The 68,629-nt window shown below is 36.1% G+C and overlaps 7 protein-coding genes across 8 annotated transcripts; 3 read left to right on the top strand and 4 right to left on the bottom strand.

The window, feature by feature from the left end:
* Nucleotides 1-7,233: 7,233 nt before the first annotated feature.
* LOC116004392 (protein NRT1/ PTR FAMILY 7.1-like) lies at nt 7,234-20,729 on the bottom strand. Of its 2 annotated transcripts, XM_031244430.1 has the most exons (3): nt 20,131-20,729; nt 19,230-19,793; nt 7,234-7,565 (listed from the first exon to the last, which is right to left on the bottom strand). In XM_031244430.1, the coding sequence occupies exons 1-3, from the start codon at nt 20,682-20,684 to the stop codon at nt 7,265-7,267; spliced, it is 1,419 nt and encodes a 472-aa protein (XP_031100290.1). In that variant the 5' UTR covers nt 20,685-20,729; the 3' UTR covers nt 7,234-7,264. The 2 variants fall into 2 exon arrangements, with proteins under 2 accessions (XP_031100290.1, XP_031100288.1); XM_031244428.1 differs by lacking the exon at nt 7,234-7,565 and having other exon boundaries at nt 18,810-19,793.
* Nucleotides 20,730-32,353: 11,624 nt separating this feature from the next.
* On the top strand, nt 32,354-32,776 carry LOC116003979. The gene has a single exon (XM_031243922.1). The coding sequence runs from the start codon at nt 32,354-32,356 to the stop codon at nt 32,774-32,776; it is 423 nt and encodes a 140-aa protein (XP_031099782.1).
* Nucleotides 32,777-33,638: 862 nt separating this feature from the next.
* LOC116004396 (enoyl-[acyl-carrier-protein] reductase [NADH], chloroplastic-like) lies at nt 33,639-40,622 on the bottom strand. The gene is made up of 13 exons (XM_031244434.1): nt 40,476-40,622; nt 38,951-39,237; nt 37,035-37,144; nt 36,886-36,941; nt 36,719-36,803; nt 36,587-36,634; nt 35,302-35,376; nt 35,114-35,225; nt 34,962-35,013; nt 34,832-34,883; nt 34,686-34,743; nt 34,055-34,153; nt 33,639-33,977 (listed from the first exon to the last, which is right to left on the bottom strand). Exons 2-13 carry the CDS (start codon nt 39,216-39,218, stop codon nt 33,820-33,822), a joined length of 1,173 nt encoding a protein of 390 aa, XP_031100294.1. The 5' UTR covers nt 39,219-39,237; nt 40,476-40,622; the 3' UTR covers nt 33,639-33,819.
* Nucleotides 40,623-49,417: 8,795 nt separating this feature from the next.
* On the bottom strand, nt 49,418-52,779 carry LOC116004398 (non-structural maintenance of chromosomes element 4 homolog A-like). The gene is made up of 8 exons (XM_031244436.1): nt 52,574-52,779; nt 52,209-52,407; nt 51,609-51,689; nt 51,241-51,490; nt 50,992-51,139; nt 50,553-50,769; nt 50,369-50,460; nt 49,418-49,850 (listed from the first exon to the last, which is right to left on the bottom strand). Exons 2-8 carry the CDS (start codon nt 52,390-52,392, stop codon nt 49,815-49,817), a joined length of 1,008 nt encoding a protein of 335 aa, XP_031100296.1. The 5' UTR covers nt 52,393-52,407; nt 52,574-52,779; the 3' UTR covers nt 49,418-49,814.
* An 820-nt stretch (nt 52,780-53,599) lies between these two features.
* LOC116003980 (putative F-box/kelch-repeat protein At1g15680) lies at nt 53,600-54,919 on the bottom strand. Its single transcript, XM_031243923.1, has one exon. It carries the CDS (start codon nt 54,917-54,919, stop codon nt 53,600-53,602), a length of 1,320 nt encoding a protein of 439 aa, XP_031099783.1.
* Nucleotides 54,920-55,700: 781 nt separating this feature from the next.
* On the top strand, nt 55,701-57,936 carry LOC116004403 (40S ribosomal protein S5). The gene is made up of 4 exons (XM_031244442.1): nt 55,701-55,848; nt 56,474-56,745; nt 57,207-57,410; nt 57,739-57,936. The coding sequence occupies exons 1-4, from the start codon at nt 55,747-55,749 to the stop codon at nt 57,791-57,793; spliced, it is 633 nt and encodes a 210-aa protein (XP_031100302.1). The 5' UTR covers nt 55,701-55,746; the 3' UTR covers nt 57,794-57,936.
* Nucleotides 57,937-61,878: 3,942 nt separating this feature from the next.
* Nucleotides 61,879-64,359, top strand: LOC116004397 (sorbitol dehydrogenase). Its single transcript, XM_031244435.1, has 6 exons — nt 61,879-62,032; nt 62,150-62,217; nt 62,378-62,614; nt 63,010-63,300; nt 63,603-63,790; nt 63,946-64,359. The coding sequence occupies exons 1-6, from the start codon at nt 61,918-61,920 to the stop codon at nt 64,136-64,138; spliced, it is 1,092 nt and encodes a 363-aa protein (XP_031100295.1). The 5' UTR covers nt 61,879-61,917; the 3' UTR covers nt 64,139-64,359.
* The last annotated feature ends 4,270 nt before the right edge of the window (nt 64,360-68,629 follow it).

The following is a 68,629-nucleotide window of genomic DNA, read 5'->3' on the forward strand; positions in this document are numbered from 1 at the left end:
ACGTATCAGGCTCTAAATAGATTTAAATAAATTTAATTCTTCAAGTGAATTTTCAGGTTAAGTTAATATCTTGAGCCGTAAATTTGTATGGACTCATCTTATTGGGTTTTTCATTGGACTCGGGTACATAATCCCGACACCACAAATATTAACCCTAAAGGAATTAAAGAAATATGACTCGATTGCATTTTTCGAAGAATCACAACACGATTATATTATTATGATATGATATTAACATTTACAATAATATAAATAGGTGTTTGGTAAGCAACAAATTCATCAATTTTTTATGAACTTGACAAATTTTATTAGTTCGATAAACTATTTTTCACTTGGCAGAGAATTTTCAAATTCGTTAAAAATTTAAATGCTACTTAGAGTATTGTTTTATTTAAAAAAAAAAAAAAGAATTCAAATGTCATATTTGTCCTAATCTCTTTTCTCCTCTTCCAAGCTCCTTTCTTTGCTCTCTTTTTTTGCAACCTCTCTCTACTTTCTCCTGTTATGCATTTCGCTCTATTGATAAACAGTGGTAGGCAATTTTACTCTTCTTTGCAACTTCTCTGATGGTATATATTCCTCTACTTTTCATATGCTTTTTAGAATTATTAGTTTTAATCTCTAATTAATTAATAAGTGCATCCATTAAAAGACAACAATATAATTGTTCAAACATCATAGACTCCATGTTTAAACTCATGATCTCTGACATAGTTGAGCATAGGCTCCACAAATTTCTCACATCAATTATACGATATTTGAATCTCAATCCAATAAATACAAGAGTAATGCTAGATAGCCCTTTTATTTTTCTTCTCTAATCCATTTCTCATAATGTAACATTATTTAATTGGTAACAAATTTTTTTTAATTAGTGGTGGGGTCTGTAAATTAATGGACAACCAATGAAAGAAAGTCATATCATAAGAGAAAGACAAAAATTGTGTAATACCGTCTTACGGATTCTTGCCCATGAAACGGGTAGGGTTAAAATAAAAATATAATACTAATCAGAAATAAAATGGTTGTTACTTATAATGAAAACTAGTTTTATACGCGCATTGCGCGAACGGGTAAATGTCCAATGTTTATATTTAAATAAATATTTGAAAGTATATCAATGCAAGATTATATAGGAGAAGTTTATACATGGGTAACTGAATGTCGAATTCTTTTTATTTAAATATCTAACTCAAAATATATGAATCCAAGATAATATAGAAAATTCATTATAATTATTACTAAAATAAATGTTTGCAACCTTGTAAAATCGATAGTCTAAATATGTGGTCTAAAAATGTTAGTCTAAATAAATACTACTTTTAATTTGAATTTTTCTAAGTGTTCTTAATTCTCTTTTGAGTAACATTGTCATTGTCTTCATCTTTACTATTTGTTCTCTTCCTTTTTGTTAGTAGTGTGTTATTTGCAATTCGGTTATTGTTGGTAGCATAGATGACAACGTCATGCAATGAGATTATGATATAGGAGCTATGGACTTTCCTTTAGGTGTTCTGCTTGGGGTTTATTTGGTTTAACCATTATTGTTGAATGAGTTATTGTGAATAAAGAAATCCATAGTTTAAGAAAAAAGATTAAATAAATTAATAAAAATTTGAAAATTTAAAATATTATGTATTCTAAAGATATTAAAAGGTAGTTTCTCGCTTCAATTTGCTGGGTAATGGGTTATTTGAGTACTTTCATTGTCAAGAAATCCCCCAAGTAGTTAATATGATTGGTTTCAAACTATTCTTTTTTTTTCATGGTATTAAAGAAATACATATGTATCATTTTTTGGTGTAACTACTAATTTATTTAATTCAATAAGAGTAAAATAGAGTGATTCCGCTTCAATTTGTTGGGTTATTATTTGAGTACTCTCTTTGTCAACCAATCCCCAAGTAGTTAATATAATTAGCTTCAAATTATTTTAAATTTTTTTTCATAGTATTAATAAAATACTTGATAAATAAATATATAACATTATTTTGTATTATAACTTTGATATTTAATTACAAGATATTGTAAAAATACGATAATGAACAATGTTATGAATATCAATTGATAAATTTGAATGTAAAGAATCTTTGCATGAGAGAAAATAAAGACAATATAACTAATGAAATTATTTCTCTTATTTAATTTAATTTTTTGATACTGAATAATTTTTTCAAATAAAGGTATTGTAAACACATAATTCTAAATTAAAGAAATACATATGTATCATTTTTTGTTGTAGCTACTAATTTATTTTAATTTAATAAGAGTAAAATAGAGTGAGAAACTTAATTATGTCAAATTTGATTGAGATGAGGTTCGAACCTAAGACTTTTCTTATAGAAATTAATGGTAAGTTAAAAGTTAACGGAATGTTAACGGAGAAGAGAATATTTAACGGAAAACTTAACGGATAATCATAAAAGTAAGGTTAAATTAGGTAATCTCTATTAATAATATTAATCTGAATTATCTTAACCATCTATTTGATTAAATAATTAATCTGAACCATCCATTTGATTAAATAATTTGACCGCCATTTTTTCTACCCATTTTAGGCCTAATTCTCTTTGGCTCTTATTAGTATAGTAGAAATGTAATATTTGAAGAAAAATATAATACTTTTACATTTTGATTTTAAAAGTGTTACATTTTTCTCAAAAGTATTATAATTTCGTTTATAAGTAACAAACAATTAATTCCTAATTAGTATTATATTTTTCAATATAAGTATTATATTTCTATCATTATCCAACCCATTTCACAGATAAGAATCTGTGAGATAATATCACAGGGGAGTCACTTGGAGAGAAAGTATTATAGGGAATAAATCATTTTCCTTAATACAAAAGGGGTTCAGAATTATCTCTTAGTAAAAAAATATTCCAACTGATGAACTGGTCCTAGCATCTATCTTTTTTTTATTTGTTGGATAAAGGCAAGTGAAGGAATGCATTAAAATTTTAAAATAGCATATTCATCATATGCTTCTTTGCTTTGATGATAAAAGGCCATTGCAAACTTTGATTCTCCCACTATCCTACTTTAGGGTACCAAATATTTCAGTTCTGCGCTTAGATATTTTGTAAATAACCATTCTACAATCTCAATTAGCATGGCGGGAAATCATCGATTTTCCGAACATCAAAAAATGGTCAGGAATAACCAAAATTCAATAAAAAAAACACTTGTTTCGACCACATTTTTGATCACTTTTGGAATCCACAAAAACGCTCGTTGATATTTTCGACCACCACATGAAGTGGTCGAAAATACCGTCCTCAAAAATAGAATCGTCGAAAAATGTCGTCGCATGAGAAAGTTGGTGTTCGTTGATCCCGACCACATGATGGTCGGAAAACCACGACTCTATAATAATACAGAGTAACTTTTCCAACCACCAGTGGTTGGAAACCGTAACTCCGTAATAATACGGAGAAACGTTTCTGACCACTGGCGGTCAAAAAATAATTAAACTAAAAAAGTTGCATTTCACTGTGTGCGCTATTAATTTAATGCATATTATCCACCCTGCAATAGTAATTTTAAAACAAATAGTAGTTTTATAACAATGTAACATCACCAAAAAGTAGCAACTATAATTGCATGTAAAGATTATCTAACTTTACATTTCAAAAAGTAGTAGCTACTTTATAATTCTAAATATTCCTACGTTTATATTTACAAGTAGCATCACAAGTTCTAACAAGTACTTAGTCAAAAATTGAACTATTGAGATTAGGCAGAAGATTGTGTATCATCATTCATATATGTTAAGATTATCTAGCCCAACACCACTACTTTGATTGCTATTGGCGGTAGGAGCAACAGATCGGAACAAGTCCGGATATGGACATCATAAACCCATCAACTCCATAATCTTCTTATTTTGCTCTATAATCTCCTTGTTATCTTGCTCTAATAGTTTAATTCTTTCCTCACAAGCTGCATATGAGTATAATTCTCCATATCTCAACTTCCTCTGCCTCACCACCTCGGGGAAGTAGTGTGGGTATTTGATCCAAATCCAAACACACAACCTCCTTTCTTGAGACCACCTGCCGCCTCATACCAAACTGTTGCTCCTCCAAGTTCATGTTGAATTTGTTGCATTTGACTTACAGTTTCATATACTGATAAGACAATTTTTTAGAACTCATATCACTACTACAGAAATCATCTACGACATTTACACTTTTAACGTCGGTTTTTTATATAAACGACGTCAATATATTAAAAAATTTATAATTTTTTTAAAAAAGGGTTATAATATCAGTTTTCATTAAAAATTGACATTATAATTTTTTTTTTAAATTAGGAAAAATATACAACATTGGTTTTGTATATCACCGACGCCGTATATTTTTCTTAATTTTATTTACAATTTTAAATTATATATATGGTTCGCTGTCGAACCGATGTCATAGCGAATACTTTATATTAATCACAATGAACAGAATGTACACATATTCAGAAATCAAAAAGGCGGGGGTAATTAGTGGAGTGTTTATAGATATGTGCAATCATTTGGAAATATATAACTACAACATAATTTTGTATTGAGCAAATTTCATTTTTAGTTCTCGACTATCGTGGCATTGCGATATTTAATCATATTCTTTTAATTTTTCCATATTATATCCTTGACTTTGAACAAATTTCACTTTTAGTCCTTAACTATTGCAGCATTGTCACATTATGCATATTATTTTAATTTTTCCATATTACATCCATGACTTTGAACAACTTCCACTTTTAGTCCTCGACTATTGTGACATTGCCACATTTAGTCATATTCTTTTAATTTTGACATATAACAAAGAAAAAATATCCTTACACATATCGTAACTCATATTTCGAACACATTAGAAATATCATAAATATCAAAGGATGTAATATCGTAACTCATATTTCAAACACATTAGAAATATCATAAATATCAAAGGGTGTAATATCGTAGCTCATAGAAATATGAGTTACGATATGTATAAGGATTTTTTTTCTTTGTTATATGTCAAAATTAAAAAAAAATAGGACTAAATGTGGCAATACCATAATAGTCGAGGATTAAAAGTGAAAGTTGGTCAAAGTCAGGGATGTAATATGACAAAATTAAAAGAATAGGACTAAATGTGGCAATGCCACAATAGTCGAGGACTAAAAGTAGAATTTGCTCTTTTATATTTAATGATGAGAGATTATAGGAACTGAGACTCTTACCATTACTTGTTGAACTTTTTTGCACACAAACTCATCGGTCTTTTTGCGTTTGTGTGTGGCTTGAAACAATACGTATTGCATGTGGCTTGCACACATAACTTAGCTTGATTTCTACACTATTATGAGTGGTTTCGTGAAAATCCCCTGCAAAAATGAAGAAATCAGTAAAAGGGGTAAAAAAAGAAAGGAGAAGAATGATTTGGGAACTAGTTAGGAAGTATGCTGTAGATATATATAAAGGCATTTCTGATCATCTTCTATTGGTCGAACAAAGGCCATTTTTTTAAAATTAAAGAACGCATAAATTTCCGACCAATGTAAGTGGTGGTTGGAATTTTGGACCACCGGACAAAGGTGGAAGGAATTCCGACCACCATAGTGGTCACTAAAACACGCGGATGCATAAAAAAATTGGCAAAATGAATTCTGATCACATGTAAATTGTGGTTAGTATTTCCGACCACATTTTACAAGTGGTAGAAAATTCTAAACACGGTTTAATATGTGATTGGAATTTCAAACCACTGCACCTCTTGACGGAAAAAAGAAAAAAAAAATCACTTTTTGTGACCACTTTTTTGGATGGTTGAAAATGTGGTTGAAAAATCGATGATTTTTAGAAGTGTAGTATACCAAATAATACTCTCTATAAAAAACACATTGATGATGACAAATTAAGTCTTGCTTGATTATTGAGAAAATTATAATTAATATTCATCCCAATCTAGTTGAGGTTAACTTTTTTCTTTTTTCTTTTTTCTTTTTTATGGCATGTTTGGTTGAGTGTAGTTTGGAGGACATTGAATTTCAATTCAATGAATTCTAAAATTACGTTGTTTGATTTCAAAAAAAAAAAATACGTTGTTTGGTTGGAAGGAATTGCAATTCCCTCAAAATGATGAATTGCAATTTATGGGGTACCCCTCATGAAATGCAATTCGGTGGAGAGGAGGGGCAATTTTGTTGGTGCAAAAACAATTTTGCCCATTTTTCCATACCCTTTGGTTTAAAAAAAATAAATTTGAAAGAATTATTATTATTATTATTATTTTATTATTATTATTATTGATAGAATTACTACTACTATTACCACTACCACTACCACTACTATCATTACTACCATCACCACCACCGTACCACTATTACTACTACTACTACTACTACTATCACAACCATTACTACTACTACCACCACTACTACTACTACTACCACTATATAGGTATCTTAGTCATTCTGTGGCTTCTTACCTTTTAATTTCCTGTACTCCTATTTCTATATACCAAACACTATAATTTCAATTCCTACTTTATTCATTGAATTGCAATTACCACCGAATTACAATTCTTTTCCCCCCTAATTTTCTCCTCCCAACCAACCAAACGTAGAGTATAACTCATAGAAAGTGGTCCAATGGTTAATTGGTTGAAATTGAGTGTCTTCGAGGTCCTTTCGTGAGTATATTGGAATATTGGATGCATATAAGAAGGTAATTAGATTTTAGTGGCCGGTAAATTAATGAAAGTGATGCATATCTTTTGAGAACAAATTCGAGGGACAAAGTGTGATTGGTCATCTTCTTTTTTAGCATATTGTCATATTATATGAAGAATCAAATTAATTAGAGTCCCCAACGAACTGTGGATGGAGATGGCACTGTTAGTTAGTTCTCAGGATTTTAAACTTATTATAGTATAAATTGCCTCATCTAGGCTCATTGCTTCTCTAGTAACTTAGTAAGACCCTGCCCTTCTCAAAGACAAATGCAATAATAATTGTTATATTATTATATGACCTTATTACCATTAATAATGAAATTATATGTGAGTTAATTACCTAGTTCTCTATGTTGTTGTAGTTGATCCCTCAGTAGATAAATAAATATAGCATTAATTTGTACGGAGTAGAAAAAGCAATAGTTATATATGTCCCAAAAGAAAAGATATAAGGAGTTGAATTTTATTTATTTCATTAGCCATATATGAATTTCTCAACTCTCTAGTTTAACAGCTCTTGACAGAACAATGAAAAAGATGGATGGTTCAAACTAAACTATACGATCAGGTCCATGTTCTTCTCCTAATTGCTCTTCTTCTTCGTTTTCTTCAAGGTTGATGAATTTATACCATTTTGCACAGAGCACAAACAACACAAAATCCACGGCAGCCATCCCGGCGATGAGGAAGTAAAACCTGTCCATGTGTCCGGAGTTCAAGTCTTCCGGGATCCATCCGGGCTTCCTGCCGCCTCGTACTGTGATGTCCATCACCACTTTCACCAACATGCTGCTCAAGTAATTCCCGAGAGACATGGACGCCATACAAAGCGAGCTGCCGAAGCTCTTGATCCTGTCCGTGCACGCGTGCGGTTGGCGTGCAGCGGACCAAGAAAAATTTCTTTTTTTCTTTTTATTTTTTTTTTTGAAAGAATTTTTTTTTTATGGGTCCACTTTTGAGACAAAAATCAAGTTCTTCAACAATATCCTTTCATCTTCTCTCTACTTTTTCTCTATTCTACTTCAGCAAAAACCTCCTTAAAAATCACTCAAAAACTCTATTAGAGTTGTTGTAACATAGTTAACAAGTAAAAAATAGCACAGTTAAAAGGGATAACCACAAAGCCAAATTTTGGTGATGTCAAACCATAGGGGATATATTATTTTTGTTGTGTAGTTACATTTACATGGTTGAGTCTCTTAGAATCTATTAATGATGGCGTCTTCTTGGTAAACAAGATGAAAACAAAAAATAATAATAATAATAAGAGAAAAGATCAATTGTAGCATCCTACTAGAGAGAGGAAATCAGAGTGACTAGGAAGAATCAGAGGTGTATAATAGTCATATGCCCTTGCGATCCATTGTTACCCGTATGTCCTCGATTGCATTTTTTTTTCAATTATATTATTATGATATGATATTAACATTTGCAATAGAGTTAATTCCAGAAATGGTCCTCCGACTATTGACTTTTACCAATTTTAGTCCTCGACTTTTAATTTTATCAAAGTTGGTCCCTTAACTATTGATTTTGTACCAATTTTGGTCCTTCCATTAAATCAATGTTAAATAGGTGTTAAAATTGAGGGCAAAATTGTCAAATCAAATATTTTAACATTTCTTCTTCACTTTGTTTCCCCTTTTCTACCATTTCTGCTATCAAATAAAAAAAAAATCACCTAATACAACAATAAAATATACAATAACACTCAACATCCAGTTAGAAAATTTACAAAAAAAAAAAATAATTATTACGGAGTATATATATTACATTGCAGTAAACAAAACAAAAAACAAAAAAAATATTAATGAATTGAAACAATTTTTCGTAAAATGTAAAAAAAAATAAATATATCGACTCACATTGTTCCCTACATAATTTTGCGATGGAGGAGGGAAAACAAAGTGAAGAAGAAAGGTTAAAATATTTGATTTATCATTTTTGCCCTCAATTTTAACACCTATTTAATATTGATTTAACGGAAGGACCAAAATTGGTACAAAATCAATAGTTATGAGACCAACTTTGGTAAAAATTAAAAGTCGAGGACTAAAATTGGTAAAAGTCAATAGTCGAAGGACCATTTCTGGAATTAACTCTTTACAATAATATAGATAGGTATTAGGTAAGCAACAAATTCATCAATTTTTATGAACTTAGCAAACTTTATTAGTTTGATAAACTATTTTTTACAGATAATTTTTAAATTCGTCAAAATTTTAAATGCTAGATTTTTAAAAATTGTGAATTGTTTTATTTAGGCAAAAGTGTCATCCCGCACCATGAACCATTCACGATTATTCATCCCGCACCATAATCTTCAATAAGTGATTATTCTAGCCATCAACCAATATTTTTTTTCCGCCTAACATTTTTTTTAGGTTTTCTAAAGGTTATCGGTAATTTGGTGCTAACATGTAATGATAATCTTTCTTGGCCGCATAAAGGCCTCACCTTGATCCGATTTCCGGCCACCCCTTCCCCTCCTACGCCCCCTGTTCCTCCCCGGTGGAGGCGAAATCTGCTCCTGAGCTTTGCCACTCACAAGTTCTTAATTTGGTGGGCCTTTCCCACTCTGCCCAGTCTTTGAGCTCTTCTGAGCTGCATTCATGGCGTTCTGCAACTGGGTTTTGATTACACAGTGCTGCTCTGATGTCTCCCTCATCTGCCTTATAGGCATGGCTATGGCTGCTAGTCTGCTACCCTTTCTTCCCCACTCAAAATTCCTATGAAAACCTCAAGAAAACACTGGATTTCTCTCACTCTTTTCTTCTACCCTCCAAGATTTAAAGCAATTGGAACTGGAAATCCTAAAACAGACAACAAACACAACACATGTCAGCAACACGTCCCATGCTGAAAAATTTTGCATCCAAAAATAGAAATATGATGAAACAGAAACCATATCTTCCACACGCAAACGCAAGAGGATACACTAAGGTAAGGAAAAATATGGCAATGCATTTATTGCAGTGCAAGAATATATCATTTCCACTGCACTGCACAAAAACCCATTCTTTTTCAGCAAATAAATCCAAAACCATTCATTCACACCCAAACCAAAACTAGCAAAAATGCATTAAGAATTTCCATCTTCTGGGACACCCATTACCAAAACCAAACACCTCTTTCCATTGCAGAAACATTAATGAAGTAAGCAAAATCCCCACAAGCAACCAAAAAGTTTGCTGCTTTATATGCCTATACGAGCGATTTTTCCAGGTCGATGGTGCGCCGCAGCGTTCAAGACATCGATGTCTCGAAGGGTTGAGACATCAACCGGCGCGCTGGCAGTGTTCGAGACATCAGCGCTGATGAAATATACACACAGTGAACAAAGGAAGATGGAACTCTTTGTATTGATATGAGAATGAAAGCTTACAGTGACTGGGTAGAAGAAATGTACTGTACATCATACATATAAGCAGGAGAAGGGAAGGAACGAAGAAACAATGAAGAAACATATTAGTGTAAATGTACATTACTACCCTTGATATTTTCTACCTAATATCATCCTCCAACAATCACAGCTACGAAGAACACCTTGAATCACGAAGCCTCTCCGTTATCATAGCTAACAACACTTAGGTGTTGAAAATCCAGCAAAAATTGCAATGTGATACGAGCCTAATTCCTTTTCAGCGCACAAACACACTCTACTCGCATACATGTACACAGAAATAGCAACATACATGTATATATTTAGATACATACACANAAATGCTAAATATTGCCTGCTCAACCACTCCTAGTAAAGAAAGGTAACTTCTAGTGCCCAACAAGCTTCTGGACGTTTTGTAGCATTAAAGAAACATGGCATGACTGGAAAAATTCCAAAAGCACCAATCCCAAACTGAGTACAGTATGCACAAATTCCAAAAGCACCAATCCCAAACTGAGTACAGTATGCACATGATTTCATCAGTAGAATTGGTTCAGAATTTGAGACATAAAGATCAACAAATGTAGGAGGATTCGCAACGCCACTTACATAAAGATCAACAAATGTAGGAGGATTCGCAACGCCACTTTGCCATCTAAATTGTGCATTCCTTACAATATTATGATGAACTTCTGGTTTATAATCAACTGGACCTGAATGACATCAATCTTTGCTTTCTCAATTCGAATCAGGCACCGAAGAGCTTGTTTGTCCTTCAGAAGGTCTATACCTTCATCCTTCTTGAAATTTGATGCTAGCCAATCAACAATTCTCTTATCAAAATCATCACCACCATGATGAATATCTACAGAAGTAAACAACACCTCAGCACTTTTAAGAGCTGAAAGTTCTGCTTCTGTCTCATTCAAGCGATCCTCGATCTCTTGCATGCTGATCTTCTAATTTAAGCTTCAACTCGTTGCACAATTTTTGTGCATTGCCAAACTGCGCAAAGGTCTCAACCTGTACTATTTCCTTAACGAATTTCAAACCCCCAAATCCAATTATAGAACCTGCTAAAAGATAATCAACAACAACTGGTTGTCCCAAACAGAAAAATATAATTCCACCTATGGTAGCAGAGACAATAACAACCACCAAATCAGAAATAAGCCTCAGATCAACTTGAAGCACTGGATATTTTGATTTCTTATTCGACATGACACGCATATTATCCTTTTTGTCCATCAATGCTGTTATATCTTCAGAAATTTCATTATCCAAGAAAAAAACATCTTGAAATTGAAAAGGTTTAGTACAATTTGCCTCACGGGTTTCATCTTTCTTGGCTTTCTCATGTGTAATCAAGGCAACAATCTCCACTACAGCTGCTTGATCATCAGCTACAGAGCTGTTAAAACTGGTTTTCTCTATACTTTCAGGTTGATCATTCTCGGAGAACTCTTCTTCGAGGACACGGCCAAACACATTGGCGATACTGCCTTCTCTATTTTCCGACGCCGTCGTATTGACTAAACTAATGACGCACGGAGGATTCACGAGCACTGCGCTCAAACTTTCACTGGATCGAAAATCTCCAATTCGGTTCTTCATATTCGAGATTCTTCGCTCTCCTTGCGATTTTTCAGACGCAAAATCACGAACTAGAGTGAGTAGCTGCTTCTTCTCCCTCGTTCGCCGTTGCGGCGACGATACAATGACTACGAGCTCTGCGCTCGAGCTTTTCACGGATCTGCTCCGAGTGAAAATTGTAAACAGAGAACTAATGAGCACTTTGCTCAAAATCTTCACGGATTTGCTCCATGAATTAATGTGATGCCATCGATCGAAGACTAACGAGTTCTGCACTCGCGCTTTCCATGGATCTGCTCCAGGACCGAAGATGATGGCCATTGATGAAGAATCGACGAGCTCTGCGCTCAAACTTTCACCGGATCTGCTCCAGGAGTTGCGATCGAAGACCGCAAACACATCATTAACGGATCTCACAGATCTGCTCCATGAGTTTGGTTGATTTGATTTGAAGAGCACTGTGCTCAAACTTTTGTTTATTTGTTGGAACAATAAAATGAACGAGACAATTCGAACGCAACGCAACTCAGCTTTACTCCTCTGCGGAGTAATGATCCGATCTTCCTGCTTCCTGCTTGAATTCGTAGTCACGCTCCGATCTTCCTGCTTCGATCTTGTTACTCCTCTGCGGAGTAACAATCCTCTACGGATCTGTGGTTGGAGACAAATGCAACGCAGCTCAGCGTGACTCGCCGGTGCCGGAAGCGGCATAGCTCCCTCACCGGCGAGCTCTGATACCATGATGAAATATACACACAGTGAACAAAGGAAGATGGAACTCTTTGTATTGATATGAGAATGAAAGCTTACAATGACTAGGTAGAAGAAATGTACTGTACATCATATATATAAGCAAGAGAAGGGAAGGAACGAAGAAATAATGAAGAAACATATTAGTGTAAATGTACATTACTACCCTTGATATTTTCTACCTAATATCATCCTCCAACAAGCGCCTCGATAGCGCGCTGGCAGTGTTCGAGACATCAGCGCCTCGATGGTGCGCCGCAGTGTTCGAGACATCGATGTCTCGAGGCTGGGCAGGGTCGAGACATCTCTCGCGCCTGGGCAGTTCGAGACATCAGCGATGTCTCGAACACTGCCGGCGCGCGAGACAATGCTTCTATCTTCTTTATCCTCTCTGTGCAGTGTTCTTGGCTTGGGTAGCTATGGCGCTGCTCTGCTGGGCATATCCCAACGGCCACACGTGGGGGTGTTTATTTTTTTAAAAAAATTTAATCTTACATATGGGCAAGAAGAACATCAATGGTGAGGTCTCCCGTCGACGGCAAAGAAAAAATGGAGTCAGCGATGCCTTCAACTGAGGCGAAGAAGAAGGTCCGGTGACTTCGAAATTGTTCCCAGCAACAACTTTCGACGGCATCAGATATTTCAGTCGGCAATAATTAATTTTGTCCGTGTTCTTTCGGTCAACAACAGCGTGTTCTTTGGACTCCATCTCATTTAATTAAAGCCAAGTCATTAAAAAATAAGCCAAATCAGAATGGAAACCGGTGACATGTCATAGTGTATACCGGAAACCTACAAAAAATGCTAGGCGAAAAAAAAATATTGGTTGATGGCTCAAATAATCACTTATTGAAGATCATGGTGCGGGATGAATAATCGTGATTGGTTGATGGTGTCGGATGACACTTTTGCCTTTTATTTATTTTTTAATTTCAAATGTCATATTTGCCCTAATCTCTTTTCTCCCCTTGCAAGCTCCTCTCTTTGCTCTCTTTTTTTTTTTTTGCAATCTCTCTCTACTTTCTCATGTTATGCATTTAGCTCTATTGATGAATAGTGGTAGGCAATATTACTCTTCTCTGCTGGTATCTATTCCTCTACTTTTCATATGCTTTTTAGCTTTTATGTTTTAGAATTATTAGTTTTAATCTCTAATTAGTTCACCCATTAAATGTAATTGTTCAAAAATCATAGACTCCAGGCTAACCTTATCCTTGCAACTTTCTCTCACTCTTAAAAAATGGGACCCACCTCCACATCATCTAATTTGCAAATCATTTACTATTCACACTACATCCCTGTAAATCCATCCAACTTTTAAAAGTGGTCCCAATTTCACATCACTATAAAAAATTAATATATTTTTCTCAATAAATATTGTTTTCTCTTCAACATTATTAACTTATATCAATATATACAAATAACAAAAATAAAAACCCGGAAACATAATTTTGTATATAAATCAATTACATCACAAAATAAAAAAAAAATAAAAAACCAAAACTATATACTACGTATATATACACACACACAAAACATTAACATAACAAAACAAAAAGAAAAAAAGAAACAAAAAGAAAAAAAAAACAAAAACAAAAATCACGTCACACCCAAACATTAAACATATACATATACACACACAAAACATTATGAATTAACAAAACAAAAACAAAAACAAAAAAGGAAAACAAAATACGTAAAAGGAAAAAAAAAAAAAAGTCACGTCAGGGCATGGCAGAAAAGCTGCCATTAGCAAGCTTGTTGCAGCAGGACGCTTGCAAATCTAGGTGGCAACATACATAATAAACAAATATATATTTATTTGGCCACCTCAACTAACAAGTGGTTCACTTGCTGGGATGAGGCCAACCTCATGATCTCTGACATAGTTGAGCATATGCTCCATAAATTTCTCACATCAATTATACAGAATTTGAATCTCAATCCAATAAATACAAGAGTAATGCTAGAAAACCCTTTTATTTTTCTCCTCTAATCCATTTCTCATGATGTAACATTATTTAATTGGTAACTAATTTTTTAAAATGAGTGTTGGGGTCTATCAATTAATGGACAACCAATGCAAGAAAGCAACATGAACTGGTCGAAAATATCGTCCTAACAAAATGAAATCATTAAAAAATTTCGTCGCATTAGAAAGTTGGTGTCTGTGTGATCCCGACCCCTTGGTGGTCGGAAACCATACTCTGTAATAACTAATAATACGAAGTAACTTTTCCGACCACCGGTGATCGGAATAAAATTCCGATCATTGGTGGATGGAAACCGTAACTCCATAATTCCGATCACTAGTTGGAATATTGGATGGATGCATATAAGAAGGTAATGAGATTTTAGTGGCCGGAAAATTAATGAAAGTGATGCATATCGTTTGAGTAAAAATTCGAGGGACAAAGTGATAAGGTGATTGGTCATCTTCTTTTTTAGCATGTTGGCATATTATATGAAAAATCAAATTAGAGTTCCTGACTGTTGGATATTTGTACAGTAATAGAGATTAATGGTTCAGATGTCTACCATGCAAGCTTAAATAATATTTGGAGTTGTGGAGTAGTAAATATTATTGAGTTTGGTAGAGATGATTTTGGGTTATTTGAGAGGTCTCGAGAGGTGTTCGAGAAGTCCACGAGAGGTCGATTCGCGGAATCTGTTTTACAGAAGTGATGTCTCGAACATACTCTACATAACCTCTCGAATGGAACTTGGTTTATGTCTCGAAGGTCCGCATGGAAATCAATGTCTCTTTAGAGCTTTGATGTTCTGCATGACATGAATCTTGCGTGGATTGCATAGCAGTGATGTCTCAAAGGTTCAAATGAATTTGGTGCTTTGCATTTTGGATGTGAGAAGTGTTTTACCTCTCGCGAAGCCTGAACCTTTCACTTGCTATTTATGTCTCGAATGTGATGATGATGTATCTCTCGAAGGCATAAACCTTATCTCTCGAAGTGTTGTCTTCCTAAGCTAAACACTTGCATGGAATTTGGGGTGTATCTAGCATAGAATTATGCGTACTTTTACTACCCATCTTTGTGAATATATTACATGACATATTGCATAGATACAATGCATTAGAAGTCTACGTAAGCATATAAATTACGTATGATTATTTAAATCCCAAAATTCAGTTATATTTTCATATATATCTTTGGAAGTTGGTTTATTAACTGATGTGAACTTCCAAGTAACTGCTCCTAACTGTTAGAATTTATCTCTATAAATTCCAGGAGTGTTATCTGAGAATATACAGAATATAGAATATATCATATGAAAATATACATGCAATTGATTTGCATGAAACCTTGATATTTCACAGTCCTACAATTCTCCAGGAAATTCTTAATTGAAGCAACTTAAGAATTTCGTTATCTTCTTGTATCCCATAAGATTAAATCTGGAACCCTGTTGCTTTTCTGAGGGAGATTTAAAGCTTATAGGAAAGTGATTACACGCCTGAAGATACCAGATGATCCGGTTTTGTTCCCTTGTTCTTCTGTATTATATTGTATCTCTTTTGTATTACAGATAGCAGCAACAATTTTTCCAACACTGACCAATTGATACCCCTACTTTGTGTAATGTATTTATTTTTTTGGGTGAAGTTTCCTCCTTTTATTTAAAAACAAACATTTATATTATAACTTATAAATCATTAGAATAATGTAACTAGTAACATATTACATATATAGAGAATCAAACATGCAAATATATAGTTTGAGTTAATTACACTTTTAGTCTTGTCATTATGGGAGTCTTGTTAATTTGATTACTTGACTTTAAAAACTAACAATTTAGTCTCATAACTATGCATTTTTAACAGATTTGATCCTACCGGCCAATTTTTACCGAAAAAACGTAAATGTTTATAAAATGTTTATTGTTGGGGGTAAAATGGTCAATTGATGTTTTAAAAAGAGGGGAAAATATTTTCGGTAAGCTCCGGTAATATTTCAGTGTTATTAGCTTCCAAAATCTGAGAGTGGCGAAGAAATCGTACACCAAATACAACTACAATAAGCGCCGATTATGGTAGTTGATGGACTACGACAAGGTAATCTTCATCGATTTCGACATCATCGTCCTGCACAACATCGATGTTCTTCAATTTCCCGGAGATGTCTGGCGCCGAGAATGACGGATCCATTTTCAACTCCGGCGTGATGGTCCTGAAGCCGTGTTACAGTTTCAACGATTGCAACTGGGACATCAGCCACCAAGCGACCTAAACAAGGAAGAAGAAAACAAATAAAAAATAAAATAAAAGTGAGCAATTGAAACAATAGAGATTTCTCTCCATTAATGGGCTCGAAGTTGACTCAACTTCTTCGAAAATATACAATTACGTTGGTAGCAAAGGAGGTGAAGAGTGAAGACATCATCAACCCTCAAGAAATACACAAATTAAATAAATCTTCAAAGAATGTTGCGCAGGTAGCCATTGTCGTCCGACGAAGAAAAAGGAAGAAGAACAAAGGAGGAAGAAGAAGGAAGAACATAGAATGACCAATTTGCTCCCTTATTAAACAAATTAAAATTGATTACAATTTTCTGGCAACAATTGACCGGTAATTTGGTCGGGTCGACCAAATGTGTTAAAGATTACTTACGGGACTAAATTGTTAATTTTTAAAGTCAATTAAGTACTCAAATTAATAAGACCCCATAGTCACAGGACCAAAAGTGTAATTAACTCTATAGTTTTAAGTAATTTGTTTTATAGAATTTTTTGCATTTTTAGTCCCACGACTATTGTGGTACTTGCAGAATTGGTCAACGACTTTCAAACTTTGCAATTTTGGTCCACGATTATTGTTTTTGTTGCAAAAATGGTCATTTTCCAGTCAACATCTCGCCGGAAAATAAATCCGGCGGATTTTTCGGCATATTTTTCGTCAATTTTTCACTGAAAAAAATTCCCCTTTCAAGTAGTATTAAAATTGACATTTACATTGTTGAAAAAAATAATCTTTCAAGCAGGGAAACATCGATTATGCCGGAAAAACATATATTCTTATTTTGGCAAACTAATTAACGTTAAAACTAATTAATTTCTAATTAAGTTAAAATAATTATAAGAATTTTGAAGTCAAAATCAATTGAAATAATAGAAATGCAGAATGGCAATGAACACTATTGGTAGTGAGCTATTTGAAATTTGGAGCATTATGGCAGTGAGCTATTTGGACTTTGGAGCAAATTAAGCTATTTTAAATGTATATGTGATTGACTATTTTATCTAAAAAGAAAATTAAACTAATTAAAGTTAAAACTTTAATTATTTTTACTTTTTAGCCAATTAAGTACAAATTAAAAATTATTAGTACAAATTCATGATTAACAAAAATAATATTATTAAGATTAAATTTAAACTATAAAGTACCCAAAAAATTTGAATTTGTACATAATTTTACTAAGTAAAAAGATGAATTAGTTCTAACTTTAAATTTTTTTAAATCGAGTTTTAACTTTAATTAATTTACCAAAATAAGAATATATGTTTTTCCGGCATAATCGATGTTTTCCACTTTTCCCGCTAGAAAGATGGATTTTTTTTTAACAATGTAAATGTCCATTTTAATACTACTTGAAAGGAGATTTTTTTTTCAGCGAAAAATTGACGAAAAATATGCTGATTTTTTTCGTCGGCGAAAACGTGCCGGAAAATCTGCCGGATTTATTTTCCGGCGGGATGTTGACTGGAAAAGGACCATTTTTGCAACAAAAACAATAGTCGTAGACCAAAATTGCAAAGCTTGAAATTCGTGGACCAATTCTGCAAGTACCACAATAGTCGTGGGACTAAAAATGCAAAAAATTATTATTTTATACGATCCAGTAGATGCTATGAGACTCCCTGAAAAGAGCCTTTGACGCTCTGGATTTCGACGGCGGCCAGTTCTTGACCAGCGAGGAGCAATATGGGGTTCTGCTCAATATGGGCGGCACTGTACTGTCTGTCCTTTGAAGACTGCCAGAAAGTTATTGCAGCCATGGATGCGGATGGAGATGGCACTGTTAGCTCTCAGATCAGGATTTTAAACTTATTTGCCTCATCTAGGCTCATTGCTTCTACCAAGTACCTGCCCTTCTCAAAGACAAATGCAATAATAATTGTTATTATATTATTATATCCCTATTACCATTAATAATGAAATTATATGTGAGTTACCTTTTTTTTTTTTTGGAAATATATGTGAGTTACCTAGTTCTCTATGTTGTTGATCCATAGTAGATAAATATATAGCATTAATTTGTCTGAGTAGAACTTTAAAATTTGTACGAGATGCAAACTAAAAATTTTGAAAAAGTAAAGGCTTTACATTCGTATCATGCTTTTGAGAGATAACTAATATGAACTCAAAAATTTCATCATTCACTATGAAGAGATATACATACACTAGACATCGATCAAGATAATGGGAGTAGAAGCAGCAATAGTTATATGTCCCAAAAGAAAAGATACAAACTAAACTATACGATCAGGACCATGTTCATCTCCTAACTGCTCTTCTTCCTCGTTTTCTTCAAGCTTGATGAATTTATACCATTTTGCACAGAGCACAAATAGCACGAAATCCACGGCAGCCATTCCGGCGATGAGGAAGTAAAACCTGTCCATGTGTCCGGAGTTCAAGTCTTCCGGGATCCATCCGGGCTTCCTGCCGCCCCGTACTGTGATGTCCATCACCACCTTCACCAACATGCTGCTGAAGTAATTCCCGAGAGACATGGACGCCATACAAAGCGAGCTGCCGAAGCTCTTGATCCCGTCCGGGGCTTGGCCGTTGAAAAACTCCAGCTGTCCGATGTACATGAACACCTCCGACGCGCCCACCAGCACGTACTGCGGCACCTGCCAGAAGATGCTGAGTTGGCTCATTGTTTCCCCCGGGGACACGTTCCTAAGCCGGTGGATCTCCGTCACGCCCGCGGCCACCATGGCTAGCATTCCGATCATTAGCCCGATCCCCATGCGCTGGAGCTCGGTGATGCCCTTGGGGTTCTTGCTCAAGGCGGAGGTGGTAGGGATGACGACGAAGCGGTAGAGGATGGTGCAGATTAGGACGCTGCAAATGTCGAAGGCGGACATGCTGGCCGCTGGGATGCGGAATCCCCTGCCGCCCAGATGAGTGTCCATAACTTCGCCTTGCTCCACGAATAGCGACGACATTTGAGTGAAGATGACGGAGTACATTATGGTGCACGCCCATATGGGAAGCAATCTCAGTATGCATTTTGTTTCTTCCACTTGCGTCACCGTGCACAGCCTCCATGGATTTGGCAACCCCAATCTATCATTCTGTGTCACTATCGCCGCCTTGTCCAAACACCTGCCACACCCACCAATCTAGATGAAAACCAAATTTAATAGGAAAATGTAAATAAGTAACTGAATTTTACTCAAAAAATCAATTTGGCATTTGCTAGTGTCTGTGTGTGACTAATTTTTGACAACCGTTCGTTTGTGTTTGTCACTGAAAATTAAGTGTTTGTCACTGAAAATTGATTGAGGATCAGTAAAATTGGCTTGAGGATAGCAGGAACTTTAGTGACCTGCAATTACAGGTCACTAACCAGAGTTTAAATGCTCTAAAATAACATATTGTTCAGGCTCTTTTTTCCAAATTTAATTAAAATGAAATATAACAACAATAAATAATGACTAACTTGAGGTTATTAGTGTGCAGGATCTTCCGACTTCCTCTAATGGAGGATTGAGAGCTGGGTGCAACCTCGTACAACTCCTGTCCTTCGGGGAATTTAACGCGGATTTTCCGGTAAGCAGCTACAAACACTTGAGAAATGCGGGTGAAAGGGTTACCAAAGGGCTGAACATAAGTATACCCCGGGGAACCCACAAAGAAGAGGAGCAACGCCGTAACTGCTGAACCGGTAGAAGCCCAAAACCCCACAGTCCAACTCCCACTATTCTCGAAGTAAACCAAGATGGTGTTGGAGAAGAGCGATCCAAGATTGAGCGCGAAGTAGAAGCAGCTGAAGAAAGCCGTTCTGGAAGCCATTTCTCTAGGGTCTGATTCGTCGAATTGGTCGGCCCCCAGCGTCGCAACCGTGGGCTGGTGCCCGCCGTAGCCAAGCGCCACCAGATAAATGGCGACGTAAAATATGGCATTCCCGGAACCGGTCGGCGGCGCGCATTTCTCTATTCCATCACCGCACCTCACAGGCTTAATCAACAGCGTTGAAGACGCCAAGGATAACATCAATAGACCCTGCAAATTCACAAATTCAAAGCGTTAGTTTATACCATTATTGAAGGTATTACTGTGAAAATGGACTAAAGCCCGTTGGCCGGCCCACATAATATATAATATAATATTTATATATATATCTAATATATAATTTTACAAACTTAGTGTTCTGTGCGTACACAAAACACGCACAGAACACTTAAGTTTATATATATATATATATATATTTATTTAATTTTTAATTTTTATTTATATTTTTGAAAGTCTGTTGGCCCGCCAACCCGTATGAGGCGGGTTAGGGTTGTAGTAATCCTAGCCCACGGGCCTAGCGGACTGGCCCATAAAAGCCCGTCAAAATTTAGACACGCAAGTAGGGCGGGTCTAATGGACCAGGCCGGCCCGCTTTGACAGTCCTAATTGAAATTTATTTTATTTGGTTTTTTTTAGGGTGATTTACCATAATGAGAATCAACTGAAAGATGGCACACGTTAAGTAGCGGCCCCAGTAAGAGTCACTGAAGAAGGCACCCAATAGAGAGCACAAATAAACCGTTCCGGTCCATTTGCTCACATTGTTGGCCGCAGTAGCATTTCCCTGACCCAACACTCTGGTCAAGAACAAAACCAGGTTCACGCCCACGCCGAAGAACGCTAGTGTTGCAAGTCCTTGGTTCACTGTGCCATCAAATTAATCAAAGCTCCGGGAAATATCACTATAACAAAATTCAGCACAGATATAGCACTCAACTTGCACGGGGATCAATTTATACTAAAAATATATATTGAATTTAATATATTGACTTTATAAACTCATATATTTTTTTTATAAAAATAGGAATCATGGTAAGACTTGAGAGGGTTTACCTAGCAAGAAAATGGCTGAATTCCAACCACCCGTCTTCTTTTTTCTGAATCGTTTCAGAAAACTCGAAATGGTTGTTGGTTGGTTGCCTCCATTAATGTTAACTTCATTGTTTGCAGAGTTCAGTTCTACGGTTTGCCCACTTTGTTGCTGTGTTCCCACCTCCAGCTGCTCCAAACCAATAAAACAAAGTACAATATTAGTGAGATTATATCATACGAACACAAGAAAATATAATATAATTCTAGCATAGCATACAAAATATTGAAAAACTGGAAAAGTTATAAACTAAGTGAGGAAACAGTATAGAATATCATATCAAAATAAAATATGCATCAACGTAACTAGATTACTATTGAAACATATATAATCAACTTTTCAAGACAAAAGTGAAGCTAGATAGTTGTGCATGGGACTGTCTTTGCATCCCAATTTGCAACAAGCTAGCAGATGGAAGTGTCCTGTATCCATGGAAACAAAGAGAGATTAGGAAATAATGAAAACTGGAAATTATTATGGTGTAAATCGGCACAGTGCCAATCAACCCCATAGAAATTCCCATAAAAATTAGGTAGGCAGAAACTGCATGCTTAGCTTGCTTCTCCTTCTCCCTAGCTAGCTAGTTAAACTAAGAGATAAAAGCTAATTGTCTGCTAAATCACTCCGATTTATCCCTTCACAATACCGCTAGGCTTTTGGGGTTTTTTTGCTGTAAAAAATTTCGCGTTTTGTAGGCAAGATATAAAACTAAACAAAAGTTGGAAAGTAGGTAGAAATGGTTTATTTTGATCAGATCAGACCTGAGGTGCAGCCTCTGCAACAATATGAGTTGAGTCCATCGCGGCCATTTTAGGTAAACTCTGCACAATTAATTCAGAACCAGTTAAACATGATGATCACAATAAATTATATATACACGAATGAAGAAAACATTAAATGATCATCATTAACCATATGGATCTATCTATCTGTTAGTTTTCACACACTTCTCCACACAAAACCCACAGATTTCAACACGAAACAAAGCAAAATTATGTTAGATTCAACAGAAAGTAACATGCAAGCAAGCAAACCTTTTGCGGAATCTGTTCAAGAAAGGGATGAAGGGTCCTGAAGTTGTGCCGGATTCCGGCGATGGCGAAGATCGCGTGACGACGATAACGACTGGGCTCACTGGAAATCTACGATGAACACTGGTGAAACCTTTTGTCATTTATGGCGGAGAAAGAACAGAAAAAAAAAAAAAAAAGGAAAAAGAAAACTTAAAGATCGATTTCTTCTTCACTAAATATATATAGATAGTACTATCAGAGAAGAGCTAAACAGAAACGAAAGAACCATGCATATATGCAATTGCAAAAACAGTGATCTAATGTAAATCAGGACTCTATGAATGAATATGCAGCTGTATCTGAATCTATATAGGTGAATTCATATAGATGCCGGTAAGAAGAGTGCGTTAAAGTTTGCAGATTTGAATGTGAGAGAAAACGTAACGGACGTCCTAATAAAGCTTCAATTGTTATAACAAATACCCTAAAAGACAGCGAAAAAGTTTCTAAGAGTAGATGTTCATTAGACACCTCACTCTATTGTTCCGGTTTTCCCACTGAATGGATAAGCTCTATGAGATCATACATTCATTGTTTTTAGTTTATTATCAAATATTTCCATAATGAAGTTTATTTATACGGTGATATATGTATGAGTTAGTTGGTCCGGGGACGGATATACTAAATTCAGTGAATTCACTGAATTGTATTATTGGACATGTAATGCTTAGCTAGGCATTTTTATGCAATTCGCTAAGGTTCAAGTCTAATATTAAAATTATGAAAGAAAAAACTTAAAAATATTTATCAATGAAAATCTATTTTTAAAATCATGAGTATTTTTTGTGTAAGGATGCCTTCTCCGGCTCCCTCAGTGCAACAATCCCTTAAAGGCAAGGATCTTTTGAAACGAAGCCGAAAGAAATCAATGCGGGAGAATCTTCAAAAGTGCATGATATCGAACCTGTCATGGTTGACGCTGTTCAGGAAAAGCCCCTGATGGATACCTTGTTGATGATGATATATAGTCGGATGCTAATGATCTTATCTTGGATGACGAGGAGATGAGGAGAATGCATGGCGATGATGATTGCCCCAACATTGGCCTGTCAAACGAGGAGAAGGCTCACCTCCAGTGAACTTGGAGATAATTTCTTATCGTTAAGGTTATAGAAAAACAATAGGTTAATTACATATACCTTCTTCGACAAAAAACCCCTAATGGATAGCCTATTGATGATGATAGTTGGATGATGACGATCTTATCTTGGATGACGAAGAGATGAGGAGGATGCGTGACGATGATGATTGCCTCACCATTGGCCTACCAAAAGAGGAGAAGCCTCACCTCTAGTGAACTTGGAGATAGTTTCTTATCGTTAAGGTTATGAGAAAAACGGTAGGTTACATATACCTTCTTCGACAAAAAACCCTGATGGATAGCCTGCCAATGATGATAGTCGGATGATGATGATCTTTTCTTAGATGACGAGGAGATGAAAAGGATGCGTGACGATGATGATTGCCCCACAATTGGCTTGCTAAAAGAGGAGAAGGCTCACCCCCAATGAACTTGGAGATAGTTTCTTATCGTTAAGGTTATGGGAAAAACGGTAGGTTACATATACCTTCTTCGACAAAAAACCCCTGATGGATAGACTATTGATGTTGATAGCTGGATGATGACTGACGGTAAGTATTGTTACCGGGTATATTTGATAGTTTGAGTGTAATGTGTAAGTACAGTAGACAAGTGAGTAACAATGCCAATTAATTTTGGTCGAGGCATGACCTCGACCAAATTTTATTTTATTTTATTTTATTTTGTTGTTTTTGTTTTTGTTTTTTGTTTGTTTTTTTTTTTGACGTTCTGTGCGCGAGCTCACTTCGACTAGCCGTAGGCTCAGTCAAAGGTCAGCTCTCCCGTCAAGTAGCTAGCGAGATCGGATCTCATGCCGGCCCTAAGGGAATATAGTTTTTTTTTTAAAAATATAATCAGGACGGACCATCAGCGAATGACATGTTTTTTGCATTGTGCGGGCTTCTCCTCTAGCTCACTGTTTCTTCCTTCCTCGCCCTGGTCGCACCTTCTCTTCTTGGTGTTGGAGGCTAAAGGCTCAGGATCTTCTTTCTTTCGCCACACATTGTCGTGTAGGCCTTGTTGATGCTGGTACTGTCCCGGATACTTAATGAATTGAGTAAAGTATCCGCTCTGCACCAGTTCCTCTACTTGTCCTTTTAAAGTATGGCACTCGTCAGTATCATGTCCAAGTTGTCGGTGGAACCGACAGTACTTGGTTTGGTCCTCGCACTTAGAAACTGCCATACACTTTGAGGGAAAATGCACTATTCCCATTTCCTCAGCGTGACTTAGAATCACGCTAACCGGGTGAGTAAGCGGTGTTAAGTGTCGCGGTGGGGTGAGACGAGGCCTTTCTTGAACTTTCCCCTTTGTTGCGGATAACTGGTTTGGGCGTGGTGCGTGGTTGGTCGGACCAACTTTGTCAGGTCGCCCACTCCTCCTGCCCTCTTCCTCATCTTTCTTCTTTCTATCAGCTTCCTCGGCCTCGGCATAGCGGTTTGCTATCCTCATTAACTCCTCATAAGAGCGTGGATGGTGAGTGTTCAGCTGTCTATGAAAATTTCTTGACCTCAATGCCTGGATAAACATGAGGATTGCTGCCTTAGAATCGAAGTCGCACACATTGTTGACTTCCATCTTCCATTTGCTTAAGAAATTTCTTAAGCTTTCGCCCCTGTCCTACTTTACTCCGTAGAGATGTGAAAATGGTTTCTTGTGTTGTATATGCCTAGAGAAATAAATCAATAAATGTTTGGACAACTCCGCAAAGTTCTGGATCGAACCATCCGGGATCGTGTTGAACCAATCTTGGGCGATTCTATCCAAAGTGGACAAAAACGCTCTGCACATTATGGTGTCACCTGCCCCGGTCATACCATGGCTGCCTTGTACCTTGTCATGTGGACACGCGGGTCAGATGTCCCGATGTAGGCCTTGATAGTGGGCAACCTAAAATCTCTTGGGAGGGGCGCATCCATTATAGAAGGAGAAAATGAAGCGACCATCCTCACCTTAGGTTCTGGTGAATGTTCTCTTGCTTCTACCATTTTCTCTAGCTCTTCTATCCGTTTTTGATGTTTTTCCACCACTTCCTTCTGCATGTGTGGGGTTTGCTTGAGCACCATGGACTGACACGGGGTTGGCCCCCCAGACTCACCCATCCCTTCAATCCGGTGCGACTGCTCACCTTGGTGTGGACCCTTGGTCCTTTTGGTCTTCAGTTGTGCCAACAACCTTGGCTGGATAGCAGCCCTTTCACCCCACCGTCCCATGGCATGCATAGAAACGGCCGGCCGACGAGTTGCACCACGACACAGACGCTGGGTCCTTTGTTCCTCTATTCCCTCCTTCTACGCGGATTCCTGGGGCAGTTGAGATTGAATCTTTGCCCCCAACTGGGCTAGGGTTGTTGCTGTGTGCTGAATGACATGGGCCGCCGCTTGGGGGTTCATAGGTGGTTCCCGTGCTTTGGGCACTTGCTGTCCTCCACTATGATTGTTGTTACATTGCTGGTGATGACCATCATTGTGACCACCACCGGTGTTACCACGATTCTCGTGATGAGAATTATGGAAATCGCTAGATCTCGATCCAACCATCTCCACTGACAAACTGAAATTGTTGTTATGTGTAGAGCTTCGCCTGAGATTTTGGCCTCAGCTCTCAACGAGAGCACCAATGATGGTAAGTATTGTTACCGGGTGTATTTGATAGTTTGAGTGTAATGTGCAAGTACAATAGACAAGTGAGTAACAATGCCATAATGTAGATCTGTATACTTAGTGAGAGTGAGTGATTTAAGTACAGTATATTAGTGTTGTGTATCATAAACAAAGTGTCCCCCCATCCTCTACCACAAGTCTGCTACTTATACTATGTCTGCAACGGCTCTTCCTCTAGTGAGTGTAACGGAGTGCTAGTAATGGTGAGCTGCATTGAGTGCTGGTAATGATGAGCATACATTGAGTGCTGAGTCGTGATAATGGAGAGTCGTTGGAGTAATTATTACAATTGTTTAAGTTTGAGCTTTTGGATGATTACAATTTCGCTAAGTTTGAAGGGTCATTGATGTCCTTGATCAATTACCTATTTAGGTATGGCTGGGTTCTTAATTTTGATTTGGTTGTTGACAAAACAAAGTGTTTGCTAGATTGGTTTCACTTTCATTGTCTACTAATTGAGTACTTTGACGAAGGGTTCTTTATGACGGTAGGGGATAAAGATGGAGGACCCATTAGAGGAAATATAGTCATTAGTCCAAAGGTAGTTTACCAATTTGGCCGTGGATGTTGACATTGAGAAAGGAAAGAAAGTGAGCTAAAAGTCAAGAAAATCGCATAAATCGTGCATGAGAAAAATAAGGAAGGACGGATTGGGGTTGAGGTGTATGTGGACAACAAACACATGTGGCTAGGTTGAAGTTTGAGGCTCTGGAAGATTTTGAGGAAAACGACATAGACCTAGATAATAATAGTGCAAATGAGACTAGTGGAGTGGATTACAATTTGAATAAAAAGGCAAAAGGTCTATTGTGCAAATTATGAAAAAAAAAAAAAAAAAAAAACAAGTTGTAGTTACATCGGTGGCTACAGGACAATGTAGTTAGCAAGTTTTATAGCATTAGCATAGAATGACAAAAAAAAAAAACAATAGTAATACTGTGTGTGACACCCCAAAATAATTTAACCCGGAATGCTTTACAGAATCCCGTTACTAAGAAATTATTCTTTAATTAAGCCCAATTCATTGATTGAATTAATCACTCCTAGAATAAGCAATTTGTTCTAAAAGCCCAAATAATCTATAATAATACTTCTTCTAAGGCTTTTTATTCTACTTATGCATATATATATATATATATATATATATATATATATATATATATATATATATATATAAATATCCATAATTGACTAAAATGAAAAAAGGAAATGGTCATATCATTGCAATTTAATTAAAAAATGAATGGAAATATTTCAATAACAATATTCTACATCATCAATAGTAAATGCATATTTTAAACAATACTAAAGGTAAATTAAAAATGAAACGGAAATATTCCAATAATAATATTCTACATCATCAATTAAAAATGAAACATAAATTAGATAAAAATATCACTGCATCTCATATTTTAATTGACTGAAAATATAAAAAAAAAAGATTAATTAGTTGAAAATGAATTTGATATTACTAACTGGCGGAATATATAAAAAGATCACTAATTGACTGATATTCTACCATTATATATTTTTTATTGTTCTCTGTAATTTCTCATCTTTCTCTTTATTGCTTAGTAATGGAGTCAAATTACGTCCCTCAGGACAAAGAAAAAGTTCTATAAGGCTCCGATTGATGCGTTGTTATTTGGCCAAGGAATATTAACGTGTTGCCATCAACCAACAAACACGAGCATGCTTATTCCATGACTCCAAGGTACATATTGCATTTATACACTTTTTTTAAAGCATTGAATTTTAAAAATATTTGACTAATACTATAGTTTAAACTCATACTATAATTTAGACTCATACTCATACTATATTAGTTGAATGCTTTATTTCATAATACTGAATTTATGTTGTATGTTAGACAATCATACTTCAATATACATCACAAAATTTAATCACATAATGGATTTGCTATCCACAAAATATAATCACGAAATGAATTTGTTACTCATAGAATATAAATTTATATTATTTATTTATTAATATTGGATTAATACTATAGTTTTGACTTATACTGTAATTTAGACTCATACACTCTTACTCATAGTATATTAGTTAAAGGGCTTATTTCCGCTAGAATGCATGAAGGTCTCCCCAAATGTAGACCAGACTAAGTACTGCAGATTCCATAGGCGGGTCGGCCACGACACAGATGAGTGCAAGGTGTTTAAGCAACAAATTGATGAGCTTATCCAGAGGGGCTATTTTAAGCAATTTGTCAAGCGATCTGGTCAACAACAGCCGCGCCAACCCACCGAAAAATGTTTGGAGGAAGGATGATGGCTCCGAACCATCTACATCGAACGCAAGAAAAAGGGAGCATGACCAAATCACAGAGCGAGATGAAGTTGAAAAAGAAACGGAGGAGCCCAGGCAACACAAGAAGCCGACCATACATTTCATTTATGGGGAACCTGCGGGAGGAGACACACTGGCTGAAAGGAAGAAGTGGAGCTGCCAGTTATACATAGGGGGGTGGTAAGCCTTCCAAAAGGAAAGAAGCTAAAGCAGGAGGCCATCACCTTCTCTGATGACGACCTCTCGGAGGGTCCATTAACCCATCGGGACACGTTGGTGATCAAGATGGACATCAACGATACCATAGTACATCGCATATCGGTCGACACTGGGAGCTCGGTTAACGTGATGTACTACGATGTCTTTACCAAATTGGGGCTACCTAGGAGCCAACTCAAAGAGGTACGAACCCTGCTTTTTGGATTTACAGGGGACTCAGTAGAGATCGAGGGGTTTGCCATCTTACCAGTAGAAATAGACACGAGCCCAAACATTTGCAAGCTTGACATGGAGTTCATCGTGGTAAGACTCACATGTGCACACAACATCATACTTGGGGGGGGGGGGCCTTGGAGGACCTCAAGGCAATAATTTTGATAGAATACTTGTGTATGAAGTTTCCCAGTCCGAATGGGATAGGAGTTGCGAGAGGGGACCAGAGAGCAGCTCGCAGTTGTTACATTAAAGCTTGTAAAAAAAATTGGGCAGAAAGATTTGCAAGTCCACACCATTGCAGAAAGAGTGTTGAAGGAGGAGGAGGCATGGCCCCACGCCGAGCCCGCATCTGAGACCGAAGACGTGGTGGTCGATCCCGCACGATCGGATCGAGTGGTAAAAATTGGCACTGGTTTAACATTGCAGCTAAAGGCCCAAATAGTGGAGGTTATCCGTCGTTTTAAAGAAGTGTTCGCATGGGGGCCAGAAGACAAGCCAGGTATTGATGGAAGCATCATACCTCATAAATTGGTTGTGGATCCCACCAGGAACCCAATGCAGCAGAGAAAGAGATACATGTCGGCAGAACGAAAGGAATTTGTGAAGAAGGAGGTGACCGCGTTATCGCAGGCTGGCATGTTAAAGAAATCTATTACCCCCAGTGGTTGAGCAACGTGGTCTTAGCCCCAAAAGGATCCACGTGGAGAATGTGTGTAGATTATACGGATCTCAATAAAGCATGCCCCATAGACCGACTTCCAATGCCAAACATAGATCAACTGGTGGACGAAACGACAGGTTGTGAATTGATGAGTTTCATGGATGTCTTCCGAGGGTACCATCAAATATCCATGCATGAGGAAGATGTCGAGAAGACTACCTTCACCACCCCAGAAGGCATATTATGCTACTTGGTTATGCGATTCGTCCTGAAAAATATAGGTGCCACCTATACTAGGATGGTAGCCAAATTATTTAGAAAGGTATTGGGACGAAACATGGAAGCATGGAGGCATATGTAGACGACATGATCGTCAAAAGCCACAGAGCCGTCTCTCACGTCGAAGACCTAAATGAGGTATTTTCCATTATAAAGAATTTTAATTTGCGCTTAAACCCAAAGAAATGCACCTTTGCAGTTCAGGGGGCAAGTTCTTGGGTTTCATGGTTACTAGAAATGGGATAGAACCTAACCTAGAAAAGGTAAGGACCATTCTTGACATGGAACTCCCACGGTCCATAAAAGAAGTCCAGAGGCTCAATGGACGCCTCGCGGCCTTAGGTCGATTTTTGTCTAGATCGGGCGAGTGGTCCCTTCCATTTTTTCAGATATTGAAGAAGAGCAAGGGGTTTGAATGGACTCCAGATTGCCAGTTGGCCTTTGAGGAGTTAAAAAAATATTTTTTATCCATGCCCTTGCTTACAAAGCCAGAGGCGGGTGAAACCTTACTCTTATACCTAGGTGTGTTGCAGGGTGCGATCAGCTCTGTGCTGGTCAAAGAGGAAGGAGGGACTCAGCTGCCCATTTACTATGTAAGCAAAGCCTTGCACGACGCAGAACTGCGGTACACTGTGGTGGAGAAGACTGTATTTCCTGCGGTCACCTCTTCATGTTGGTCCCAAGGGGATGGGGTACAAATCTAGAGGGGGGTGAATAGACTTGTATAAGACTTCCTTGTAGAGCAGCCTCAGTCACCTTCTAGATGTATAGTAGGTTAAGCTTTGTAACTCTCTCAAACACTAAGATGTGTTTTTCTCGCTGTTTTGAATATCAAGGATGATATTCCTGATTAAGCACTTGCACTTGAACGTTTGAAACAGACACCTCTTGTGATAGCTTGGAATTCTCTGACTCCCCTTTTATTTACTTGTGTCTTCACGTCCTTATATATGAGAGTTGAGGAATAATTCCGTTGGAGGGAAAATTATTCCGTTTGAAATCTGTCTCCCATGCTGATCATGGGACTTGCATAATTTTAGCATGTTTCATGGAGTGGTGGTCTTGTAACTTGAACCCTTTGTTTTGTAGTGCATATCCCATAATCCACTTTCTTGAGTCCATGCTCCACTTACTGCTTTTGGTAAAAGTTACTCTTCTTATATTCCCATTGATCCTCATTTTAGGGAATAAGACCGACCTTGGATTGGTGCATCTTCTATCCGTTTGTTGTGGAATTCTGACGTGGCATCCACTTCTGGTAGTTTCCATAATATTCTTTCGGCACCTCCTTAATATTTTATCTCCATGATATTCTTCTTCTCCAAACTTAGATTACTTTATTCATGCATGTTGACTGCCATTCAACCCTTTGGAGAAGTACCAGTTCATCGAGACCAATGTTGATGTCTCGACCACTTGATGTCTCGATCCTACGTCTCGAACTGGATTGATGTCTCGAGAGATTCTATCTCTCGAACTCTGCTTATGTCTCGAGACTTAGTTGATGTCTCGCAGACCCTTATTCCTCCAGCGATGTCGCGTGCCTTCTTCTGATCTATCTATAAGCTTACAACACGAAATTTCTAAGATGTTCAAACAAGTTCACCTTAAGCTTAAATATTTTCCGAGTTGAGCTCAATTACCCGGTTGTATATTCGCTCTTAGTTTACTTGTCGAACTTACATATATTTCCTATCTATCAAGACTTAGGGGATTGTGAATTACATTTGGTATCATCAAAACCTATTACAATATGTTCCTAACACTTCAAAGAGGTTGGCCCACTACTTCCAAGCACATCCCATCCATGTACTTTCACATCAACCGTTGGGAAGTTTCTTGCGGAATGCCAACTCTGCTAGGATGGCAAGACGGGCCATGCACCTCAGCCAGTTTGATATCGAATTCAGGCCAAGACCAGCCATCAAAGGTCAACCTCTTGCAGATTTTATAGTTGAGTGCACGGCACGAGAAGTGACGGAGCAAGTTGAAAATGAGGATGGAGGATGGTGGACCTTGTCTACGGATGGTTTCTCTAACAATAAAGGCTGCGGTGGAGGGATGGTGTTCATCACTCCAGAGGGGTTTCACGCCTACTATGTCATCTGATTCCACTTCAAATTATCCAATAATGAGGCAGAATATGAGGCCCTACTCAACGGGTTGCGATTAGCGGCAGGGTTATGAGCAGAAAAGGTACGAATTCGGGGTGCGACTCCAAGCTAGTAGTTGGCCACGTCAGGGGTAGTATGAAGCCAATGCAGACGCTGCGCGTAGGTACATGGACACAGTGTTGAAAACTCTGCACGAATTTGAGGGATACGAGATTCATCAAGTACCCCGCAAGCAAAATGCAGACGTTGACATGCTTTCCAAGTTAAGCACCGAAATCCCCAATCACATACGCAAGATTGCCCGGTTTGAAGATTTGGAGACTTCAAGTATTGATGTCTCGTGGGTTTGCCCTGTGCAAACTAGAGAACCATGCTGGATCGACCACATGAGGAGATACAAAATGGACGGCACTTTACCCGTGGATGAAGAGGACGCCAAGTTAATAAAGTTGCGAGCACCGAGCTATGCCATCATAGACAATAAATTGTATAAGTGGTCGTATAATGGCACACTTTTGAAGTGTGTGTACCCGGATGAGGCGGAATTGATGATGAGAGAAGTCCACAAAGGAGTGTGCTCCACGCACTAGGGAGCGTACACTATAGCCCGATGCATCATGTTGCAGGGTTTCTTTTGGCCGAAAATGTGGAAGGATTGTGCGGAATATGTGAGGTGGTGCCCTAAATGTCAAGAGTTTCAAACGCTACCAGGTCGGCCCGCGACGAGTTATACTCCCGTAAGCACAGCAATCCCCTTCTCGAGATGGGGGATCGATTTGATAGGGGCCCTCCCCACAGGCTCTGGGAGCCGAAAGTACATCATTGTAGCGGTGGATTATTTCACCAAATGGGTAGAGGCCAAGCCTCTCACTAGCATAACGGTGGCAAGGTGCAAAAAGTTTGTGGAGAAAAACATATTGTGCCGCTTCGGGATCCCCCTTCAAGTAATTGCGAACAATGGGCGTTAGTTTGAAGCAAGGGAATTCTCAGAATTCCTGTCAAAATGGGGCATCAAGCACAGCCGAGTGGCAGTCTCTTATCCCCAAGCAAATGGGCAGGTGGAGAACGCGAATAAAACAATCCTTGATAGTTTAAAATGGAAATTAGAGGTAGCTGGCGCATCATGGGTTGGAATTGGATAAATAGTAGTACTAATTTGAGCAGAGTAAATTAATTTTTCTTAGTGCGCATTTGCTGAGGCTTAAAATTATCTTCATCTTCACCATCTTTTGTGGAGTTGAGTTTCCTTTTTGCTGGTTGTCTTTATTACATCTTGTTTACTAGAGGTAGTGAATGAGAATGATTCGTGCAATGATGTTATGGTATATGATACCATGTTTTTGCCTTGTTATGTATAAGATTGAGACCTCAATTGTATTATATATTCTTCATCTTGTAAGCGGTTATTGATATGTGGAATTCTTAGTCGTTGCACTACTACTACTGCTACTGTTGCAACTGGAAAGAAATCATGGATGCAGATGGCCTAAGGATCTCCCAAATTTATTGGGTTTGGATAATCAGACTAACAATACTTTCTACAAAAATAGGAAATCTCATATATATGAGCCGCTGGCAAAGCCATTAGAAAATAAAAACTAGTTGTGATGATTCAAACTCTCTACACTAAGCCTCAATGGTCCTTGGCCTTGGGGATGTCAAGCTCTTTAAATATGGGACTGTCAACACCCACGCCCATAGCATTCAGGCCATTGTCGACATAGATAACCGCACCAGTAATGGCAGAAGCCAATGGCGATGCAAGGAAGGCAGCCGTGTTCCCGACTTCATCTGTTTTATACACATCACATGGCAATGAGACAAAGGAATGTAGCAGATTTAGAAAGCTAAAATGGTCGTCTATCTACCTGCAGACAACTCTTTCTGGAGAGGAGCATTGGCTGATGAGTAATCAATCATCATATCAATGAACCCAATTGCTTTTGCTGCACGGCTTCTTAATGGACCTGGATACAGTTTTGGTATTGGCCAAAAACCAAAAAAGTGGGCACAAAAGGGGAAGACATAATAAGATCATGACAACAACTGGTCGAACTACAGTTCAATTGTACTCGATTAGTGTATTTCTGTTATTCTAAATGCATTCTAACTCCAAAATGATGCATAGACTAGCTAATTTCCTTTTCTGAAGGTTGTCACACACACAAAAGGAACAAGGAAGCATTAGTACTACCCCTGAGGAGGTGGCAGTAGCACTGTAGCATGGTGACACAAACAGAATTATGACCCCCAAGGGCCGGGGGCGGGGGGTGGGGGTGGGTGATAGAAGTTCCATACTTCCATTGCATAGCAAAACAAAACAAACTGAATTGTGAATTATTTCCAGGGTCAAATTCTGAGGACCGGTCAAGATTTCAATGATCTCACAAATCAAACAAATCTTGAACAAAATGCAGTTTAGTTAGCCAAAAGAATGTAGGTTTCTAATAGTCATAAAAGGTTTAGGAATGTATGAACAATGATAGAGGGAACATGTACCAGCAGATATTGTGTTCACCCTAACTTTATGCTTTCTTCCAGCTTCAAAAGCAAGCACCTGAATACATTAAATATTAATGTATTGAGCGAAAAGAATAAATCACAAAACTGAAATATCGTTTAGTAACTAGAAGAGGGTAACCTACTCTTGTATCACTCTCGAGTGCAGCTTTTGCTGAACTCATGCCTCCTCCATATCTACATGTTAAGTATTATATGAACACAAAAATTTGACAATTGCATCCATGTTAGTATTTAGAGAAGAGAAATGCATACCCTGGAATTATCCTCTCAGAAGCAATATAGGTAAGAGAAATGGAAGAACCACCTGTCCATAACATGCATTTATGATGTCACTTTAAATACTAAAGAATCAGACAGATAAGAGATGAAAATAATTACAAATCAAGGGTATAATAAGAAGAAACCTGGATTCATTATTGGAAGGAAATGCTGGAGTAAAGAAATATAGGAATAACTTGAGGCAGATATTGCTGCCAGATATCCTTTCCTAGACGTCTCCAACAAAGGCTTAGTAACCTACACATTGGATAAGCCTTTTGGTGAATAACAATCTAATAGATATATCACTATAGCTTTTTAAAATGTGTTGTACCTCAGGTCCATTAGCAAGTGAATGCACAAGAACATCAATGCTGCCGTAATCCTGTTTTACACATTCAGCTACTTCCTATGAAACAACATAAAACAGGTAGGTGAAGTATGATATACACATTAAGTAGTAAGCTAACAACAAAGAGAACAAGTCCAACACACAATTATTTTACCCAAAACAGTCATTCGCGCAGAAACATGTGATTAAAAAATTAGATCATTTCTAGAAAATGAGGATGTAGATAGAAAGCAAATAACCATGTTGTACTTCTATAATTAAGTGAATCCATAATTCAATTACAATTTTACAAATGATTTCCCAAAATTTCATTCCATCAACCAATACATTAATGATTTACTGAAAACAAATAATCACCACCCAGAAATATCACCTATCAAGATAAACAGGTAAAAATAACATGCATAAATATATCAGGAAAAAAAAAACACAAAAGAGGAGTTCCTGAACTATTTAAAACTTTTCAACTTGTGTTTAAATGTTTGGATATATAAAAAAAAAAAAAAGTTGACAAGTTTCATCTCATAACATGATACTCTTATTTGTTTGAAGCATGCCCTATATATGGGAAGTATGCTGCAGCATTGTCATTACATGCCATCAGAACCTCATCTAAGATGGTGCCAAAGTGAATACATACGAAAACCATGTATGTCTAAAATTGTAATTGAAAATGTTGACATGGTAATAGACATTCTTAGTTTCTCAGTTACTTCACACTATATAAGATATGAAGCAACAAAGTGGCATCAAAGTTTCATGACTAAAGTGTCTGAAAGAACTTAGAATCTATGTAGCATGGATATGGACACGATAGCACAACTTCCAAAATTGTGGGACAAGACTTCTATTATTCCTTTGTACATCATATAAGAACTGTACAGTACAACAAAACAATATTTATAATTAAAAAAAAAAGATTTGAAATATAAAAAGAGATGTAAAGCTTAAATATGCTTAATCAAAGAAATGATATATTTGCATGTCTCATCAAAAGTTAATTCAACTAATATAAGGATTTGACCTTAACTATGATTAAAACTAAAAGATTTACATCCTAACCATCTCCAGATAAAAGAACATTTGTGTCCTATAATAGCAACAGGATTGCAAAAGTCGGACAGAAATGACTCCATGTGTGTTCAATAATGTCAGGCACACATACATGGCCCTAAATTTGGTTTCTGTGCTTTCTTGTTCAAAAACACAATTGTCACATTAAATTAGAACATCTACAAAAGATGGTGCAATTAAAGAATTTAGTTACCTTAACAGTCCAATTACTAGATCCAGCATAACGTTTGTTTGCCTTTATCTGGAAGAAAAATATTATGACACATTTAATAAAGATCCACTTAATTATTAGTTTATTTTGCAAAGACTATAGGCAATGTAGTACATCTTCGGGCACATCCTCTGGGCTGTCAAAAACAGCATCTAGGGGATATACTTTTGTAATCTCCATCAAAGATCCATCTGGCAACCTGAGATCAAATTAGGCATTAGAAAACAGGATATTCAGCATTCAGCAGTGCAATGGAAAGAAACAGAAGTTTAAAATCTTACACACGTGACTCATCAAATTTCCCACGCCGTAGACTTGTTTCAAAAATGTTTAAGGCCTACAAAAGATAATAATGGACAAACAGGTTATAATATTAATATCTATCTACTGTGTAAATTCAAATAAAATCTTAAAATTATATCCAACTTACAGGTACCCAGGTTCCAACTAGAATTTCTGCACCTGCAGCAGCCAAGGACTTTGCTATAGCCCAGCCATATCCATTGTCATCTGCTACGCCAGCTATAAATGCCCTTTTACCTAAAAACACAGGAAAACTAGAAGTTAAAGTAATCAAATATAATAAATTCTTTAAACATTTCATCAGCACATGAAAGATTTACAATTAAGTAAACCAATAAATAAAACAACCAAACAAACTAAGGGAATGAAAGAGGAGAAAAGCAGCAGTACGGTATTCTGTCTTTTATAATCAAGGGAAAAATTGCAGATAGAAGCCAAAGTTAACTATATTTATGAATGCCAAATATCTAATGTCCCATTTCCATCTGTCTAGAAGGACTAGGGGTGGGTGTTGGTTTGGTTCAAGTGAGACCTGAATTTTATTTTGGACATCCAAAAATTTCAGGTGATAATTTTTTAAATCAATATCTGAACCAAATAATAATTTGGATATGGTCAGTTTGATTGAAATTATTTCGAGTATATTTAGGGTTAGTTTGGCTATACCCAAAAAAAAAATTATTATTTTTAAATTTTGTTATTGATTTTATTATTTGTATGTTAATATTCTTTGTATACTATCAAACTAAAAATAACATAAAGCACTAACAAATTAACTAAAAAGTTTTGAAAATTAATATAGTATTAGTATAAAAATATATTTAAAGTTAATATATAATTTATTATTATATTTATAATAACTTGTTGGGTTAGTTCAGGATTTGGGTTCCATATAGAAGAAACTTTAGCACCCTATATCCAAACCAAATTTATATTCAAATATAACATATTTTAAACATCCAAATCGATAACCAAAGGGTCCACCCAAAATTTAAAATTCGGTTTAAATTTATGGTTTTGGTTTGGATAATCTGAATAAGCCCACCCCTAAAAAGGACATCAGTGTTAAAATGCTCAATCATAATGTTCAATGTGAACTTGTTAACACTAAAGTCTACCTTGATATACTCCACATATCACTACATCAATCACATGTGGGGGGAAAGAAAATCTCCAAATGAATGCTACAGTATTAGAAACAACTAACTGCTTAAAAGAATAACTGGGTTCATCTGACTTTAAAAGCACTTTTTAGTAACCAACTTCTATTTATTCTGGAAATTAATTTTTGACATTAATGACAATAGTAACTGTAACACCACATTTTGTTTTTGTTTTTGTTTTTCTTAAGCAGAAAATTTGCTGTCATGATTGTCACACCGTAACACCATATTGCTAAATACTACATTTTAGCTTTGGGAAATTAATATAAACAAATTTTGAATGGTTTACAAACTAGTCAAAGAAAGCTAAAAATCTGGTCACCTACATGTCTTGATAAATTCATGGGATTTGAACAGAGTTATAATCCAGAATTGAGGGATAAAAGACAGTTGGTGTATGTCAAAGATATTTTCAAATCTCAACAATAAGTACTAAATTATGCAATAATTTAGCATTTCTAGCATGGGTCTATAGATTTAGCCTCCCTTTAAGGATCCATTGATAGATCATAATTAGGGTTATTTTCATTCTCAGCTATAACCTGTCATAAAACAAAGTAAACAACCACTAAGGCGAGGCTGGGAGGGGGGAATCATCATCTCAGGCTCTCAGCTACATATTAGTAGGGATTTTTTTTTTAAGGCGAGGTGAGCTCGTTAGGCGGCTGGTCTCCACCGACCGGACACCTAGGCAACGCCTTAACAACAATGAGATCATGCGCTCAATTCTCAATCCCACAAATGTACTAAAAAAAAAAAATCAAATTGCACCAAGGCCCTCCTGCATCACCTTGAGGGCCTCTACAGAAAACAGACATGATTATGCATAAGTCTCCATTATGTTTGTATAGAAGGAAAATCAGAACCACAAGAATCTAACCTTTCAAATTTATTGGCAAACCAGTAACAGGCTTGCTTTCATCACTTTCCAATTTTGCCCTAGTTACACCTTTTCCAAATGTTGGAGATGCTGACGTGAAAGAACGATGCAAATGCCGTACAGATGATACATGATGAGTACTGGCAAGCCTATTCCATGACACTTCTTTAGCATCAGCATTCGAGCACCCACTAAAGATTCTCCGAGTAGAGAAAACAGAGGGCCTTGCTACAGTAGTTTGCAAGAAGGAAGTCACAACTGCTGCCATTGCAGAGATTAATGAAAACCTGAAAATTACTGAAATCAGAACCAGAAAATCCAGAATTGCAGAAATGACCAAATGGAAACTGATAAGACTAAATGCACTAGTTACAATATACTTTTCTCTAGCATTTATGAAGTCAATATTTAGTTGCTGTAGCAAAGTTGTTCATAGGGGATAGCCATTTTGCTCTTCTTCTTTTTAATTAATTCTTTAAGGGAAAGGAAGGTATGTGGAAACTTTGAACTTGCAATAAAAGCAAAAGAAATGGCTACTTTGATGCATAAAAAAACAGCACTTCTCTAGAAATAAATAAATAAAGGAACAGAAGAGAGTTCATCACTCTAAAGGATTGAGGCAGTCATCCTGGATCTACATTTCATAACCTCTTATCATCATATGGTACATTCTTAACAAAATCCATGTGCCCTAGTATCCTACAGAAACCCTCAAATGGAAATGAATGCCTAGCACATGCATTTCACACCAATGTCTTTAAGGAACCACTGTTTTTAATGATTTCCTTTTTACATATTTCTTTTTATATACTATTAAAAGACCTGCATTTCTCCAATTACAGAGAGGGATGCCTAATGAAGGCAAGTATATTGACAAATAAATGAGATAAACTAAGACCTAAACTAATTTATTAATAAATAATCCGTATATCCTAGCTCAAGGAAATATAAGGCCATAAGGAAGTTAGCTCTTACAGCCATGGATGAAGTTGTAGATTACATGTAGCAGACCATAACTAGAGTGGACTAGTGCTTAATAACTTAAGTTCATTGTGCAATCAGTAAACTAATATATACTTCACCCCCAGGCATTTCCACATTACCTCGCAAAATGTGTTTAATTTCCATGCCTCATTTCCATACCTATCTATATTCAGCAACCAAGCAATGAACATCAATTCTATCCTAAACCCCTCTTATCTCCCACGTCTTCCAAGGTAAACAATGAGAAATTAAGAAAACCTAAAGCTATTGTATACACACTTGATAATGCATTTCAAAATAAAGCCATTAGCATATACTGTACTACATTATCCACTACAGCAATATTAAAAAATCCTCAAAAGTTCTTCTTTATCATCAAAATGTAGCTAAAAACAAAGACTACTTAAATAATATTCACCCAAAGCACGTTAAATCGAGGGCAAAGTAAAATAGAATGAACAGCAATTGAAAATTTAAATATCAAGAAACAGAAAGCGAGTTGGGAGTGAAGAAGGTGCGAATTTGAAGAATTTCCTACTACCTCTTGGTTGCTGAGAGAAGAGCAGTGGGAGGTTTCAATTTGATTATGGAAATTTTATTGATCCGGCTAAGAAATTGTGTGTTCTGTTTGTAGCACAACAGTGGTGGAAGTAGCAGGGTAAATGAACAGAGGGAAGGAAAAGAGAAGGCCGCGTTTGTCTCGAGTAACACCTGTTTATGCAAATTATTCGAGCAAATTGCCATTTTGGTCCACTGACTATAGGGGTCCTATTAATTCTAGTCCACGACTTTTAAAAGTGTTAATTGCATACCATGACTTTTCAATTTGTATCAATTTTGAACACTCCGGTGAAATTTCCGGCCAAATGTCGCCGGATTCTCTTAATCCCACCGATTTGGCTTAATACAATGGGCAAAAATGTAATTTCCACGATCCAAAATAACCCAATGCAACCTAACCCGGAGGACGAACAAGGGTGGCGTCATGAAGCAGCGATGAACCGGCGGCGACGGCGAGCTTACATCTCCCTCCTCTCTGTTCAGCGACGGCAGCATGCGGACAAACCAGCAGAGGCATTCCCCTGTTTTCGGCGTCGACCGACAGACAGCAGCGGTGGAGGTCGCAGGCAGCTTGGGCGGAGCGTCCTTACCCGTTTGTTGTGTGCGTCGTGCAGCAAGGGTGGCTTTCGGCGTCCTCCCCTTTCCGGCAGTAGCTGCGGCTTGGCCCTCTTTCTCCGACGTCTTTACCCAAATGGGTTTCTAGCAAAAGTGAGATTCAGCTAAAATTCCAAGACACCCAAAGTCCAGTTATCCCTAAAACTTCTATAGAACTTCTCAGTCGCCGGAACCCCGGACCAGTTCTTGATTTTCCGGCGAAGTCTTTCAAAATCTAGAGAGAGAGAGGAGAAACTAGAGAGATAAGTGAGGGACAACAAGCTAGCTAGCTAGCAAAGTTCTTTGATTTGGGTGCTAGTTCACTCTACTTTTTGAGAAAAAAAAGTCTTGAGAATGGTAATGGGTGGTCTGACGGTGGAGTTTGGCGGAGGTGGTTGGGTTCCCTCTAATCTCAGCGTAGCATTTCGAAGAGAAGCATAGTAATGAACTAAGGTGGAAATTACAATTTTGCCCATTGTATTAAGCCAAATCGGTGGGATTAAGAGAATCCGGCGACATTTGGCCGGAAATTTCACCGGAGTGTTCAAAATTGATACAAATTGAAAAGTCATGGTATGCAATTAATACTTTTGAAAGTCGTGGACTAGAATTAATAGGACCTCTATAGTCAGTGGACCAAAATGGCAATTTGTTCAAATTATTATATGGACTTGAGTATACCATGCATTGTGGACCCTGACACAAAAATAACATTTTGATTAACTGTAATTGACACATTTTGTACATATAGTTAATTATTTTTGTAAATGATAATTACATACACATAACATGATAATTAAATATACATAAACTGTTAATGCATGTACAAAAAATGTTAATTGCAAACACATAAGATGTTAATCAACATCTCATGTGTCTAATTAACATATTTTGTACCTTTAGGTAACAATTTATGTGTATATAATTATCATGTTATGTGTATGTAATTACCATGTTATACATCTTCAATTTGTTTACAAGTACATAAATTGTTAACTACAAGTATATAATGTGTTAACTACATACACATAATTTTTGGATCAGGGATCACAATGCAATACGAACCATGGTCCATGGTATAACAATTGGGCAATTTATATCGTGGACCAAAGTCCACAGTGATCCAATACACAGAATTCATGTTCATAATACACATACACATAAACACAGTATAATGAACAAGAATTAAACACCTAACATAATGCACAGAATTCATGTTCATAATGCACAGAATTCATGTTCATTATATCGTGTTTATGTGTATGTGTATTATAGACATGAATTCTGTACATTATGAATTCAAATTATGTGTATTGGATCAGGATCCACAGTGATCCACGATATAACGATTGTAACAATTGCTTGTTTATGAACCAAGTGGATTGCTAGGATCATTATTCTATGGGTCATGGTTCACACTTCACACACCTGTGTGGACAACAAATAAAAAATTAGCGAGTGCATGTAGAGCACATGGCACACATGTCGGGCTCTCGACATGTGTTCTTTGGGACTCCCTATAAATACCTCAATAAACGCTTGGTTAAGGGGATTTTGACAATTCTCACGCTATTACTATGAGCTCGGGACCCTCCAACCACCAGATCCTTATTCCCGAACTCACTTGAATGTATTATATTATTATATTATACCTTGCGTTATGTATCAAATTACTCGTTACTCGACTATATATGAATACAAATACTTGGAGGGATTTACCACTTCAAAGAGTAATGATGATGATAATAATAATAATAATAATAATAATAATAATAATAATAATAATAATTACATGTGAATAGTATTTACAATTCTTTCATATTTTTTAGATCATAAAAAGAGGGAGAAACCCTGGCAGTACACTTAAACAGTGGTGGACAAACGACGTAGCGTAGTCACACCCATTTTGTCATTAGCAATGATTGCCTCCAAACCGGGCGAAAGAAGCTTGTAATACTATTTGATTTTTTTTTAATCCAATAAACTTGCCATGTCATATTGCAATGAGGAGAATTGCAGAGATAGATATGACCTTATTTACTTATTTCACTTCAATTTTTAACTATATATCAAATTACCAAGGTGACAAATTACTAAAAAAAAAAAAACAAAACAAAACAAAAAACACCTATGTGACGAATTTAGCGACGAAAGAAAATCTGTTACTTAGGTTTGGTAATATTTAGAAATTTAAGATGTGGTTGGATATAAATATACATAGACACATGCACTTCAAAAGATATTGTTAGCTTCTTGTCGTTGACCTATCTAGATAATTATGTGACCTTTAAATATTTTTGAGTAAATACCCAAAATGGTCCCTCGACTATAGCATAATTCACAAATTAGTCATCGACTATTGATTGAATCCAATTAAGTCCTCAACTATTCAAATTTTGCCTAATTTGGTCCTCCGTCAATTCCTCCGTCTAAAGCCTGTTAACTCTAAGGTCATATGCGTAATTTCATCAGACCTTGAAATTAATACCTAAAACGTCATCGTTTTGTTCTATTATTTGTTTCTCTTTTCATTTTAGACTTCATCGCCACTAGGGAGCTCGAGAATCGTGGTCGTCGAAGACAGCTCAAACCGGCGCCAATATTTTCACGACCGAGAAGAACAACTAGTTTTACTCTCCGTCTCCGACCCAAAAGCTTCCTTGGTGGTTCTCGAACTGGATTCTTCTCTCGTATTCCTCTCCGTCTCCAAGCGCCGCTGGTTCTCCGGCTTCGTTGATTAATCCCAAAACCTCACCACACACATCTCACTCTCTGTATAACTTCGCGCCCCAACCAGGGAATCAATCGCCGATCTTTTTTGGATTCATTTCCGCCGGGCCAACAGGGGTTGGGGTTAGGGTTATGAGTTGCAGACCAAAATTTGTGAGATTAGGGCAAGGTTAATTGTTGCCTTGAGTTGTTGACTTGTTGGACTTCGCTGGTTTGTTTTTGAATGGCATCGGGGGATTTGATGGCTTCCAGGTTCTCGCAGTCGTCGGCAACCATTGTTTCTAGCCACTTGGAGGACTATGACAATCACGAGGACGGGGAGACGGAGAGTAGCAATCCCCATAGGATTACGGACTCTTTGGAGACTGCTCACAATAGCTATGTCGGCAGTGGCAGTGGTAGTGCGAGTGGTGACAATGCCACCATTTCAATGCGGCGTGTACGTCCAGGATTTCTACAATGTCTGCGGCTTCCATTACTTCTCATCCCCGTCAATCGTCGGCTACACGTTGGTGAACACGTGGTACGTCGGCCAGGACTCAAGCTTCCCTGCCGATATTGCTGATATCTGCGAGGGGATTTACGGCACCAGAGGCGGAGGAATTGACGGTGAGGTGGAGTTGGAGAGCAGTGAGCTGGTGGGTGATTTTGGAGGTTGAGATGGTGAAATTACACATATGACCTTAGATTTAACAGGATTTAGACGGAGGAATTGACGGAGGACCAAATTAGGTAAAATTTGAATAGTTGAGGACTTAATTGGATTCAATCGATAGTCGATGACTAATTTGTGAATTATGCTATAGTCGAGGGACCATTTTGGGTATTTACTCAATATTTTAATTTTTTACCTTTTATAAAGGTATTTTCTCATGAGTAAATGCATGGTTGCAATGCAAGTCATTATTATGTATTGTTTTCAAGTTTTAGTATCAAATAAATATTTCTATTATCACATACCAACAAAAACAATCTTAAAATGTGCTTCATTTTTATTGATGATCGGTTAAGTGAACATGTAACCTATCTAGAAGTTAGTTAGATTCTTTTTTAATGTTCTGTATTTGTGGAATAAGCCCACATATCATCAAAGGCTGAAGGTCAAGGAGCCAGCAACAACGGTCAGAAATCAAAGCTTGCTAAAACTGAACCTGATGCTTTTGCAAGTGATGTTATGACAAAATTATCTGAATTTGAAAGCCAACTAAAGGCACTGAGTAAAGCTAATAGGGCTCTTAAGGATGATTTGAAGAAGCATGTGAGCACAACAGAATTGCGTGAGATGCTTGAATGTAATAATTATGTTTCCACATGATCAAAACATGATTATCTACTTTACACATTAAGCTGTTGTTATAGAATAATCTGAATTATGAACTTTTAAGTCATGATGCATGTAAAGTACCTTATAATCTCCTTTGATATCGTTTCTAACCATGTAACACTTTACAATACTATATTTTTGTTATTGTTATTGACATTGAATTTCATAATATAATATATTTGCAATTATATTATTGGAGTTTTTTATTATAGGTTTAATATAGGTATGTAATATTAATTAATAGATAGATTTTTTAAAGATTTTTAAAAAATTTAGTGATAGACAAAAATCGTAGTAAATCCGTAACTAAATACCTTTTAACAATAAAAAATGACAACGACGAAAATTTCTCTCGCTAAGTTTAGCGAAGGATATTTCCATCTCTAAGCTGTAGCTAAATGGCACGTTCAGAAACAAATTAGCGACGGAATTTTCCGTTGCTATTCTATTGTAAATTTCGTCATCTAAATCATTGCGTATAGGAATTAGCGATGGATTTTTTAAAAAAATAGTGATGGAAAAAATTACTTCGCAAAAATTTAACGACGTCACTTTTAGCGACGGACCTATTCCGTCACTAATCGTTTTAACGATGGATTTTTCCCTTGTTAGCAATGGAATTTTCCGTCGCTAGTTTCTCTCTTCTTCTTCTTCTTTTTTTTTTTTTTTTTTTTAGTGAAATGTGTTAAAAATAAAAATAAAGTGATATTATAACATTTTATTTTCTTTTCTCTTACTTAATTTCTTCCGATGAAATCACGACATGTAGCAGAGTGTACTACTCAAGTATATCAAGTATTCTCCATTAAAATTTGAGATAAAATCACTTTTGATGTAGTATCATATTAATATAAACAACTATTAGTCCCTCAACATTTTAAAATTACCAAATTTTAATGAAATGTTTGAAGTGTACTAATGTCTACCAAACTTCAACATTCTTTTATGAGTCATTGCAATTTTTTGTCCTACTGTTATTGAGGCATTGCCAATTTTAGTCCACTTCATTAATTTTTGCCACATTGTGACCAGTCTTATTTAATCCTTGCCACTTTTAGTCCACCGTTAAAATTCTTGTCAAATGGCCGTCCAAAACAAGGGTACTTTCGTCTTTTCATACTTTGGTCATCTCTTTTACCCTTTGCAGTGATTTTCCTTATACATTTGTAGTCGTCCCTTTCTCCTTTCTCCTTTACCCTTTACAGTCGTCCAAAATAGGAGACGCAACATAGAAAGATTTAGGTCTCCATTGGATGAAAATGTGTAAGAAAAATCACTACAAGGGGTAAAGGAGATGACCAAAGCATGAAAACATAAAAATACCCCTGTTTTGGACGACCATTTGACGGGAATTTTAACGGTGGACTAAAAGTGGCAAGGACTAAATAAGATTGGCTGAATGTGGCAAAAATTAATGAAGTGGACTAAAATTAGCAATGTTCCAATAACAGTAGGACCAAAAATGGCAATGACTCTTTTTTATTTTTGTTTGTTTGTAATCAAATAGAGGGGAGCACCCTAATAACCTAATTAGGCAATAGTAGCTAACACTCTTCTTGGGTGAGACACACCAATCTCATTATCCATAAGAACTTATTGAAGCATCACAAGAGTGTTTTCAAGCACAAGAAAACTGTAAACATAACCAGTACTAGTTAAACCACTGATTTATTTTATTCTCCGTAACAATGTAACATTTTAACTTTCTCATTGTCTTGCCATCAACCCCTTGTAATCCTTGATCACTTTCAACATTATTCTTTATACGATGATATTTCAAACATTTTAGGATAAATTTGATTGATTTGAAAAACAAAATTAAAGGAATTAAAAATGGTCAAATTGATAGTCAATGATTAAAAAAAATGAAAGTTGTCATTATAATTTATAGGTCAAAAGTGAAATTAATTGTTTCAAGTTAATATATAATTAGATTATACAAATGCAAAATTGAGCTAATGGTGTATCTTATTTGGAGAAATTTTTTCAACACAAATTATTTTTATTCATAAAACTTGAAGTAATAAATTATTTGAGAAAAATCAAATTCTTTTTACTTTGATATAAATAACTAAGAGAGTCACCAATAATATGTGACATGAGAAGTGAGTTGGATGAGAGAGATGAGAGGAGAGAAGAAAACAAAATTGCAAATAATGAATTTTTTGTGGGATATGATATACATGGGGAGCAAAAGATGACAACTGCAGCACCCTTAATGACAAATTTTTAGCATTTTTTCTTCTCTTTTCCTTTTTTCTCCCTTTCCTCTTATTTGGCCCAAAACACGACATTGTAAAAAATCTATTGCGATGCTTTAAAATAATTAGAAATTTATATTCGATGTTAGAGTCTCCCTATTTATGATTTTTGGAAGTTTTTGCAGCCTTTTTATTGATGTGAAAGAGAGAAAGGAGTAGAGAAAGAATGTTGGGATTGTCCTGCAAAATTGATTTTTTGGGATCTATTGTCCCACAAAAAAATAATTTTTTTCTCTTCAATTGCTCATCACACGCAAATGATGTGCGCCCAGCAGGCGCGTTCAATTGCTTCTTTCTCTCTCTCTCTCTCTCCTTTTCCTTCTCTCTCCCATGTTCTCTCTCCTAGTCATTTATGTAAAAATCACATAAAGTCCTATTTAATGAAATTGTTTAGGATTTGCACTAGATTAGGGATTTAGGGTAAAATGTTTTTTGAGTTTTAGACATGGGTACTAGGATTAGACACTTACAAACCAAAACCAATTTACAACAATATAGTTGTATAGCTTATTTAAAGTGAGAGAAAATGGGAGAGAAAAGGCGCTGCCCACGGCTGACTGCTATAGAGAAAAAAAGTGGCCTAGAATAAATTGGTGTCCAGAATAATTGCCACTTGTCAACATCAAATTCCTTTCTTAGTTGTTTAGTTGCAATGAGGAAATTAGAAAAGAAATAAATTGCAATCCCGTGAAAAAGTAGAAATAGAGTAAAAATTTAAATTTTATTGTTTGATAGAAAAAATAGAATTATTAACACTTTCAATTATAATGTTTGGTATATAAAAAAATTGAAAAGAAACAAGTAGTATAAATATCAAAATGTTTGAGTAATTGTAAAGAAAAGATGTAAGATTATTAGGGAGGTCAACTTGGTCATCACACTCTACACTTTCTTTTGTAGAATACTACTAACTCTATTAGAATTCAGTATCTGTTCATAACTATTTTCTGAACCTATTGAAGCACAAGGAGAACCCACCACCTCCCGTATAAAGGCAATGGTTTAATGCTACTGGACCACAAAGTCCTTGACACTACATTTACACTTCCATAAATTTGTAATTCTCTGCACCAAACTCATCAATATTTCACTTCTTAAAAGTCTCAAGAGTTCAATGATTTGAGTTTTTTTATAAATCTTTTTATTGGATCCTTACCTTGTAAATATTGAAACTTCAAAAAGACAATAATAAGAACAATAAAAGTCGATGAAAGACACATGCTTACTTAGCACACAAGTAAACAATACATGTTTGGTTAGAAATAATTGAATTGCAATTACAACGTAATTCGTTGAGCCTTCAATTACGCTGTTTGATTAGATGGAATTACAATTTCTTCCATTTAGGAATTGGTCACCTATGAATTCCAATTTGGTGCCAATATGGAAAAAGAAAACAATATCAAATTACATAATAATATTATTATTATCAAGGACATTTTAGTCTTTTCTTTGCAATTCTCATAAATTCTATTTCTAGCTAACAAATAATGTAATTTGAATACTACTAACTCTATTAGAATGCAATATCTATTCATAACTACTCCTACTGAATGAGATACTCCACTGAGGCTCGAACCCACCACCTCCCGTATAAAGGGAAGGGTTTGATGCCACTGGACTACAAAGTCCTTGGCATTTGAATTCATACTTTATTCACCCATTATTATTTTCTCATCAAATTACAATTCAATTCCCCCTAATTCATTCCTTCTGACAAAACACTGCTCTATTTTTTCTTTATTTTCTAACATAAACCAAATCTTTCATACAAACTGAAATCCCCTCTCTTCTCCACAAGTCCACATCAACAAAAACCTCCCAAATACCCACCCAAAAATAATAATAATAATAAATCATTGAGGTTGCCCTAATGACACTGCATATCATGATTTGAGAACATTTGGTTGGCATAATTATTTCTTCAATGACCAAGAATGCATTTACTAGCAGAAAAAATTTCCTACTTTTCAAAGAAAAAAAAATGTAGAATGAAAAATAGAGAATACAAAATAAAAGTACAACAGAACCAAGGGCCAAAAATTGCATTTCCGCAAATTCAAGAACACAAATCCAGTTGTCAGATATCGAGTCCATATACAAGAACACATTTTTTGCACCTTCAAAAGAGAACTACCCATTCCAACAGCCCTAGCTAGTAAGCCAAAAAATGCAAAATCAGTAAACAGCATTCTGCTAATAAGCTTACTTACAAAAAAGAACAGCTCCTTCACAACGGGATGCACTTTCAGTTGCAGCTTCAGTAGCATATATTTGCTTTACAAAATATACAAATACACAGTAGGATCTTGCAGGGATACAGCCAGAGCTTTAACTTGTAATCACGGTATTTGGTGATTACATGTAACAATTCATGATAACCCAAACTGCAGAATAGGCCTGTGGGGCATCAGCTCTTCACCCCCGGCACCAAATCTAACATCACCTGCCAGTTAAATTATGAATTATAATTGTAGGTGAGTCTATGACAAAATGTCGTTATCAGGTTTGTATTAAGTCTTTCAACTTAATATATAAAAAGTTCAAATATAACTTGTATCCTCCAATGTTCTCAATTTCATACTCTATAGATATTAATCGAAGTTCCATACACTTCTTGATTCACTTCATTGGGAACTATGACATAGATAACTAGATAAGATAGAGGCATATGCAATTCTACTTGTATCCACAAACTATATATTCAGAAAATTAAAATAGAGTGATACTCTATAGATATTAATCGAAGTTCCATACACTTCTTGATTCACTTCATTGGGAACTATGACATAGATAACTAGATAAGATAGAGGCATATGCAAAACTATGACATAGATAACTAGATAAGATAGAGGCATATGCAATTCTACTTGTATCCACAAACTATATATTCAGAAAATTAAAATAGAGTGATGTATCCACAAACTATATATTCAGAAAATTAAAATAGAGTGATGCTACTACCTTCCAATCATTGTAATCAAATCTGAAGATAAAATTTTTGTATGCCATATTGTTAGGAAGCACAGTACATGCACCATCAGCACCCTTTGGAGCTACAATATATAGAACAGAATACTAGTAAGATGACAAGTTTGAATAGAATCCTTACTATGTTGAATAAAGTGTTAGAGATTATTTATCTTACAGACAAAATGAGAGCCATTTTCAGCCACGCTTATAGCAACTCTGCCGTCTTTTACTAAGAAAGAAAGCGCAAATATATTTTCGATGGTCTGGGCATAGGAGGTTCTGTTCAGGATAAGAATTTCAAGCTTTATGCTTTTATTCTTTTCTATGGTGTCAAACATTGCTGAAACATTCTTGTCAGTGTTGGATTTCCACTCAGGGGTGCTATCCACAACCTGTTGCAGGGCAAAAGGATTAGAAAAAGAAACAAAACGACCAATCAAGTAGAAACGTCACAGATGAAATTTGAACTCTAGTAATTGCTACCAAGCATCAAATCTGCAGAAAATACTTGAAAATGTTGGAGTACAAGTGCATAACGCGTTGTATTGCTCTTTCTGCACAACACAAGAATAAGTGAATAACTAAGAATAGGTTCCTCATGGAAGAACAGTAACCTTCGTTGGGCGAGCATATGGAGCCCATCTTGTCCTTTCCTTAATTTCTTTTCTGATTCCTCTAAGCTTGTTCATATAATTCAATGGTTCAGGCTTGATCTTACAATCCACTTGTTCAAGCTTCACCTTATTATCCATCGGTCCAAACCTGAGAAAAGAAAAAAGGCAATACCCAATTACAATGTTATAAAACAAGTTTCAGATCTCTCCCCTCTCACAGACACATTCTCAAACACCTGAAAGACATACATGGTTTTGCAACCAGAGCCATCCATGAATACAGGTGAAACAACACAGCCAATTTCTTTCCAGGGTAGCATTTGTCGGGCATTCTTACAGAGCTTCCCTGCTCGTCGTCTTCCATAGCCTTTAAGAAAGCAGGAAACAAACTGTGATGGTGAAACAGATCCCTTAAGATGTGATTGAACAGAAGCCACCAATGTGTTGGTAAGTTCAAGCATTGTTTCTGCATCTGCAACTTGTTCTCTTGGCCATGTAACTGGGAAAAATAGTAATTATGAACTCCAAAACAAAACATCTGAAAATATTATAAGTGAATTCTTGTTGTTTTATTCCAGTTATTAATCAGAATAGGCCGAGATAAAAAGCACACATACCATTCTGAAACAAGCCTTCAACGTCACCCAAGATTTTCTTGAACCTGTCAGACTCGGCGTTCCCAATGTCGTAACTTCTCTCTGTTGTTTCAAAGAATAAAAAAAATCAAATCAAACAAACCTTAGTTTAAGAAGCAAAAAATTAGGGATAATCCCAGCCAAGATGGCAAGACATCGGCACTTGTAATCACAATGTCACAAATTCGAATTCTTCCCCTATTGATTTGAGTCCATAAGTTATGAATAACTTAGACTATCTTAACGAATTGATTGGAGCCTTTCAGTTATAAGTAACCTAGGCTGATTTACTCCCTTGAAATCCTCCACCCGCTCACGAGTTTGAATTCTTATGAGTCACAAATTAATTTGAGCTGGTAAGTTAGAGTAATCTTGACTGATTTATTCAATGTAATCCTTTGTCGGCTCACGAGTTCAATCCTTGTTCTCCTTGGTGTAACTTAAGGTACCTTTTAAGGTGATTTTTAACTGATTAGGGTTACAAGACATGATTTAACTGCACCGAAAGAGTTGTGGATTTCCTCTGTCATCCAAAAAAAGACAAAAAATAAATATTAAAGCTGACAACCTGAGATACTGTACCGTTTATGAAGTCTTGAATTGCAGTGTACTCGGAACGAACACTTCGGCGAACACAGTCCGGTTGAGCGAACTTGGAGAGCTCATAAAGACGCGACAACTTGTCGATTCTTCGCGATAACGCCTCGGCCTTGTCGCTTGTCTCTCCTTCCTCCAGCTTCACCTTTTTACCATATCTGGGGGCCATCTGCACTGAGAGGACCTGAAAAATTATAATACTCCAACACTATTCATGAATCCTCAAAAAGAACATCTTTTAACGATAAAAAAAATGTAGCCAAAAGACCAAGATAAGTAAACGGATATTCACTCAAAGTACGTTAGGAGAAGAGAAAAGTAAAATAGAGTATCCTCAGTTCAATACTTACCGTAGAATTCAAGAAACAGAGAGTTATCCGGGATTGAAGAATATTGTGAATTTGAAAATTTTGAAGATAATTCTTGATTGCTGGCTGGGAAAAAGTAGAGCAGTGGGTTTTTGCTTGCGTTTGAGTATTTCTGTTACTAAATAGTGACTATCAGCGTCAATCAGTGACCTCTGAACCGATGGGAAGAACTGAAAAGGCAGTGTTTGTCTCGGGAAACGGGGAAAGAACCGAAAAGAACTGTTATTTACGTGATTGGCCATCTTTGGCAAATACGTAGTAACAGATAAATAGTAGGGGTCAATGAAATTTCAAATTTGGCTTGACTCCAAAATTTAGCTTTAATTTTTCCTTCTTTTTTTTTTGGATTTAGCTTTAATTTTTGAGATGATAGGTAGTTTTCAATAAAATTTTGAATTTTAGGGTGTGTTTAGAAAGCAAGAAAATGTCTTCTAAAAATATTTTTTGAAAAATGAATCATTTTCTAGAAAATAGTTTTATTTTTAGTGTTTGGTGGAAAACTGTATTTCTGTGTTTAGTCAAGTTCATTATATGTTTAAACGTGTATAGGTCAAGTCTTTGAATATCAATAAAGATGTCACAACTAAAACCTAATGAATGCATTGGATAACTTAATATGATAAAAAAGTATACTAATTAACTCATAGCTAAAACCAAATGTTAGCATGGCAGCAAATTTCAGGTTGTAAACTGTGTTCCTAACCTCCTAAGTGTTTCAATGTTTGCTATCTATAATCTACCTTTCTCTATACATAATGTACGTATACCCAACAGCAGCCCTGCCATAACTAATTAAAGTCATGTGTAAGGAAATGAACCTATCATATATAAAAATAGTACCAACAAAGAAGTTTGTTTATAGTAGTTTTACATATTAAACAACCAGTCATGCCATAAGATGATAAGAAATAAAGAATACTTACCAACAAAAAAGTTTGTTTCTACTATTGAATTGGAAAGCAAGAAGCAAGAAAAATAAGTCACTGTTAAGTACACATAGCCATATGTTTAATGCCGTAATGATAGTGCCGTTGGCCACCACTGGTCAACAAGGTGAAAGGCATCCGCCCAACAAAATCCCGTCATATCATCCATTGGATAGAATCGCTCTATTATTTTGCTTTTCATGTTGACAAGGACTACTCCAGTATGTAACCGTAAATAAATAACATCCCCATTTTCAGGATGAAGGCTTATTACTAAAAAACAATGAGGCAATTCATTCTCCAAGTTTTCCAGAAACCCATAATGGATCAGATTTTTAAGGCGAACCTTGTGAACCAAATTCCACAACCCAGAATCATAGTCCTCCAATTCCCATACATCCAGTACAGGATCTCGATTTACTGTGTCCTCACCTGAAAGTCCCGTCACACGAAGACAACCTTGGCTTACTCCAAAGCAATTATTTCTGTAAATATTGGAGGGAGATATTTGAATTGGAAGATGAATGACACGAGAGAATCTTTCCGGGGTGTTTAGTAGATCATACACCAAGATACAATCAGCGTTTAGCCAATGAAGCATCCCTCTATAGGCAACAAGAGGAGTGCCCCCTATCTGCTGCTCCAAGGTGAGAAGGGATGAAACAACCAAAGTCCTCCATTGCCAGTTCTCCGAAGAAAAGACTTGGGCTTTAAAGCAAGAACGAGGCGTAAATTCATAACGACCAGAACAAAGCCTCACCACCATGAACTTGGTATCCAATGCCACTGGGGACGGAACACATATAAAGCCAATGGAGACATACTCGTTCACATCATAGGCAACTGGAGGGAGAGCAATCCATTTTCTGGTGAGCGGATTGGAGACATAATAATCAGTTTTGTAGGTGTTGGTGTTGGTGTTGGTGGGGGTAATGCAAGAGCATAAGACTAAGCCAGCAAAGGAGCCTTCCAATCGAAGTGCTTGAAGGTCTATAGGGGAACATGGGAGATAACTTAAATGGAACGCACTCTCTCCGTACACTTTTCTTAATAAGGAATTAGAAGAGTTGGAGTTGGAGATGATTTGGAAGTGAGAATGCTGGCAATGATGGCAGCCAGAGCCACAGGTGAAGTCACAAGAATATGCAAATCGGAAAACAAGGCTGGTTGATTGAATATGTTGGTGGCGTAGGTGACGAAAGCGGCCAATAAAGTAAGGAGAAGAGATGAGAGAATACCAGCGTTTGCAAACCACTTGGAATCGAACGGCTACTGTTGTGGGTAGTCTTACAAGTATCTCGCCCACCAATTCATCACACAATTTGTTGAATAAGTTTGATTCAAGATTAGCATCCCAGCGTAATGCTAATTTTTTACTCTGTCGACACGAAATTAGAACCATTTTGCCGCTACGACCCTCCGGACAAGAATATTAATTTTGAAAGATTGAATTGTTAGTTATTGAATACTTGAACAACTATTTATAGAGGTCGATATAAACAATTCTAGTCACACAAGGAATAATACAATGAGTATTCACAATAATATACAGAGAAGGATTTTAGTGTGACTAGGAGATAGAGTCTTTATTAACATTATTTTAATTTGTTATAACACCCAGATATTTTATTAACATTATTTTGTTATAAAAAAATATTTTCGTTAATATTATTTTGAAACTCCTACCTTCAAAATTTATTATGCTACTATTAAAATTATTTTGTCAAATCATGTGACCCAAAAATATTTTGAGAATTATTTTAAGAGTACTATATTATCCTAATGTCCTAATGTATGTATGTATACTGTCATATATTTAAATATAATTGGTGAGTCACAATTGTTGTAGTAACTTAATAGATTAGACCCTGTACTCTTATTTTGAAAGTTGTGGGATCCCCTCAAACTCAGTAGCAACACTCCTTATAAAATTTTAGAAAGCAAGATACTTAACAGATTTGATACGATCCGAAATTTTAATATCCGGACATTTTATCAACATTATTTTAAATAATTTCGTTAATATCATTTTGTCACTAATACCTTCGATGTTTAATTTGGGCCGCTACAAATTGATCCAAGTTTGCTAATTAGCTTCTGCAGAGTATATGTTTAATTGAGCCTAATTGGGCCCAGATACCATCTATAAGGATTAAGGACGCCAATATGCAGACGTAGGGTTGGGTTCTTCGTTTCGTCTCGAGAGAAACCCGCTGAGGAAGACGAAAAATGGAAGGAGTGGTAGTAGCCAACACGCAGAACCAGCAGGAAGACAACAAGGTTCGCACCGATGTATTGCTCTTCAACCGCTGGAGTTACGACGACATTCAGGTACATTATCTTCATTTGTTTTCTAAAACTCGTATAATAATTTGATTTTGACCTCAAACAAATTGCTGCATTTACTATATTTTTATTTTATCTTGTGATTGTTTGGTTTAATGGAGGATTTAAAGGGCCTTTCAAGCAAAGCATGGAGAAGTTGGAATTTCTGCCAAAGAAACTTTGAAGTGCATTTGGAGCAATAAATATAAATGGATTTGGTTCCTTTTCATGCAAGGCATAATGGCATATAACTCCATTTGTTTTTAGATTAAGGATTGTGTCAGTTTGGTCCATTAGGAAATTTATGGTCTATGTAATTTTACAATGGTTGTGAAATAAAAATAATTAAAGCTATTTGAAGGTGTTAAGTAGGAGTTCTCTCTGCCATTCAAATCTCTAGTCTTGTTTTGATTTTGACCTCAAACAAATTGCTGCATTTACTATATTTTTTTCTCTGCATAAAGATACATTAGTTGAGAGTTTATATACTATATACTTACAATCACTGGATTTTTGGACTCTTAAATATTTAGAGCTGGGCTTTGATTTGCCTGTTCATGTTTAAAGCTGGCAATCATCTCTAACCAATTACTTTTTTTAGTTTGTATTTGAAATAATATTATTTGTGTAGGTCAATGACTTGTCGGTTGAGGACTACATCACTGCCACTGCTGCCAAGCATCCTACCTATATGCCACACACCGCTGGTAGGTACCAAGCCAAGAGGTTCAGAAAGGCACAGTGTCCAATCGTTGAAAGGTTGGTGAACTCACTGATGATGCATGGAAGGAACAATGGGAAGAAGCTCATGGCAGTTCGCATTGTCAAGCATGCTATGGAAATCATCCATTTGCTGACCGACTTGAACCCTATCCAAGTGATTGTTGATGCTGTGATCAACAGGTGGTCCTATTATTCTTGTTCTTGGTTTTCTTTATCCTATCCTAGTATGTTACCTTTTTTGCTATGTCATGATTGTTGATGCTGTGGTCATATTACTCTTTTTTTTTTAAAACATTATCTGATTTGTTGCTTTTTTTTTTTCCTCATCTGATTTAGAAAATTCCTTTAGTGCCTTGTCAATTGTCATGAATACTTGTGTTCATGTTGATTTTGCTTTCTTCTACATGATGTACATTCAAACAAGACAACACTCTGTCGTATGTGTCTTTTAATATCTACTTATCATCTTGTGTGAAGTTCAGGATGATTTATTGATCAAATAAGCAATAATGGTGTTATTGATTGCCTTGCCTGCCCATTTTATATTAGACTTCCAATTCTTTTTTGTGGACCCAAACCTGTCTTATAACATTTTCTGCTGGTTGAAGTTCTGTATGTAAACCTTTATTATGTTGATGCAGTGGACCAAGAGAAGATGCGACCCGTATCGGTTCTGCTGGTGTTGTCAGACGCCAGGCTGTTGATATTTCGCCTCTTCGCCGTGTGAACCAGGCAATCTATCTCCTCACAAGCGGTGCCCGTCAGAGTGCTTTCAGGAACATCAAGACCATTGCTGAGTGCCTTGCTGACGAGCTCATTAATGCTGCCAAGGGCTCTTCCAACAGGTCAATTCTTATCCATATTTGGCTCTTGTCCTATTAGAGTTAATACCAGTTGGGTTGGTCTCACGTTTAGTCCTAAACTTTCTATTTAACCACCCATTGTCCTTCAACTATAAAGTTAACCACCCATAGTCATTCAACTTTCAAATTTTTAACCAGCCCTATTCTTAATTTTGCCCGTACTTAAACTAAGGACTACAGGTGGTTAAGTTAAAAGTTTAGGACTAAACATGGCGGTGTCACTATACTCGTAAGACCCTAGTTGGTATTAACTCTTTACTATTATATATGCCATTGTTATCTGATGATTTTGCTGGCCTGTGCACTGCAGCTATGCTATCAAAAAGAAGGATGAGATTGAGAGAGTTGCAAAGGCCAACCGTTAAACTAGAGTATTCAAGCAGATTCTATGCTTTTTTTTTTCTTTTTTTTTTTTTGTGTTTTAGATTATTTTAAATTCAACAAATTTTGTTCTTTCTGTTATTGCTAGCCAGCATTAAGGGATAAATGGACGGTTATTTTTAACCAATTTTTTTGGGTGTTTTTGTGGCTGTCGACAAGATACAGTGATAAAATTCATTTAAATCAATGTTTTGTGTTACTTAATTGTATATAAAATGCTCTCACTTTTATAGAATCAAAACGCAAATATAAAGCAGAATCATTTTAACGATGCTTAGTGTTGATTAAGAGTGGACCGAGTGGTATGAACTATGAAGCCAAAAAGTACTCTTCCTAGAATATAATGTGATGAGATATTCCTGAGCAAGCGATTAATGTATCACTATATATTATCATAGGGAAAATAACAAATGGAAAAATCACTATTTTGGTCTCTTAGAGTGTTTAATTGACGAAATTTTAAACAATTTAATTATCAAATTGATGATGAGGATCATATTTCCCACACCATTTTAGATGGAGAGATTTGAAAAGATTTGGATTTTTTATTTTTATTTTTTATAACTGAAAAAAGGGAAGTAATTTTCCTAAAAATCTTATCTATTTTTTATTGACCAAAACATTATTTTCTATTGACTTTAAATTTTCTTCTTTGCGAAACATTGAAAACCCAGAAAAATAATTTTCAGAAATTACTTTTTGGATTTTTAAACACATCTTTATTGAAATTGAAAAATAATAACTATATTGGCAATTAAAAATCAATCGAAGGACTAAAATGGTAATTTTTTTATTATCATATTATCAATCACTTTATAATATGCATTCTGCACGATATGTTCTGTGAGGAATATATAAAAGAAGGCTCGTTTATATTATGTATTCAGTGTTCCAATTTTGGAGATAAAATAATTTTGTAGTTTATTTCTAGTTATACTTTTTGAACCATATGCATTGTAAATAAATAAAATTTTAAAAAATAACTACTCGGTAATAAAATTTTCGAAACTACAAACAATTACGTTTATAAAATTTTAATTGTCACTTTTGTGGGTATATCAAAGTCCAACCATAGGAAAACACTAAGACCGTGTTCAAAGATTAATTCTTAAGAATCACATTCATTGTAATCATATTACCTCAGAATATGATTCCAGGCAAAAACATCTACCCAGCTAGAATCATATTTCCTAGAATAAGATTTTATACCAGGCTCCTAGTTAAAAGTAAGATACTTAAATCATTTCATTCAATCCCCATTAATCCTATACTCCTATTTACATTTTAGTTAGTTGATCAATTAAAATTCAAATGTAGTATTTTTTTCTTCGATAAAATACATAGAAAGAAAATGACAAATTATTGTGTGAACCACAATCCAAAATGACGTCGTTGAATTTTATGAGTTAAAATAATGTACTACATTATGTTTAGAATAATGTACATTATGTATTAAAATAATGAAACTTCTAGGGTAAGATAATGCATTTTAAGTTAGAAAAATGTACATTATGCTTTTGAATAATATAGAGCAATGGGTCACTGAAAAAAAAAATGCAAAACGACGTTATTTTTGGACTGTAGTCTACACAACTGTACACACAATAACTATTGAAAGAAAACTACGCAAATCCTGAATAAACAATTTCGAAAAAATCAAGGATTAGAGGTTGAATTGAATTATTGAATCCAATTTGACAATATATGATTATAAAATTCAGGGCTTAGGTTCATTATCTTCGTGTTTCAACGTCATCCAATTCATTCATGTGTTGACTCTCTAGGGACATGTTTGATGGAATATAGTGTGTATTTTTTGTACACTTACAAATTGTTTGTGATATTATATTATTTTTTATGATGTATAACAAAAAAATTTTAATTATCACTTGTGTATATCAAACACAGTACTTTTTTTGTTTTTTGGTTTTTTTTTTTATTGAACATTTACTCACGCAGAGCATACTACTCGATTAGTTTTTTCTAAAAATATGCATCGGTTATAGATAAGATGACACAAGTTTCTTCTCGCTTAACAAGAAGTCTTAAAACTCATGGAGTGCTTTGTCATCCTTGAGGTTCTATCTAACATGAACATAATTAATTTTGATATGTGGTTGCTAGTTGATTGACTGATGACACATGTGGTTAGACGGATTGGGCAATGCTAGGTATCGCTTCAATTGTCACTTTCATTAACCACTACCCGAGTGCATCTTTTTATTATATATTGGATACACAAATTCTTTATTACGTCAAAGTGGGATCAATCAACTCACAAGTAATATACTAATCTATGAATATAGAGTGACAATTATAGAGGTGAGAAGCATTTTTCATATATAATAGGGAAAATGACACTTTTTCCCCTTAAGTTATGTGCATATAGCACTTTTTCCCCCTGAGTTATTAAAGTGACACTTTTTCCTCCTCAGTTATTTTAAAAGTGGTATTTTTTTCCCCTGAAATGTTAAATTCATATTTTTGCCCTTAATTCATTTATTTTTATTCTCCAACCAATTATATTACTAATATGCATGGAAGATTACGGTTCGATACGAACCTAATCGAACACCGTAACAATTGAACTTAAAAAGTATGGACGGTTACAGTTACAATTCAGAACCGAAAAAATAAAATAAAATAAAATAATTGTTAAATTTATACTATTTTCAAATAAGAAATAAAATTATAAAAATAAATAAATAAGTTTTGATTTGTGGTTCAAAATCGAAATTGGAACCGAACCGTACTGATTTATCAAATAAGTGTTTGATCATTTTCACTATATATGAATGCGGTTCAGTTCTGGTTTACGGTTCAACAATTATTTAATTTTATTTTTTCGGTTATGAATCGTAACCAGAACCGTCCATACTATTTCGGTATGATTGCTACAGTGTTTGGTTAGGTTTGAACCGAATCGTGATCATCCATACCTATAAGTAATAATTTGTTGGAGAAAAAAAATAATGAAATAATTATTTTTAAGGGTAAAAATGTCGATTTAACATTTCAGGGGGGAAAAGTACTACTTTAATAACACAAGGAGGAAAAGTGCTATACATAGGGGAAAAAGTGCCATTTTCCCTATATAATATTGTTTAAAAAAGATATTTTGACTTTGCCAGTTAGGATCACATTGCGGGATTAACTCACTATGTATCTTCTGATAGTAGCAGATTTTTCTTGTAAAAAAAAAGAAAGAAAGAAAATAACGATATTTGGATAAGAATATATATGGAAATAGAACTAATCAATCAATTACTAACATTAAAGGCATTTTTGTACAAAAACATTAAAGGCATTGATTCCAAAATATGATGTCCCTGTCCAGCTTGCCTGGCAATTGTTCATTATTTTATTCATGATTACGATACATTTTATTTATGGGAAAATTATAATTTGTCTCTCATCAATATGTCAATTATTAATGTTATCTTGAATTATTAGTGGTGTAAATATTGTTCATCAATTTTTAAAATTTGAAGTATATTCTCTCCTTTGAATTATTAGTGGTGTAAATGTGATTACCGCCGTTTTCCCGATCGAAAATCACATTTTTTCTTCCATATTTTTTTTCTTCTTTCGCCGATAATAATGTTTCCCCTTCTTCCCATTAGGGGAGGGGCAATATATGTCATGTTTTAAATATTGAGAATCAATATTTACATTACTAATAATTTATGGATGACATTGATAATTAAAATATTTATTGAGGGACATAAATTACAATTTTCTCTTTATTTATTTTTGAGTACTACTTACTCTATTATATTATATTTATTAAGTTTGAATTTTTAAAATTTTTAATATCAGTAGGCTTTTAAATAACTCTTAAAAGTATTTGAATGGATAGATAAGGGCAGCTCAACTAGTCACAATGTGAAATTTGGGAGAAGAGACCAGTGATTGAGTATCACCAACCTTAGTGTGGGAGCAATATCTCAAAGTGTCTTGGGTAAGATTTTTTTTTTTTAAATAAAAATTATTTTAATGTTCACATATTCATTGATTAAAAGAAAAAAAAAACAATATAAATACCCTCTTATCTTGAAATCTAGAATGGAGAGTTCATTTTGGGAGTTCACATCGCAAGATAGCTATAATGGGTAAAGGAGGAATGTCCCATGGGGAAGGACAAGATGGGGAAGAAAACATGGCTGCTTGGCTTATGGGTGTCAATGATCTCAAGATTCAACCTTTCAAGCTTCCACCTCTTGGTACTTCATTCTTTCCTTCACCTCTTGCTTCTTGATGTGAAACTGCTTCTGTTTTTAAATTTCAGAGTAGCTAATAATATTTCCTGTTGTTATTCTGATGATGCTGAAAATGGTTAGGACCCTATGATGTTAGGGTTTCGATGAAGGCTGTTGGTATTTGTGGAAGTGATGTTCACTACCTTAAGGTAAACTGTTAGTATCCCTAATCAATGTTTTGGTTAATTAAACTGTTAAACTATGCCTAAACTTGAATTTGGACTAAAATTGAGTTTAGTAATGGTAAATTTACTGGCTGTTGTATGAATGATGTGGGTATCAATTGTAAAATTTTGGGTAAATTTGCAGCACATGAGGTGTGCTGGTTTTATTGTCAAAGAACCAATGGTGATTGGGCATGAGTGTGCTGGTATCATAGAAGAGGTTGGCAGTGAAGTGAAGACGCTAGTTCCTGGCGACCGGGTGGCTTTAGAACCGGGAATCAGTTGCTGGCGATGTGATCTTTGTAAAGAAGGGCGATACAATTTGTGCCCTGATATGAAGTTTTTTGCCACTCCCCCGGTTCATGGATCTCTTGCTAATCAGGTATTCGATAAATTTACTGACTTTTCCTTCTCTTTGCAAGAGTTTTTGGCTGGGCAATGAGTATATGAATTCGTCATATTATGCTTCCATTGATGTCAATGTTATTGGCCTCGTATGCTAATGTTTAAAATCTCTGGAAACTAAACATGAATTTGTCACTTGAAGTACATTACTTTGTTATTTTCAACCTCTGGAAACTAAACATCCTGTGGTTGTGTATTCTACTCCGACCCCTTGGTAATTTGTCATGTGAATTTGAGTTGGGTTATTGGTTGGAATATAAATGGCGTTTAGTCAACCCATGGATTTGGTAGTATTTTGGGTCATCTTAATTCCTATGATATGAAGAAGCAACTTTGATGAGGTTAAAGCACATTGCTTTTTATTCTGAACAGGTGGTACATCCTGCAGATTTATGTTTCAAACTACCCGATAATCTTAGTCTGGAAGAAGGGGCGATGTGTGAACCTTTAAGCGTAGGTGTTCATGCCTGTCGTCGTGCAAACATTGGCCCTGAAACAAGAGTGTTGGTGATGGGAGCAGGGCCTATAGGTCTTGTCACACTGCTTGCAGCCCGTGCTTTTGGTGCCCCGAGAATTGTGATTGTGGATGTAGATCAGGCCCGTCTGTCTGTTGCAGAAGAGCTAGGAGCAGATGTGGCCATCAAGGTCTCAACTAATATTCAGGTTTGCTTTCCCATTTTTAAGTGCTCAGTTTTCAAATAATAACTTATGCTTTTCTGCTAGCTTAGTTCAAATTTCTTTAGTATTATTAACACATCTGTTCATCAACATCATTACCGTATTTTAATTGATATTAAAATAACCCCAGCCAAGATGGCAAGAGATCCACGCTTGTAACTCACGAGTTTGAATCCTTGCCCCCTTGGTTTGAGCCGGTTAGCTATGGGTAACCTAGGCTGGTTTCGAAATGGTTGTGGGGTTTCCCTCATCATCCAAAATCAAAATTTAAGCTATGGGTTTTTCAGGATGTGGCTGCTGACATTGAAAAGATTAAAGAAGCAATGGGGGCTGGAATAGACGTGAGCTTCGACTGTGCTGGCTTCGAGAAAACTATGTCAACCGCACTTGGTGCAACTCGTTCTGGTGGCCGAGTTTGTCTTGTGGGTATGGGTCATGAAAACATGACACTCCCTCTCTCATCAACTACTGCAAGGTTGGTAAACAAACCGGTTTTCACTTTATTTAAGATTAACACGCAAATGTGTCACTCAAATTAAGCTGTTGCATGTAGTTCGATGCACTTTTTTTGGGGTTAAAACTAGGTGTTGTATTCGTTCTTATCATTCCATCTTCTCAAATTATGTTCAGGGAGGTCGATGTGGTTGGCATTTTCCGCTACAAGAATACATGGCCTCTTTGCATCGAGTTTCTGAGCAGTGGAAAGATTGATGTGAAACCCCTTATTACACACAGATACGGGTTCTCACAGAGGGAAGTTGAAGAAGCATTCGAAACCAGTGCTCGTGGCGGCAATGCCATAAAGGTCATGTTTAATCTGTAAAATCTGAATGTTATGAAACGTAAGACAAAACAAGATGAAATAATATATGTATACACACTTCGCAGAGGTGAAAAGGGGGAGAAACTTGCTTCATAATGCTTAAGCAGTTGCTGTGGTTTGTTACCTTATGAATAAACTGTTAAATGTTATGTACCAATGTGCCAATAAGTTGTAATGTAATGTTGAATTTCATAATATAATTGAGCTGTTCTGTTTGAAAATTCACAAAATGTTTTTTGAAAATTAACTTGTTTTTCATAAAACATTTTTAGTTCGTAATGTTTGGTTAAAGTTTTTAAATAGTGAACCTTCAGTATACAAACTATGCATCTTAAGCACACAAACAAAACACTTTAAGAACACAAACCATGAACTTAAAGTTTTAAAATGTCGTACCTTATGAAGGAAAACCGCACACTTAAAAGCTTTATGTTGATGCACCTTAAGTTTCGACACTGACGCACATTAAGCAAACAAGTCACACACCTTAAGAAGGAAAACTATGCACTTTGAAGGAAAATCACGCACCTAAACAACCGCACCGGAAAAGACCAATCGCACAAGAATCCATTTATATATATATATATATATATATATATATATATATATATATATATATATATATATATATATTTGTCCTCCATAAAAAATTTGGACAATTTAAGACAATTTTGGCTCTTCGTCTATTATCTCGTTAGTTGACTGTCTAAATGAGGGGAATTTCTATCAATTCAGCAAAACTCAATCTAATTTTCTTCCACTTCTCCTCTTGTGCGACAACGGCGGCTTGGAGCGTGGTTAGAGGCTACGACAATGGTTTCTTGGCGAGCAGTGGCGAGACTCCAGCGACTTTGGCAGCATCTCCACGAACCAGTAATGATGGACAGAACAACGACTGGCACGCAACCTCCCCTGTTTCCGGCATGCAACGCATCAGCTATGGTGGAGCTCTTCCTCTCATCGATGGCGACTGGTGGCCTCCTTCTCCGCCGTGCACTTGACTTGGCGAGTCTTTGCTAGCACTCCATTTCGACGATCATCGTGCGAACCAGAGTCGAGCCCCCTAGCCCTGGCCTACCACGCGTCCACGCCTGCGCCTCGGCGACGAGTTGCGCTGGGTGGCCTTGTCGACTTCTGCCTCTTTCTCCCTCACCAAAGCGAGCTGGCCTGCCCCAACACGGGCCCATTTTTTGGTGGGATTTTGCGGGCCAACTTGTGAAGCCCGCAGGCTAGAGTTCATGGGACTCTAACCTGCCCCGCTCGAGTTGTCAGGCCATGTGTGCTTTCTATATATAAAAAAACAACATATGCCAACAGGCCGACAATTGAGTTAAAAATTTGCAAAAATTTATTCGTGGTGTTTTTAATTTTATTTTTACGAGTTACAAAACAAACATCATATTGAATCTCAAGTCTTATAGGTTAATAATCACTGTAATGGTAATATCGCAATAGTAATAACTCAAAACTTGATGTGGCTATGACGAGCTACCAGCAACAGGGCTGTGTGGGCGGCGACGTTTTGCGGACGGCGGAGCTACGGGCGACACGGTTGGACTCTTGGAGTTTTTAGATTTAGAGGGTTGTTAGAGATTAGGAGTTAGGACATTGTGTTGCTATATTTTTTTTCTCAAAGCTTTTCTGGAATTGCTAGAGAAGTTTTGTCACCATGAGAAGGAGAGAATGATTAGGAGATTGAAGAGGAAGCGCTGAAATGAGATCTAGGAATCTTTACAGGGTGTTTGGTTGGAGGGAATTACAATTCCTTTCCCACTAAATTCCCACCTAATTTCGAAGGCAACTAAATTCCTTTGTTTGGTTGGAAAGAATTGCAATTCCCTCATTTTCATGGAATTAGAATCCTATGCCCCCTGTGATTTTAATTCCGTGGATTTTAGGAAGAAAAAAAGATAACACTGAGACAAAATTACCCCTCCCTTATTTTAACCTAAAATTGATGTCTAACCTTCCCTTCAAAATTATAGAGTATATTATTCTTCGACTTCCCTTTGTGTATATATGTTCCTTTAAATATTTATATGCAGCAACTATTCAAAATTTGCATTCTTTATATGCATTATTTATATACAGCAACTTTTGTGTATATTCCTTTGAATTCTTTATATGCATAACTCTTCAAAATTTTTGACTACCCAAATCAAATGCTTGTTTTTTTTTTTTTTTTTTTTTTTTTTTTTTTTTTTTTTTTTTTTAGTTCAAGAGACACGGTAGATGAATGCTTTTGAATTTAATATGTTATATTTTTTGGGGTTTGAATATGCAAATGTGTCCAATAGATACTTGTCATTTAAGATTAATAATACTAATAATAATAATAATAATAACAACAACAACAACAATGGACATTTTGGACTTTATACAACTTATTCCCTCTCAATTCCCATGTATACCAAACATTGGAATTGAAATTCTCAGTTATTTTATTCCTGCATACCAAACACTGGAATTTAAACTCCCATTTTATTCCCGCATTATTCTTTTCCCATGGAATTACAATTATTTTCCACCTAATTCCTTCCCTCCAACCAAACGCCTCATTAGTGTTTTTTTTTTTTTTAATATAATAACAAGTCCTGGCTTGCGGCCCTCGTGGGCTTACTTGCACGGGCTGCGGGCCAAGCCCAATGCGGGGCCACTTTATATATATATATATATATATATATATATATATATATATATAGAAATGCATTCAAATACAAACAGCACTTAAAATATAAACAGTGTGGACTAGTTATCGCCGTTAGACCGTGGTTTTGGACGGCTGGATGTTTTTTTTTCTTTTTTGTCTTTTTTTTTTTGTTTGTGTTTGCAGAGCAGGGGGTTTTTATTTATTAGGGGGTAGGTTGGGTATTTCGCGAATGGTCCATTGATTCACACCCACAATTATCTCCACTAGCCCGATTAAACCTGTTGGATTTCCGAAGTTCTCTCCACTCGCTTCTACACACGTTGTTGGTTGGGTTTGTGGTGTCACCGAGGTGTTTCGTCAATGAGGGGTGCACAACGTCTGAGTCATAGCAATGGTTGTCAGTGGGGTCCAGACGAGGAGCAAGCGGCGGGGACCAACGGCTCGATGTGGCGTTCAAGGTATGTTTTCTTCTACTTTTTGAGGGTTTTTTTTTTCAAATCCGTGGTCTTCGTGCTGGGTTTTGCGATGTATTTGTTGCATTTACATTCATGAATTAGTCTATGTGCTGTTGTTGGGTGTTCGTTGTGTACTAGGTTTGGTGGGTGGGTTTTGTTCTAGGGTTTAGGTGTCTTCGTAATTCTTGGTGGGTTTTGGGTTTTTTTTTTTTTGTTGTTCTCACATATAATGGTTTTATGTTATGGTGTTTACTTCCAATTTCAGAGTTTCTGTTTGTTATCGGATTTCGGTGGTGGTCTTCCAAATTCTTGCTGGGTTTTGGAGGTTTCTTTGTTTTTCACGCGTATAATGGGTGTGGTTTTTAGGGTGTTCTGTTTTTTTTTTTCATCTTTTTTTTTCCTGTGTTTGTTCGGGTTTGTGAGTTGGTTTGGGCTCTAGTCTGCGTGCGTGTGTGTGGTTGCGGGTATAGGTGCGTGGTGGCGGGTTTTGTTCAAGAGTTTATTTGTCTTTGAAATTCTTGGTGGTTTTTGGTATTCTGTTGGTGATTTACTTGTACAATGTTTGTGTTTTTTTACTGTTTTTGCTGCCAATGTTGGTGTTTTGTGTTATTGGTCATTTTTGTGTTTTTGTTCGTTCTTTTGTGCATATGGTATGAGCGCGTGCGGTGGCGATTGTATGTGTGTTGTTTTTGCTGTATTTTTTGGTTCTTGTTGTTGTTGTTTTCCGGCTGTGTTGTCCTGGTGTTGATTTGCAGGTTTGTTTAGGGAAGAAGGCCAAAGTTGTGCGGTGCGAACTTGATGGTAGCGACGATGATTTTGTCGCGCCTCCTTTGGCTTCTCTTGCTAGGTTGCAAGAAGACCCAGTGTGGAAAGCTCTGGATGGAGGGCTGACTGCGGAGGAGGATGCAGCATTTCCTAAGATCAAGACTAGGTCTCATGCTTTTGGTTGATTCGTTACAATTTAAATATACATGAAAGAAATATATACAAATTTCTCACAACATTATGGTTTTAAGTTAGTGTGTGCATCTAACAACTGAAATGTGTGCATGGCAGAACCTATGTGTTGTGCTCAACTCATAGTAGAAAACATGTGAATCTATGTGTGCATGTTAACAATGACGGAATGGCCTAATACACCTACAAGACATTAGAATGTGCATTCCTGTAATTTTCAATGAATAAATTACTCACATGATGATTTAAAGTATATGTGTGCACTTATTCATTGTTATTTGTGCATGTTAGGACAATGTGTGTTTTGTTACGCTAATAGTGCATACATGTAGTAGTTGTGTGCATGATTGCGGTGAAGTGTGTGCACTTATTTAATATATTGATCTGTTTTTTTTTTTTTTTTTGTGCTGGTTTTTTTTTTTTTTTTTT

The sequence above is a fragment of the Ipomoea triloba genome, chromosome 14, assembly GCF_003576645.1.
Source record: "Ipomoea triloba cultivar NCNSP0323 chromosome 14, ASM357664v1".
Classification (NCBI taxonomy): domain Eukaryota; kingdom Viridiplantae; phylum Streptophyta; class Magnoliopsida; order Solanales; family Convolvulaceae; genus Ipomoea; species Ipomoea triloba.

Bases quoted from the DNA above. Each gene is read 5' to 3' on its own strand.
- LOC116004392 (XM_031244430.1), bottom strand. From the start codon at position 20,684: ATGTTATCCTTGGCGTCTTCAACGCTGTTGATTAAGCCTGTGAGGTGC. The intron at 19,794-20,130 runs GTTAGTCATTAT...TGGGTGTGGCAG, and splicing joins CTGCACACTAATAACCTCAA to GTGTTTGGACAAGGCGGCGA. The intron at 7,566-19,229 runs GATCAAGAGCTT...GTGCACGGACAG, and splicing joins AACGGCCAAGCCCCGGACGG to GATCAAGAGCTTCGGCAGCT.
- LOC116003979 (XM_031243922.1), top strand. From the start codon at position 32,354: ATGGACACAGTGTTGAAAACTCTGCACGAATTTGAGGGATACGAGATT.
- LOC116004396 (XM_031244434.1), bottom strand. From the start codon at position 39,218: ATGGCAGCAGTTGTGACTTCCTTCTTGCAAACTACTGTAGCAAGGCCC. The intron at 36,804-36,885 runs GTAAGATTTTAA...ATTTGATCTCAG, and splicing joins AAATTTGATGAGTCACGTGT to GTTGCCAGATGGATCTTTGA. The intron at 34,884-34,961 runs GTATGCATTTCT...CTTAACATGTAG, and splicing joins TCTGAGAGGATAATTCCAGG to ATATGGAGGAGGCATGAGTT.
- LOC116004398 (XM_031244436.1), bottom strand. From the start codon at position 52,392: ATGGCCCCCAGATATGGTAAAAAGGTGAAGCTGGAGGAAGGAGAGACA. The intron at 50,770-50,991 runs GTTACTGTTCTT...GCCCTGCAACAG, and splicing joins CATATGCTCGCCCAACGAAG to GTTGTGGATAGCACCCCTGA. The intron at 49,851-50,368 runs GTAGTAGCATCA...TTTAACTGGCAG, and splicing joins TTGATTACAATGATTGGAAG to GTGATGTTAGATTTGGTGCC.
- LOC116003980 (XM_031243923.1), bottom strand. From the start codon at position 54,919: ATGGTTCTAATTTCGTGTCGACAGAGTAAAAAATTAGCATTACGCTGG.
- LOC116004403 (XM_031244442.1), top strand. From the start codon at position 55,747: ATGGAAGGAGTGGTAGTAGCCAACACGCAGAACCAGCAGGAAGACAAC. The intron at 56,746-57,206 runs GTGGTCCTATTA...ATGTTGATGCAG, and splicing joins GTTGATGCTGTGATCAACAG to TGGACCAAGAGAAGATGCGA. The intron at 57,411-57,738 runs GTCAATTCTTAT...TGTGCACTGCAG, and splicing joins GCCAAGGGCTCTTCCAACAG to CTATGCTATCAAAAAGAAGG.
- LOC116004397 (XM_031244435.1), top strand. From the start codon at position 61,918: ATGGGTAAAGGAGGAATGTCCCATGGGGAAGGACAAGATGGGGAAGAA. The intron at 62,615-63,009 runs GTATTCGATAAA...TATTCTGAACAG, and splicing joins ATGGATCTCTTGCTAATCAG to GTGGTACATCCTGCAGATTT. The intron at 63,301-63,602 runs GTTTGCTTTCCC...TGGGTTTTTCAG, and splicing joins AGGTCTCAACTAATATTCAG to GATGTGGCTGCTGACATTGA.